We start from the raw sequence: 72,089 nt of genomic DNA, 5'->3' as shown, positions 1-72,089 counted from the left end.
AACTAACTATCAATCGAATCAATAACTAAAGGTTACTATCATTTACTTAAATAATTTGAAATCATCTATATATATATATATATATATATATATATATATATATATATATATATATATATATATATATATATATATATATATATATATATATATATATATATATATATTCAATATTCATAGACATGTTTTAAATACACGTTACAAGTTTTATATATATAATTCTAAAAATTAATATCCTATTGCATATATTCAAATTATGTTATTTAAACAAAACATTTTTAATAATCAAATTCTATTGAATCGAAAAGCGTTTCTGCACGTTTGAAATTAGATTAATCAAGTATTATGAAATCCAATTCTCCACTAACTTTTGTCTAACTCTCGTTAAGTGACACTTTGTTCTCACTTGTAAATTACTTTACCATTTATTCTGAATACCGTTAAAAAGAATAGATTTCTCAAATCACAGTAGACCTCACAGCAGAGACCCGTAATCATATCATAATGTATCAGATAATTCAATCATTTGATATTATCTTTTAATTTCCGTCGATAAATATATTGAAATAATTACGTTCATGTAAAGTATTATGCATCTAATACTTTGTTAACGTTCTCAAGTCATATAATAGACTTCATAACTTATTTTCATATCAATCAAACCGTTAAATATTTTATTAATATTTCTCAATTTAATAATCACACATATGTATATATTCATACATATCTATTTATACATAATTGTTCGTGAATCATCTAGAACAGTCGAAGGGTAAATGAATACATGAACACAGTTTAATTTTTTTGAGATTTCAACATTACAGACTTTGCTTATCGTGTCGAAAATATTAAATCATATAAAGATAAAGTTTAAATTTGGTCAGAAATTTCCGGGTTGTCACAGTACCTACCCGTTAAAGAAATTTCGTCCCGAAATTTGAGTGGGATGGTCATGGCTGACAATAAGTATGTTTTCATGACGCATATGGATGAAACAATTCGTTTATGTGAAGATTACGAGTGACGCTATCGCAAAAGAGTGAAAATGAATAAATGCAAGTTTGACTTAACCAGTGACATAATCACGGTTGATTTCCGGAATTTAAGGGATTTGGAGAAAATCTTCGTAATAAGATTTGGTTCTCCGGTAATTAAGGAAATTAAGATTCTCTTTGATTAAATGTGATGATCTGTCTTGATTGCTTTGTCTGCTATTTCACTATAAATCCACTCCCTTCGTTTCCTTATTTCCACAGCTCACACTTTCTATTCCTTCTCCCTCAATTCATACCTTAAAGCATTTGTCAATATGCTCCATCCAGTTCTAATTCTTGATATACTCCTAACTTTCATATTCGTCATTCTTCTTTTCCATTTACCACCGGAGGAATTTATTCACTTCTGCTATTACTTTGGGGTTATAGTATTTCTAATTCTCTCGTGTCTTTATCTTGCTATTAGCATAGATATACACAGTTTGTAATTTCTGTGTTGTTATTGGGCTTTATATTTTTCCTTCTATTTCAGAGTTCCATACTTTTGTTTCTTCTTCCCGACTTCAAGTCAAGCGAATAATGGTCCAGAATTCGTAGGTATAGAGTTTCAAATTATCATAATATACAAAGTAGAAAGGAAAGGTAGTAGCACAATTTGATTTGTCAAATTACTAGAATATCCGAAAAAGACTGAATCATCAAGAAAATATTTTCTTGATATTTTTAGAGGTTAAATAGAATACAAGAGTCGTGTAACATGGCACATGATGACGGTATGGTCTGTGAATCGTCATGTCCCATTAGAAACTCAGCGTGACTTACTGTAATATAATCACGTTGATCAAGTGTCATTATATTATACTAACTCATGCTTCCGTTCCCAACACTACTTCAAAAATATTCATACTTTAAACTCAAAGGTTTTTCAGAATATAGAAACTAAATAGTTTCCTTTATGATGTATTACAGATAGCGTGAAGAGATAATTGATTCCAGATAATAATAGTTATGAAGGTATCTTCAGAAATATCGAGGATATTTATAATGAAAGATACGATGATATCTTAGAATTTCTAACATCGGTGAATGATGATGAAGATTTGTTCGTAAAGGTTTAGAGTCAGGAGCAAGGTATTCGATAATAACTTCAGCAGACACTGAATCATTTGGATTCTTTGAAGGCAGATTTAGTCTTTGTGATTTGTCCACATCCTCCTTCATGGTTTGCTCAATCCGTTTTTCAGTTCCAAACCTTCTCTTTTTCTGAGCTTTGCTAACACGCTATTCTTTATCGTCAAACTTTTGACTGTTAAGGTAGTTTACAGTTTTTGCTGCTTCATCAGTATTTTTTTCCAATTTCGGAGAACTAGTTCGCAGTTTGGGATGTTTTTTTTATTTTTTTTTTCAGAAACTTCACATTTGAAGTATGTAAGTCTAGGAGATATACATTATATGTATATATATATAACTATTGGTGTATAAATGCTGCGAGATTCAAAATACTGTTTGCTGATTCCGGGTAATTGGGATGGCAATTCTTGTTACAAGATGCGGATGAGTATATGATAGGGTTTCGATAAAAATAATGATTTTTCGGAGAGGCTTAAGTCAAATGGTATCGAAGTTGTTGATACGTTTACTGTTAATATGGTGGAATGTAAAAGGTTCCCATATAACGATGGCAAAAGAGCAACGTATATATCGAAGTTATAATAAGATTGTTTCGACTGAAAAGTCGAAGTTGAATTGTTGGAGCTGTGACAAAACTGACTACTTTGGAAAGATCTTGCAAAGTTATTTTTGGTAATAAATGCCAAAGGAGCTGACACAGATATGTGTTAGTTTATGACTTTGGTTTCGAGAGTTTCTAGGTGTATCGCTATACGCGTAATCCTTCTTTCCGTTGATAACGTGTGGTTGGATCATCCTCTCGGTTGTTTCTTAATCGAGGGGTTTTCAAGATTTATGAATGGTTTGAATGCAGATTGTAATCGTCAATGTACATATGATGTTCTAGAATTTTGAATGATACGAATATTTTTCGGGGTTTATGAATAGAAGTGATGTTCTAGCACAATTTTGAAGTCAAAGTATAACTTTGAAAGCTGTAGGGATCTAAGAGTGATGTCTTTTGTTAAATCTTATCTTAAATTTTGATTTGTCAAAATCAGAATATGAAATAAATTTTTGGATGAGAATAGTTGTTTTGATTTCTATAGTTATGAAAGTAATGGGTATGGTTGATAATTTGCTGAATCAGAATCAAAGAATGTAATATATAAATTGTGAATTTATATATCTCTCAGGTATTACCTACCCGTTAAAAGTTTCACAAGTAATATTTTGTACCGGGAAATTTTATTACAGTCTTTATGAATATATATATATATATATATATATATATATATATATATATATATATATATATTCTTCAGATGTAATACAGATTTAATGAGTTAATATTAAATTAAACTCATTTGATTTTCGGCTGGAACTAGAAATGAGTAATCTCTAAATCTTGAGAAATTTCGCAATCTTCGTAGATTATTTCTTCAACGTAAATGAATGATGTGGGTGTTCGTCGGTGAATGATGTAGGTGTTCGTCGGATTCTTGTGAATTTCGCAAGGTACGAATGATGTTTCTAGAAAGTTTCGAGTACATCGGAGATGAAAGTGTAAAATCAAACATGTAATTGATTAATACACTTGATTTATTATGAATTGTAATTCAATGAGTTTGGAACAGAGATTGTGGTTAACAATGGTTAAGTCATTAACGAAGGATGTACATCATTGCATATTAGTGATATGAATTGACCGAGTAGTATCTACCCTTATTCAATTCATTCATAATAGTTTAATATGAAAATATATACTATGGTTTCCAAAATTTATATATATAAGATATACATATAAATTATTAAGTGGAAATGAGTTAATACTTCATAATTCATTGGTATGGCATACTTGTTGTTGATTAGTGATGTTGTTCGCGGTGATTATAGATCTGATGGAGCTTGTGATGTTATAGATACTGCTGATGATGGCGATGTTGACGGCACTGACGGTGCTGGTGATGCTAACGGTACTGTTGATGTTGTTGGTAAAACAAGTCTAACTTGTAAATCGTGCACCATTCAAGTCAGGATTTCATTTCATTATTTCTATTCGCCAACTTATCTGGTTTATGATTAAATCTCTAAGACTTTAGAGATTACATAATCACCGCAGAATGTTTCTCCAATGAAGTTATGAAGCATTACTTCATCGGTTATTGTTGCTGGTACTTCGTGGTAACTACGGTGCCTATGACGTTTATGCTCGAGGTACAGATTGTGATGTCGAGGTGTGGGATACGGATGTTATTGTTGATGTGGTAAAGGTACTGTTGGTATTGATGATGGTAGTATTGTTGATGCCGGTGATACTGCTAGTGCTTGTGGTATTGAGGCTTGGAATGTGGATGTTGTTGGTGGTACCGGTGTTGTTGATGGTGCTTGTAATCTTTGCACCATATTCTCCAAAGCCAATACTCGAGCGCGAAGCTCGTTGACTTCTTCTAGTACACCAGAATGATCGGTGGTTCGGACGAGCGGGTGAATAAGATCTAGAATTTGAGATAGTATATAATCGTGACGAGATACTCTGGAAATGAGAGAGAAAATGGTGTCTCGAACAGGTTCGCCGGTAAGTGCTTCAGGTTCTTTACCAAGAGGGCAATGTGGTGGATGGAAGGGATCACCTTCTTTTTGTCTCCAGTGATTAAGTAGGTTACGATCCCATCCCCAATTCATCCAGAATAGATGATGGCTAATTGGTTGATCCATTCTGGTCACACTGCTTTCGGAGCTTGAGTGGAATTCCAAATCGAAATCTGAGGGACTTGAACTAGTGGCGAATTCCATTTCGTACGATTGAATAAAGGATTTTTTTGATATGAAATGATTTGCGGCTATCGGATGGTATTCTAATTACATAGAATATTTATATATATAGCAAAAGATTTCGTAGATTACGGAGGAATTTACGGAATATGTCAGGCAAAGTTTACAGTAACAGATACGCTAAGATATGAATTTTGTCTATACACTATCTATGCAATGAATGCAGTAAGACGCGTTTAGACTTAAGATGATAAGCAGGTAGTTTCCGACATAAATGATAAGCAAAACTTTTGACATGCAGACACGGTCGAAGTCCAGACTCATTAATGCATCTTAATATCTATCAGTTAGATACACTAATGCAAGACCTGATTCGCTAAGACCACCGCTCTGATACCACATGAAGTGACCCGTCCTAATCCATAAGGACGAATACAATAACATATGGTACATTGCGAGGTATTTGACCTCTACATGATACATTTTACAAATATTGCATTCGTTTTTAAAAGGCAACTTTCATTACAACGATAGTTGACAATATGCATACCATTTCCCAATATATCTGTGATGATCCGTCCAAATTCATTTAGACGAATACATCATTCATCGATTTCACAGTGAGGTACTGACCTCTACATGATATGTTTTGTAAACATCGCATTCTTTTGAAAAGGCACACCATAATTGAATATCAAATTCCAAGGTTTTTGACGTTTGATGAATTCTGCATATAGACAATCACCGTAAATAATAGTTTACAATACTACATCCGTTGATAATGCAGTCAAAATAAGATACATGGTAATGATTTTGTGAATGCAACGTTTTCTTGAATAAAGCATGTATGACTCCATGCACATAGCTTGTATAACGTATAAGCAAACAGCGGAAGACTTCTAGTAACCTGAGAATAAACATGCTTAAAAGTGTCAACACAAAAGTTGGTGAGTTTATAGTTTTAATGTTGCACATAATCGGTATATAAAGGTGGATCACAAGATTTTAGTTTTTCATCCAGAAACGTTTATCAAAATATCCAACAAGATTGAGCACCCTGGTAACTAAGCTTTAACGTTATAATAAGTACCCCTGTTTTAACATACATGCAACCAATATGTACAATACACGCAATCCAACATGTACTAAACTCAAATAGCATACGTCTGTTTTATAGTTCAGGCTAGGGTTTCTATACCTAGAACAGATGGGGATGTCAAGCCCTATGGATCCATATACAACTACTCGCGCCCACCAGTTCTTATAACCGGCAGTTACTAGTTACCAAAGCTAAGGGATTTTCGATTCAAACTCAGTGTAGAATTTAATATGTACTTGTATCCATTGCGTTTAAAATAAAGTGCATGTATTCTCGGCCCAAAAATATAGATTGCAAAAGCAATTAAAAAGGGAGCAAATGAAACTCACCTTAGCAGCACATAAGGTCATTCACCGAAATGTGACCGAAACTCGGAATGTAAAATAACCGTAGATCTCAACCTAGAGAACATATGTTGGTCAAAACATGTCTAACAGGCTAGGTTGGGTCATAGTGTATCACAATCCTAATGCTCGAGACCGACATGCAAACGTTAAAAAAATCATCTCAAAAGTCAACCTGACCCAATATGATCTTTAAATCTTTACATGTTTATTATATTAACATAGTATAAGTCTTGATAATTAAACGAATTTATAGTTTATCAAACTCAAAACATTATTTATTTCAGGAGTTATATTATATTTGAATGATCATGGCAATTGAATATATTTTAACATTTCATATAGTTTCTCAATACTTGTAAAATCAGAGTATAGTTTTTATAAGGCTTTGAAATATGATAAAACAGTCAACTTTGACAATTGTTCAATGAGACGTGCCTTATATAGAAATTCATTTATTCGATTAGTAATATCTAAAAATCCAATTTATCAATCTCATAGACAAGTTGTTTAAATATTAATTTGCAGTTTCAAACACAATTTCAATTAACGTCAAACATAATTCAGTTGACCATAACTTTTAATTCGTTCATCGAAATCACGCGATTTCTAAATGAAAAGTTATTAACTTTTCGCCAGCTTTCCAATAACATGCATATCATATACTTTATATCAGTAGTATATGTATTAAATTCGTGATTCATCATAAAACTATCTAACGACGAAATTTAGCATACAAGCATGTATAAACATATATACTCGAGCACTAGACATGGATACACTATTAATACATAAAAGGTAAAATATGAATGCTCACGTATCAATATTGTGATTCAATATTGCAGGAAAGTACGTAGACGCAACGGAAATGATAAACACTAGTTTGACCTCACGAGCAATACCCCCGAATAATACACATCACCTCATTAGCTATAACTCATAATTTTCTTAGCTCTTTCCCGCTCGAAAAATCATTTGGACATAACCTCGTCGTAGTAGTTTATGTATAATACTAATAATTATTATACTACTGATAATAATAATAATAAGATTAATAATAATATTAATCTTAATAATCTTAATAATAATAATAATAATAATAATAATAATAATAATAATAATAATAATAATAATAATAATAATAATAATAATAATAATAATAATAATAATAATAATATATATGTAGAGAGATTAAGAGATTGAGAGATAAAAGTGAATGGATTCGGTAGAAAATAAGCGAGCTTTATAGATGTATACCCTTACTGCCATGCGATCGCATGGCTTCTCAGTGCAATTCACATGTGATCGCATGGGGTGCCCTGACAGCTCACAATGTTTTGTTGTTTTGCTTGTCGACATAATTAAATAAATATATAATTTATATAATTTATATTAATTAATTATATATTAGATTATATTCTCGTGCCTAGTTAACTTGTAATTTTGGTTCCGATGTCTTGTACGTTTACGTTCGACTTATGTCCCAGTTTCGGTTTTTCGAACGTCCTTTCGTATGCTTAGAAAACTTGTACTTTACATTTCGTAATTCGTACGTTTGTCAAAATATAGTCTTAAAGTACCAATAAACTATATTAATCACAGTGTATCTTGAACTTTCGAATGTTTTGGTCATTTGCTTCTATAACTTAACGTCTTAATATATAATAATATTATTTTAAATCAAAACGTTTTATATCTAAGTTAATATTACATTTTTATAACATTTGTAAAATATACATACATTTTCATTTTGAAATAGTGTTTTACTGTAGCAAAATGATTTTTACTGTAGTAAATAGTAATTTTCGAAAACACTGTAGCTTTTCGGGTACTGTAGCAATTCGAAAATACTGTAGCAAATTAGTGTTTTACTTTTTCATCTTAAACGTTTTAGTTAACTTATCTAAATATCAATCGAATCAAATAACGAATGTTACTATCGTTTACTAAATAACTTGAAATTATATATATGTATATATCTTTATTTAATATACATAAATCAGTTTTTAAATACACATTGCAAGTTATTTATAATTAATTTTAATAATTAATATTCCAACTTATTGTATATATATATATATTTATATATATATATATCTATTTACAAATAGATGTTCGTGAATCGTCAGTCAATAGTCAAAGGTTAACTGAATATATAACATTACTTCAAAAATTTTGAGAATCAACTTTACAGACTTTGCTTATCGTGTCGGAAACATTAATCGTTTAAAGATTAAGTATAAATTTGGTCAGAAATTTTCGGGTCGTCACAGTACCTACCCGTTAAAGAAATTTCGTCCCAAAATTTGATCGAGGTCGTCATGGCTAACAATAAGAATGTTTTCATGACAAATATGAGTTGAAAATTAGAGTTTTATTACCATTGAGTAATATAGATAAATAATTCGAATATGTGAAGAGTACGAGTGAAGCTGTCACAAAAAGTTGAGATAGAGATTTAACTTTTGACGTAGTCACGGTGATTTCCGGATTTCAAGGAATTTAAAGATAATCCTTGAAATCTATAAAAGATTTGATTCTCCGGTAATCAAGTAAATTATGATCCTCTTTGATTAATTGCGATAATCTGCCTCGATTGCTATGTATGATATTTCGCTATAACTCAACCTCTTCCGTTCTATTATTTTCATTACTCCTACATCTTTTTCCTCATTTCATACCTCCCAATAGGTTCTGAAAATGTTAAATCCAGTCCTGATTCTTGATATTTTCCTGGCTATCGTATCCTTCATTCTACTTTTTTCATCTGCCACCAGAGGAAGTTATTTTCTTCTACTATTACCTTGGGGTTATAATGTTTTTAATTCTCCCGTGTCTTTACGTTGCAATACGTATTGATATACACGGTTTGTAATTTATGTGTTGTTGTCAGGCCTTATATTTAGGAGTTCCATGCTTTTGTTTTTCCTTCCCGACTTCAAGTCAAGCGAATAATGGTCCAGAATTCGTAGGTATAGAGTTTCGAATGAACATGGCTAATGTTTTAAGAGAGAAATTGTAATAGCATGATCTTGATTAGTTAAATTACCAGAATTCAAGAGAAAAGATAGAACTATCAAGAAATTATGTTCTTGATATGTTTATATACTAGACAGAGTATAAGAGTTGTGTAACATGGCACATGATGACGTTATGATCTGTGAATCATCACGTTCCATTAGAAACTCATCATGACTTACTGTAATATAATCACGTTGATCAAGTGTCATTATATTATACTAACTCATGCTTCAATTCCCAACACTACTTTAAAAACATTCATATTTTAAATCCAAATTTTTCAGATTTTAGAAACTAAAACAGTTTCCTTTATGATGTAACGCAGATAGCGCGAAGACATATATAATTTCAGATGAAAATATCTTCAGAAATATCGAGGATATTTTTAATGAAAGATACGATGATATCTTAGAATTTCTAATTTCGAAAGGTGATGAAGAATATTTGTCCGCAAAGGTTTAGAGTCAGGAGCAAGGTATTCGTTAATGACTTCAGCAGACACTGAATCATTTGGATTCTTTGAAGGCAGGTTTAGTCTTTGTGATTTGTCCACAGCCTCCTTCATGGTTTGCTCAATCCGTTTTCTAGTTCCAAACCTTCTCTTTTTCTGAGCTTTGCCAACACACTATTCTTTATCATCAAACTTTTGGCTGTTAAGGTCGTTTACAGTTTTTGCTGCTTAATCAGCATTTTTCAAAATTTCAAGAACTGATTTGTAGGCTGGGCGCTTTTCAGAATTTCATAATGGAAGATCATAATTCTAAGAGATAATTGTTATATGTATGCATATAATTGTTGATGTAGAAACACTGCGAGATTCAAAATACTGATTGCTAATTCCCTGTAGTTGGTATGACAATTATTGTTACAAGATGTGGATGAGTACATGATAGAGTTTCAATGAGTATAATGATTTTTCGGAAGGTCAAAGATCAAAGAAGTTGTTGGTAAGTTTACTGCTAATGTGACGAGATATAAAAGGTTCCCCTGTAACAATGATGAAGGGGTAATCGTTATAATAAGGCTTATTCGAATGAAAAATTGAAGTTGATTTGCTGGGGGTGTGACAAAACTGGCTACTTTGAAAAGGAATTGCAAAGTTATTTTCGGTAATAATAATGTCAAAGGATCTAGCACAGTTTTGAATTCAAAGTATGGTTTTGTAAGATGTGAAAATCTAATAGTGATATCTTCTGTTAAATCTTGACTCGGATTCTGATCTGTCAAAAATCAGAATGTGTAATCAAATTTGTATGAAAATGGTTGTTATGATTCTTATGGAAGATGTTTTCTAGAAAGTTTCGAGTACATCGAAGATAAAAGTGTAAAATCAAACATGTAGTTGATTAATACACTAGGTTTATTATGAAATGGAATTCATTGAGTTGAAACAGAGATTGTAGTTAATGATGGTTAAGTCGTTAACGAAGGATGTACATCATAGCATATTAGTAATATGAATTAACCGAGTAGTACTTACCCCTAAAAATTTCATACGTAATAGCTTAGTACGGAAAGATATATTATGGTTTTCAAAATTTATATATAAAAGATATACATATAAATTTTTCATAGGGAATGAGTTAACATTTCATAACTCATTGATATAATATACTCGTTGTTGCTTGTGGTGTCGATACCGTTGATGGTTATAGAGCTGATGTAGCTTGTGGTGCTACAGGTTTTGCCGGTGTTGGTGATACTAACGGTACTGTTGATGTTGCTGGTAAAACAAGTCTAGCTTGTAAATCGTGCACCATTCCGGCCAGGGTTTCTACTCTTCCTTCTATCGTTTCGGTCTACTCATCTGGTTTACGGTTAGAACTAGAATAAGTAATCTCTAAAACTTTTAGAAACTACATATTCTCTGCAGAATATTTCTTCAAGGAAGTGATGAGTCAATACTTCATCTATAACGACCCATCCTAATCCATCTGGACCAATACATTACATTTGGTTACATCGCGACGTACTTGACCTCTATATGATACATTTTACAAACATTGCATTAATTTTTAAAAGACAAACTTTCATTACATTGAAAGTTGACGGCATGCATACCATTTCATAATATATCCAACTATAATTGACTTAATAATAATCTTGATGAACTCAATGGTTCGAATGCAACGTCTTTTGAAATATGTCATGAATGACTCCAAGTAATATCTCTAATATGAGCAAATGCACAGCGAAAGATTTCTTTCATACCTGAGAATAAACATGCTTTAAAGTGTCAACCAAAAGGTTGGTGAGTTCATTAGTTTATCATAAATAATCATTTCATAATTTTAATAGATCATAAGATTTCATATTTCAATTTCTCATAAACATCATGCATAAAAATCATTCATATGGATTGAACACCTGATAATCGATCTTAACAAGATGCGTATAGAATATCCCCATCATTCCGGGACAACTTCGGACATGATAAATTCGCCATCATTCCGGGACAACCTCGGACATGATAAAAAGGGCATATTCGATTTCGATAATTCAACCATAGAATGTAGTTTTGATTACTTGTGTCTATTTCGTAAAACCGTTATAAAAGTAGCGCATGTATTCTCAGTCCCAGAAATATATATTGCAAAAGCATTTAAAAAGGGAGTAATGAAACTCACAATACAATATTTTATAGTAAAAATATTCATACGACGATACTGAATAATGCAGGGTTGGCCTCGAATTCACGAACCTATATCATTTGTATATAAATTAAAATGTATAATCGTAATCGAACAAGTTTATATATTATATCTTAAATTATATATTATACTTATTTAGTTTGTGTATATATTGAAAATGTTTAATATCTATATATTTAGTTATATTAATATATCTATATATATATGGTTAGAATTATATAAAAATATCATTAGTTTGTTATATATAAGTATTTATATAAATAATATTATTATGTTTGATATGTAGGTATATAAACTATTAATATAATTACAATATATGTATTAAGTATATTTTAGGTACAAAATATTTATTTGTAACAAAAATGATAGTTTCGACAATAATGATTTATTAATAATAACTTTCTTAATATCGATAATACTAATAATAATAAGATTTGTTAAAATTGATACTTATGTTAATAATAATAATAGTAAAACTAATAATTACAAAAATGATATTAATACTAATATTAGTGAAAATAATAATAACTTGTATTGTTTTTGTAATAATAATAATAATAATCCTAATCATAATCATAATAATAATAGTAGTACTAAAATGATAAATTAATAACGATAATAACATTAATAATACTTATAGTAATAATAATGATAATTGTTATAACACTTATTATGATACTAATAATAATTATTATAATACTTATAATAACAATAATAATAATAATAATAACAATATCAATAACCATAGTAAGAACACTAATAATAATAATAACAATAATACTTGTAATAATATCAATTACTAATAATAAACATAACAATAATTATCATAATAATAATAAAAATGATAATATTAATAATAATACTAATAATAATAATGGAATTAAAAGTAAGAGTGTATACCCTTTGAAAGTTTTTCTAAAAAGATATGTCCCATTCAAGACTCGAACCCATGACCTCTCGAAAACCCGCAAACACTCCAGACCAGCCGAGCTAGCCCATTTATCTGATTTAAAACAGAAACTGATTTTATAAAACCCGTATTATTTGTTTTTCCCTTATCTTCTTCTTCAACATTGAATTCAAACGACCAGGGATCAATCCCACTTATTAATTGGTTTTTATCTAATTTTAGGGTTAATGAATAACACAGGAACAATTACAGATTGATTTAAAACAACAAACAACATGAAAAAAAACTGTAACAGCTCGTTCGTGTTCTTCCCTAACTAGAAATCGATTTGTTAATTTGAGAAAGTTTTAGAATAAGATTATAACATGAAAAAGGTTTTAAACCGTTTATGTAAACTATACGATTCATCAATTGATCCTATAACACAAAAACGAATTCGAATTTAACCATAAACACTTCAGTTGACTTTTGAATTTACATCTTTGACCTCAAAATTTGGATTCAATATGATGAATTGGACTTTGAAAATTTACAGAAAGTTTGTTCGAAAGGTTCCTAACAAAACTGTATTATCACATTTTGTGATTGATTTTCAAAACCGAGATTTTTAAAAATTTAACACGAACAGAGCTGTGTACCTGTTCTTCTTTTATTTCTGAATAATTTTCGATAATCTGGGGATAATTAAATTGATAATTGATAGGTAATGAAAGAAGTGATTGAGTTTACTAAAATCACGGACCAATGTTACTGATTAAAAATCCAATTTAGTCGACACAATATTCGATCAGTACAAGAAAAATATAAAAAAAATAAGCCTTGATTACGATGGGTAACAACTTGTACTGATTTTGTTTTTGATGAAATCAATTAAGCAGACCAATTAGATAGGATGGATATCCACATCAAACTGAATTTGTATATATATGTGATAGAGTTTTAGTTAATAAATATTAATACAAAATTTATTAATATTAATAATAATACATATTAATAATAATTATAATATTAACACTAATAAATAATAATAATGATGTAAAAGAAATTGTAATAATAATATTATTAATATAACAACTATATGTTTAATTTACATTTACTATTACAATTTATTAGTTATGTAATATCTAATGGTTATATTTATAATAACATGTATCTAATATTTAATATTTATACATTACAATATATATACTAATAATAATAACAATCTATTTAATAATATTATTGATATTGTTCCTTAATAATAATTTTAGTAATGATAATAGTGTTAATATAATTGTTTTATTCAAACTTGTAATTAAGTTTAATATACTACCATTTATTATAATATCTACCAATTATATAATTTTGTTGAAGCTTTAATATTTATTAATTAATTATATATATATATATATATATATATATATATATATATATATATATATATATATATATATATATATATTACAATATTATATATGTATAGATTTCATATATATATTTACATATTTATTTATACATCGATGTTCGTGAATCGTCGGGAATAGTCAAAAGTCAAATGGTTTCATGTAAACAGTTCACAAATTTTGAGACTCAACATTACAGACTTTGCTTATCGTGTCGAAATCAAATAAAGATTAGGTTTAAATTTGGTCGAAAATTTCCGGGTCGTCACAGTACCTACCCGTTAAAGAAATTTCATCCCCGAAATTTGATCGAAGTCATCATGGATAACTATAAGAATGTTTTCATGACTTATATGAATTGGAAATTAGAGTTTTATCAACAATGAACAATATGGATAAAACAATTTGTTTATGTGAAGAATACGAGTGAAGTTATTACAAAAGAGTGAAATGAATAAATGTAAATTTGTCATATCTTTTGACGTGGATAAGATTGATTTCCAGAATTCAAGGGATTTGAAGAAAATCTTTGTAATAAGATTTGATCCTTCGGTAACTAAGGAAATTAGGATCCTCTTCGATTAAATGCGATAATCTTTCTCGATTGCTCTGTCGAATATTTCACTATAAATCCACTCTTTTTGTTTCCTTATTTCCACATCTCCCATCTTCTTTACTTTCTTCTTTAATTCTTACTTCCCTCATATTCGTCAATATGCTTGATCCAGTTCTGATCCTTGATATGTTTTTAACTATCACAACAATCATCCTCCTCTTCCAACTTCCACCGGAGGAATCTGTTTATTTCTATTTCGCTCTTGGGGTGGTGATTTTTATAATCCTTCCTTGCATTTGTATTTCCATAGTAATTGACATCTACAATTAATGATCTTTTCTATTTGCCGTGATCTATACTCCCCGTTCTATTTCAGAACTTCATGCTTTTGTTTTCTTTTCGCAAGTAATGATCTAGAATTCATAGGTATGAAGTTTCGAATTACAAGGTAGAAAGAAAAGATAGTAGCACGATTTAATTTGTCAAATTACCAGAATATCCGAAGACAGAACTATCAAGAATATATATTCTTAATATGTTTTAAGATTAGGTAGAATGTAAGAGTCGTGTAAAATGGCACATAATGACGGTATATTCTGTGAATCATCATTTTTCATTAAAAACTCAGCATGACTTACTGTAATGTAATCACGTTGATCAAGTGTCATTATATTATGCTAAATCATGCTTCAATTTCCAACACTACTTCAAAAACATTCATACTTCAAACTCGAAGGTTTCAGAATTTAGAAACTAAACAGTTTCCTTTATGATGTAATACAGATAACGTGAAGAGATAAATGATTTTAGATAAGAATAGTTATGAAAATATCTTCAGAAATATCGAGGATATTTATAATGAAAGATACGATGATATCTTAGAATTTCTAGTATCGATGGATGAAGAAGAAGATTTGTCCGTAAAGGTTTAGAGTCAAAAGCAAGGTATTCGTTAATAACTTCAGCAGATACTGAATCAATTGGATTCTTTGAAGGTAGATTTAGTCTTTGTGATTTGTCTACAGTCTCCTTCATAGTTTCGCATAATCTGCTTTTCGGAACTAAATTCTCTATTGAACGTTTCCAACAATCCATTCTTTATCATCATACTTTTGACTATTAAGGTCGTTTACAGTTTTTGCTGCTTCATCAACACTTTCCAAAATTCAGAGAACTGATTCGTAAACTGGGTGCTTTTTAGAATTTCAGAATGGAAGAACATAATTCTAAGAGATAAATGTTATATGTATACATATAATTGTTGGTGTAGAAACGTTGCGAGATTCAAAATACTGATTGTTGATTCCCGGTAATTGGTATGTAATTCTCGTTATAAGATGTGGATGAGTATATGATAAAGTTTCGATAAAGATAATGATTTTTCGAAAAATTAAGGATCAACAAAATTGTTGGTAAGTTTACTGCTAATGTAGTGGAACATAAACGGTTCCATGGTAACAATGATGGAAAGAGTAATTGTTATAATAAGGCTTATTCGAATGAAAACTTAAAGTTGATTTGCTGGAGCTGTGACAAAATTGGCTAATTTGTAAAGGAATTGCAAAGTTATTTTCGGTAATAATAACGCTAAAGGAATTAGCACAGCTACGTGATAAACGTTTACTCAGGTTCCGAGAGTTTTTAGGTGCGTAACTATATGCATAAATCTTTCCTTCCGTAGATGAAGTGTGGTTGGTTCATCCTCTAGATTGAGGTGTTTTCAAGAATCATGAAAGGTTTGAACGCAGATTGTAATCATCAAGATACAAATGAGGTTTAAGATGAAATCAAGTGGCAAACTTGAAGAATTGTTTAGTTTCATATGTTATAATCAATATTTTAATTCGTTTTAATTGTCCAATATTGGTAGTCCCCAGTTAGTAATTTAATAATTCATATATAGTTTAATATATAATATTCGAATTAATTTATACGTATCGTGACCCATTGTATACATGTCTCAGACTCGATCACAACTCAAAGTATATATATTATTATAGAATCAACCTCAACCCTGTATAGCTAACTCGATCATTACCGCATATAGAGTGTCTATGGTTATTCCAAATAATATATATAGATGCGTCGATATGATATGTCAAAACCTTGTATACGTGTCCTGATATTTAAAGTGCGTAAAATAAATACAGAAATTAAATGACGATAACTAAAATTGCGAGAATATAAATTGCGATAAATAAAATGTAAACAGTTAGCTAAGAACAGTTAGCTAGGATTTCGCTAGCGTGGATTCTTAACAAAATTTTTCATAGTTAACTTGTTTGTTTCTAACAAATTTTATTTTTGTCCAATATTTTCTTCATTATGCCACTTGTTGGATTCTGATAGGTCAAAATCCAAATATGAAATTGAATGAAAATAGTTATTCTGCGGTGAACGGATTTGTATATCTTATGGATGTAAGTAGGATAGTAAATGACTGTTGAATCAGATTGGAAGAATGTACAGTGTAGCTTATTAATGTGAAATCTAAATATTCCTCGGGTATTACCTACCCGTTAAATATTTTCACCATTAACAGTTTGTACATAAGAATTTTTAATTACAATCTTTATGAAAATATATATACATATATATTTTCTTCAGATATAATCATGGATTTAATGAGTTAATGTGATATTAACCTCATTCAATTTTTGGTTGAAACTAGAAATGAATAATCTCTAACATTAGAGATTACATAATCACCATGAAGAACGAAGATAATTGATATAGAAAGATGTATATAACGAAGATCATGCTCGAGATACGGGTTGTGATGTTGAGACGTGTGGTGTTGAGGCCTATGTTGTTGGTGGTGTTGTTGGTGGTACTGTTGGTGCCGATGATGTTGCTGAAGCTGGTACGTTTTGCACCATATTTTCCAAGGCTATAATTCGGGTGCGAAGCTCGTTGACTTCTGCTATTACTCCAGGATGATTGTCGGTTCGGACGAGCGGATGAATAAGATCTAGAATCTGAGATAGTATATAATCTTCACGAGATACTCTAGAAATGAGAGAGAAAATAGTATCACGAACATGTTCGCCGGTAAGTGGTTCAGGTTCTTCGCTAAGAGGGCAATAATTTGGGTGGAAGGGATTGCCTTCTTCTTGTCTCCAATGATTTAGTAGACTACGAACCCATCCCCAATTCATCCAGAACTGATGATGGCTGATTGGTTGATCCATTCCTGTTACACTGCTTTCGGAGCTCGAGTGAAAATCCATATCGGAATGGTTGTCGAAATCTAAGGAATTTGAACTAGTTGCGAGTCCCATCATGTACTGTTAGATAAAGGGTTTTCGATATGAAATGTTTTTCAGATATAGGATGATATTCTAATTACACAGAATACCTATCTATAGTACAGAAGATCCCGTAGATTACGGAGGGAATTAAGGAATATACTAGGCAAAGTTTACAGTAACAGATACGCTAAGATATGAATTTTTGTCTATACACTATTCATGCAATCAATGCAGTAAGATGTGTCTAGACTAAGAGTGATAAGCAAGTGATTCCCTAAGAATGATAAGCAGGTAATTTTTAACAAAAATGATAAGCAAAACTTTTGACATGCAGACACGGTCGAAGTCCAGACTCACTAATGCATCCTAACGACTATTAGTTAGACACACTAATGCAGACCTGGTTCGCTAAGACCACCACTCTGATACCACCTATAATGACGCGATCGTATGATTATAAACGATTCACAATAGTTGATTACATCGCGAGGTACTTGACCTCTATATGATACATTTTACAAACATTGCATTCGTTTTTAAAAGAAAAACTTTCATTACATCGAAAGTTGATGGCATGCATACCATTCATAATATATCAAACTATAATTGACTTAATAATAATCTTGATGAACTCATTGACTCGAATGCAACGTCTTTTGAAATATGTCATGAATGACTCCAAGTAATATCTCTAATATGAGCAAATGCACAGCGGAAGATTTCTTTCATACCTGAGAATAAACATGCTTTAAAGTGTCAACCAAATGGTTGGTGAGTTCATTTGTTTATCATAAATAATCATTTCATAATTTTAATAGACCACAAGATTTCATATTTCCATTTCTCATAAACATCATGCATAAAAATCATTCATATGGATTGAACACCTGATAATTGACCTTAACAAGATGAATATAGAATATCCCCATCATTCCGGGACAACTTCGGACATGATAAATTCGCCATCATTCCGGGACAACTTCGAACATGATAAATTCGCCATCATTCCGGGACAACTTCGGACATGATAAAAAGGGCATATTCGATTTCAATAATTCAACCATAGAATGTAGTTTTGATTACTTGTGTCTATTTCATAAAACAGTTATAAAAGTAGCGCATGTATTCTCAGTCCCAAAAATATATATTGCAAAAGCATTTAAAAAGGGAGTAATGAAACTCACAATACAATATTTTGTAGTAAAAATATTCATACGACGATAATGAACAATGCAGGGTTGACCTCGGATTCACGAACCTATATCATTTGTATATAAATTAAAATGTATAATCGTAATCGAACAAGTTTATATATTATATCTTAAATTATATATTATACTTATTTAGTTTGTGTATATATTGAAAATTTTTAATATCTATATATTTAGTTATATATATATATATATATATATATATATATATATATATATATATATATATATATATATATAAATTATATATCTATATATATATATATAAATAAATTTTTATATATATATATATATATATCTATATTATAAATAAATTATATATATAAGTAAATTTTTAATATATATATATATATATAAATTTTATATATATATATATATATATATATATATATATATATATATATATATATATATATATATATATATATATATATATATATATATGGTTAGAATTATATAAAAATATCATTAGTTTGTTATATATAAGTATTTATATAAATAATGTTATTATGTTTGATATGTAGGTATATACACTATTAATATAATTACAATATATGTATTAAGTATATTTTAGATACAAAATATTTATCTGTAACAAAAATGATAGTTTCGACAATAGAGATTTATTAATAATAATAACTTTCTTAATATCGATAATACTAATAATAATAACGATATTGTTAAAATTGATACTTATGTTAATAATAATAATAGTAAAACTAATAATTACAAAAATGATATTAATACTAATATTGGTGAAAATAATAATAACTTGCATTGTTTTTATAATAATAATAATAATAATCCTAATCATAATCATAATAATAATAGTAGTACTAAAATGATAAATTAATAACGATAATAACATTAATAATACTTATAGTAATAATAATGATAATTGTTATAACACTTATTATGATACTAATAATAATTATTATAATACTTATAATAACAATAATAATAATAATAACAATATCAATAACCATAGTAAGAACACGAATAATAATAATAATAATACTTGTAATAATATCAGTTACTAATACTAAACATAACAATAATAATAATAATAATAATAATAATAATAATAATAATAATAATAATAATAATAATAATAATAATAATAATAATAATAATAAAAATGATGATAATAATAATAATAATAATAATAATAATAATAATAATAATAATAATAATAATAATAATAATAATAATAATAATAATAATAATAATAATAATAATAATGGAATTAAAAGTAAGAGTGTATACCCTCTGAAAGTTTTTCTAAAAAGAAATGTCCCATTCAAGACTCGAACCCGTAACCTCTCGAAAACCCGCAAACACTCCAGATGTGATGACCCGGAAATTTCCGACTAAATTTAAACTTAATCTTTTAATGATTCCGACACGATAAACAAAGTCTATTAAACCGAGTCTCAAAATGTTGGAACTATTTTTCATGAATGCATTTGACCTTGACTACTCCCGACGATTCACGAATAATTAATTGTAAATAGATATGTGTGTATGTATATATAAATAATAATTCGAAATATAATTTGATGTATTATATGTTGTTGTTATTAAAAATTAATAAAATAACAATAGGATATTATAATAATTATTATTTAAAATGTATCTCTATATATAAATAAAGTATATTAAAAATAAATATTAAATGATTGTAATACTCGTTTGATGTTTCAATTGATATTAAGCAAGCTAAATTCGAACTTACGTGATGTTAGATTTAACGATGATCCGAAAATAGGTCGTATCAATTTTAGCTTTGTTAAAAATATATTTATAATCTATTTTATTAATTTCAAAAATATTTAATTTTTAGTTGGGATCGAGCTCGAATGACAAGTCAATTTTTATGAACGATATTAAACAAGTTTAAGACTCGAACTTATGAGAAATTGGAATTAAATATTGGTCCATAATTAAGTTATGTAAAGTTTAGATTTATAAAAAAAATATATATATTTTTTTTACTTTGATAAGTTGAATTTTAATACTCCGTACAGATTGTTTGGAATTAAAATATAAATAGTAGATGCACTTTTTTTTATCAGGTTTCAAACATTTAATGACCAAAATAAATAAATATATTTAATTTAAAAATTTGAGATTTTTCGGAAGACGTTTAGATGTTAACTGTTTAGCAATGGACCACGATATCACCATCCGAGATATAGTGTCGGCAGTAGAATAGTTATATATTCCCGTGATTTAATTATGGGATATTACTTTTGCTTTTCCTTGTTTCATTCTAATCCAACTAACTAGGCTATATATAATAGATATATAATATGCACAGGCATAAACATATACATATGCATATATTCACTACAACTAAACCCGCTTCCGGGTTCCCTTCTCAATCGAGCCAAACATCCAAGAACAACCTCACCGGCCACCACTCGCCACCACGAGCAACCATTACAATCGGCACCTGCTACAACTGTTTTTCTAATTTCATTTTCGAACCACCATCTCCATTCGAGTTACCCATTTAAACACCACTTTCAACATCATCATTAATCCATTATAAGAACCACCCTCACTATCACGTTACAGCAATCTCGAATCGGATCAAACTTCATCATTAATCCATTATAAGAACCACCCTCACTATCACGTTACTCAATGATGATAAAACTCCATTATCACCTTATATTTGTCATGAAAACCTTCTTATTATTATCCATAACAACCTCTATCAAATTTCGGGGACGAAATTACTTTAACGGGTAGGTACTGTAATGACCCGGAATTTTTCGACCAAATTATACTTATGAGATTAATATTTACATAAATTAAACCATACCAACATGATAAGCAATCCAATTTGTTGAGACTTGTGTTTTTGAAAAGAGTTTTACACAACGTTTGACCGTCCAATATGACCGATGATATCACGAACTATATAACATACGATAATTATACGTTTGTGTATATATATGTATTTATATATATTTAACATGATCTAAGGATGGTTTAACATCTCATTTTGTACTAATGACAATGAGTTATAAGTATATTTTGAAACTACTAACTTAAGTTTTTAAAACGATAACTATACGTAACATTCTTTGATATATATACTTATAATCTATAATGCTTATACATGTATCGTATATATAATGTATTTAATCACTTTTAAGGACTTAAATACATAAAACAATATAAGTATATTCACAAAAGATAGCTATATTTGAATTCTCATTCCGTTTCCTCAAGATTTCTATACGTATATCTAGGCTATATGTACCCATATCATACCCAGCTTCTATATGTATTTACTATTGGTATATACACATCAAATCAACATCCTAATCAACATTATTACTGCCCTAGATATGAGGTAACTAGAATTTGTCAAGTAGTATGAATTATTAGTAAGAAAACAAAATTAGGAATCATTTTCTTTCTTTATAAACTAAAAACATTTTTATAAATAAACACCATTTCTTCACTCCATTTTCTCATAACTACACCCTCATTTCTCTCTCAAAATACTCCTAACTTCATACTTGATCATCTCTAAGCATTTTCCACATCATTTAGCTTCAATTACAAGCCTTAAACACCATAAGAAAACTCTTTCAAGAACATATCAAAATAACCACCCATTTGAAGAAGTTTACTTCCAACCTTTTTATCTAACTCCACCACTCTTTGATTCCAAGATTATTTCTTATCTTTTGCAGTAACTTTGTCCAAGTAACTTGAAGTAGTAACCTTGTTCATAATCTTATTCAATTCATATTCATATAGCTATCTTATTTTGGGGTATAAAATTTTAACAACAAGAACATAGTTTGAATGATTTCAAACTTGTTCGCAAACTAAATAGATCCTTCTAACTTGACTTTTAAAACACTTCAAGACCTGTAATATATCATAATGATATGCTAACCTAACAAGATATAACTTGGTTTTATAAAGAACATCTTAAAAACTGAATCTACGTCGTCGGAGTGCAACCGGGGGCTGTTTTGGGTTGGATAATTAAAAACCATATTGAACTTTGAATTGGAAGTTCATGTTCTGGAAAAATGATATTTCTTATGAATATGTTAACACATAAAAATTTCATGGTTTAACTCAAAGTGTAAGTATTTTTAGAAAAATGATCATTAAATGTTGTTTTTATGATGGAAAATGATCACTTTCATAAGTTTCACTAAAGTTTGACCTATAATCTATGATTTCGAATACAAATTAAGGTATTTTCAGTTCATATTCTTAAAATTTGACTCGATCCAAGGAAGTGGCAAGTTGAACCAACAAAAACGGAGTTGTAATGAAGAAACTACGACTAAAACAAGATTGGGTATCCGAAGCTAGTTTAGCTACGAAAATATTTGGAGAAAAAGTAAATTAATCATATCTTTTCTAGTTAATATGATATTTTATATATAATTACTTATGATTTGATTTTATATATTTCAGGACCACCCGTAAACAACACGAGAAGATTAATCATAAGACCTCATGATTGTACGCAACACGTCATTTGACAACACGGTACTTTATGTACGCAACACGTCATTTGACAACATGGTACCATGGGTCGAGATTAATTCTGATCAATACGAATACGATGGAGTCTTTATTTATTTTATTTAAGCAACTAATTGTGGACCACTAACATCGGACTGCTAACTACGGACTAAGAAAATATTAAAAATATTAAAAGTATATATATATGTAACGATTACTTAAAAAGAAAATATGTTGATATATTATATATATGGTTAGGTTCGTGATATCTATCGGAGACCAAGTCGAATTAAATACCTTCAAGGCAAAAGTGAGTTTTATTTGCTCCCTTTTTAATTGCTTTTGCAGTATATATTTTTGGGCTGAGAATACATGCGCTGCTTTTATAAATGTTTACAAAATAGACACAAGTACTTAAAAATATATTCTACGTTGAGTTGTACCACTGGCATATTTCCCTGTAGCTTGGTAACTACTATTTACATGGGTATTGTAAACGCGAATCCTGTTGATAGATCTATCGGGCCTGACAACCCCAACCGGACTGGACGACCAGTATTCAACGGTTGCACAGTACTTCATTTTGGTGACTACACTTGGTACGGTGTAGTGAGATTTCTTAATAAAGGGAATATGCGACGTTGATTAAATGTTAAGTATGGTTACCAAGTGCTCAACCACTTAGAATGCTTTACATACACTTGCGAGTGTATTATGTTTATGATTATGAAATCTTGTGGTCTATTAATATATTGAAATGATTGTTATGATAAACCTATGAACTCACCAACCTTTTGGTTGATACTTTAAAGCATGTTTATTCTCAGGTACGAATTAAGTCTTCCGCTGTGCATTTGCTCAATATAAGGACATTACTTGGAGCCGATCATCGCAATGGGACCAAATGTTGATGATTTCGTCCAGGTGGATTAGGACGGGTCCTTTCAGTTGGTATCAGAGCGGTGGTCGTAGCGAACTGGGTCTTGCATTAGTGTGTCTAACTAGTAGTTGTTAGGATGCATTAATGAGTCTGGACTTCGACCGTGTCTACATGTCAAAAGATTTGCTTATCATTTCTAGTCGGAAATCATCTGCTTATCATCCTTAGGAAATTACCTGCTTATCATTCATAAGTCTAGACACATTTTACTGCATTTACTGCATTGATAGTGTATAGACGAATTCTTATCTTAGCATATCTGTTATTGCGAACTTTGACTGATATCTTTTCAAAGATTCTCCGTAATTTACGGGATTTTGGTATTATATATACATATGTAAATTATGTATTGAAGAGTACCAAATCTAACTCCTATAATCTATTCCATACCAAAAATTCATTTTCCCCATTATACAAGATGGATTCCGCATCTAGTTCGAATTCTTCAGATTCCGACAGTTATGCCGATATGGATTTCCATTCGGGCTCAGAAAGTAGCGTCACCGGAATGGATCAACCAATTTCCCATCATCTATTCTGGATGAATTGGGGATGGGTTCGTAATATACTAAATCACTGGAGACAAGAAGAAGGTCATCCATTCCATCCACCAAATTGCCCTCTTGGCGATGAACCTGAAGCACTTACCGGCGAACCTATTCGAAAAACCATTCTCTCTCTCATTTCTAGAGTATCTCGTTACGATTATATACTATCCCATATTACAAATCTTGTTCATTCGCTCGCTCCAACCGCCAATCATCCCGGTGTACTAGCAGAAGTTAACGAACTTCGCGATCGCGTGACGGCTTTGGAGAACATGGTACGAAGGTTGCAAACACCAGCAGCAGCACCAGCAGCATAATCAGCACCACCATCAATAACATCCACAATACCATAATCACCACTAACAAACAACATCCGCATCACACGTCTCGACATCATAATCTGTCCCACAAACATCAACATCATACGCACCATAGATACCAAGAAGTACCAACAATAATGAACGATGAAGTATTGATCCATAACTTCATTGATATTCTGCGAAGAATATGTGGTCTCAAAAAGTTTTAGAGATTTCTTATTCTAGCTCAAACCGAAAAGCAAATGAGATTAATATCATATTAACTCATTAAATTCATGATTTCATCTGAAGAAAATATATATGTATATATGTTTTCATAAAGATTGTAATTAAAAGTTCTTTTGAACAAAATATTAATGGTGAAATTTTTTTTTAACGGGTAGGTAATACCCGAGGAATAATTAGATTTCATCTTAATAAGTTACATTGTACATTCGTCGAAGCTGATTCAATAGTCATTTACTATCCTACTTACAACCACCGATATACGTATTCGTTCATCGCAGAATAACCATTTTCAATCAATTTCATATTTGGATTTTGACTTCCCAGAATCCAACAAGTGGCATATGAAGAAAACATATGACAAAATAAAATCTGTTAGAAACAAACAAATTAACTATGAAAAATTTTGTAAAGAATCCACGCTAACTGTTCCAGCTAACTGTTCCTAGCTAACTGATTACATTTTATTTATCACAGTTTATTTATCACAATTTAATTATCGCACTTTTATTTATCATCATTTAATTTCTGTAATTATTTTACGCACTTTAAATATCGGGACACGTATACAATGTTTTGACATATCATATCGACGCATCTATATATATTATTTGGAATCACCATAGACACTCTATATGCAGTAATGATCGAGTTCTCTATACAGGGTTGAGGTTGATTCTACAATAATATATATAGTTTGAGTTGTGATCGAGTCTGAGAGGTATACGGGTCACGACACGTATTAATTAATTCGTATATTATATATTAAACTATATATGAATTATTGGACTGTTATTGTGGACTATCGACTGTGGACTAATGACATTGGACAATTAAAATGAATTAAAATATTGATTATAACATATGAAACTAAACATTTCTTCAAGATTGCCACTTGATTTCATCTTAAACCTCATTGTATCTCGACGATTACAATCAGCGTTCAAATCTATCATGATTCTTAAAAACACCTCAATCGAGAGGATAAACCAACCGCACTTCATCTACGGAAGAAAAGATTGATGCATATAGTTATGCACCTGAAAAACCCTTGGAAACTGAGTAAACGTTTGACACGTATCTGTTCTAGTTCCTTTGACATTGTTATTACCGAAGATCGTTTTGCAATCCCTTTCCAAAGTAGCTAATTTTGTCACAGCTCCAGCAAGTCAACTCCGACTTTTCATCCGAAATAACTTTATTATAACCGCGATATATATGCGTACTCTTTATTTTTACTGGGGAACCTTTTATATTCCACAATATTACCATCAGCGATTAATCATTCTAAAAACACAATTCTCCTTAAACTACCTCGGTTTGATAACCGATGACCCAGATCAATTAACTTTGAAAATGCTGACGAAGCAGCATGTTGTAGATGATCTTAATGGCCAAAAGTTTGATGATAAAGAAAGGAGTGTTAGGAACGCTTGATAGAAAATTTAGTACCGAAAAGCGGATTATGTGAAACTATGAAGAAAGCCGTGGACAAATCACAAAGAATAAGTTTGCCTTCAAAGAATCCAAATGATTCTGTGCCTGCTGAAATCGTTAGTAAACATCTTATTTCTCATTCTAAACCTTCACAGACAAATCTTCTTCATCATCCATTGATATTAGAAATTCTAAGATATTCTCGTATGTTCTATTATAAATATCCTCCATATTTCTAGCGATATTTTCACAACTATTCTTATCTGAGATCATTTATCTCTCCGTAATATCTGCAACATAAAAGAAACTGTGTTAGTTTCTAAATTCTAAAACCTTCGAGTTTAAAATATGAATGTTTTGAAGTAGTGTTGGGAACTGAAGCATGGATTAGTATAATATAATGACACTTGATCAATGTCATTATATTACAGTAAGTCATGCTGAGTTTCTAATGAAGCATGATGATTCACAGTACCGTCATCATGTGCCATTTACACGACTCTTACATTCTATCTAATCTCTAAACATATCAAGAGAATATTTTTCTGGATGACTCGGTGTTCTCCAGGGTATTATGGTAATTTAACAAATCAAAATCGTTCTATTACCATTTTCTTCTTAGAGCATTAGCTATGTTCATTCTGAATTTCATATCTAGGAATTCCGGACCATTACTCGCTTGACTCGAAGTCGGGAAGAGAAAACGAAAGCATGAAGCTCCGAAAAATAATGAAGAATATAAACTTCGATAATAACCCCGAAATTACAAACCGTGAATATCGATACAGATAGCAATATAGAGACACGGGAGAATTAGAAACACTATAAACACAAGAGTATAGTAGAAGTAAATAGATTCTTCTGGTGGTAGATGAAAAAGAAGAATGACAGATATAAAAGTTAGGAGTATATCAAGAATCAGGACTGGATGGAGCATGTTGATGAATGCTTTAAAGTAAGAGTTAAGGGAGAAAGAATAGAAGGTGTGAGTCGTGGAAAATAAGGAAACGAAGGGGTGAATTTATAGTGAAATATCCGACAGAGCAATCGAAACAGATTATTGCATATAATCAAAGAAGATCCTGATTTTCTTAATCACCAAAGAACCAAATCTTATTATGTAAGATTCTCTTTAAATCCCTTAAATCCCGGAAATCAATCATAACTACGTCATCGGTTAAGACGAATATATTTTACTCATCTCACTCTTTTACGATAGTCTCATTTATATTCTTCGCATAATCGAATCATTTTATCTACATTACTCAATGATGATAAAACTCCATTATCACCTTATATTTATCATGAAAACCTTCTTATTATTATCCATAACAACCTCTATCAAATTTCGGGGACGAAATTTCTTTAACGGGTAGGTACTGTAATGACCCGGAATTTTCCGACCAAATTATACTTATGAGATTAATATTTACATAAATTAAACCATACCAACATGATAAGCAATCCAAATTGTTGAGACTTGTGTTTTTGAAAAGAGTTTTACACAACGTTTGACCGTCCAATATGACCGATGATATCACGAACTATATAACATACGATAATTATACGTTTGTGTATATATATGTATTTATATATATATTTAACATGATCTAAGGATGGTTTAACATCTCATTTTGTACTAATGACAATGAGTTATAAGTATATTTTGAAACTACTAACTTAAGTTTTCAAAACGATAACTATACGTAACATTCTTTGATATATATACTTATAATCTATAATGCTTATACATGTATCGTATATATAATGTATTTAATCACTTTTAAGGACTTAAATACATAAAACAATATAAGTATATTCACAAAAGATAGCTATATTTGAATTCTCATTCCGTTTCCTCAAGATTTCTATACGCATATCTAGGCTATATGTACCCGTATCATACCCAGCTTCTATACGTATTTACTATTGGTATATACATATCAAATCAACATCCTAATCAACATTATTACTGCCCTAGATATGAGGTAACTAGAATTTGTCAAGTAGTATGAATTATTAGTAAGAAAACAAAATTAGGAATCCTTTTCTTTCTTTATAAACTAAAAACGTTTTTATAAATAAACACCATTTCTTCACTCCATTTTCTCATAACTACACCCTCATTTCTCTCTCAAAATACTCCTAACTTCATACTTGATCATCTCCAAGCATTTTCCACATCATTTAGCTTCAATTACAAGCCTTAAACACCATAAGAAAACTCTTTCAAGAACATATCAAAATAACCACCCATTTGAAGAAGTTTACTTCCAACCTTTTTATCTAACTCCACTACTCTTTGATTCCAAGATTATTTCTTATCTTTTGTAGTAACTTTGTCCAAGTAACTTGAGGTAGTAACCTTGTTCATAATCTTATTCAATTCATATTCATATAGCTATCTTATTTTGGGGTATAAAATTTTAACAACAAGAACATAGTTTGAATGATTTCAAACTTGTTCGCAAACTAAATAGATCCTTCTAACTTGACTTTTAAAATACTTCAAGACCTGTAATATATCATAATGATATGCTAACCTAACAAGATATAACTTGGTTTTACAAAGAACATCTTAAAAACTGAATCTACGTCGTCAGAGTGCAACCGGGGGCTGTTTTGGGTTGGATAATTAAAAACCATCTTGAACTTTGAATTGGAAGTTCATATTATGGAAAAATGATATTTCTTATGAATATGTTAACACATAAAAATTTCATGGTTTAACTCAAAGTGTAAGTATTTTTAGAAAAATGATCATTAAATGTTGTTTTTATGATGGAAAATGATCACTTTCATAAGTTTCACCAAAGTTTGACCTATAACCTATGATTTCGAATACAAATTAAGGTATTTTCAGTTCATATTCTTAAAATTTGACTCAATCCAAGGAAGTGGCAAGTTGAACCAACAAAAACGAAGTTGTAATGAAGAAACTACGACTAAAACAAGATTGGGTATCCGAAGCTAGTTTAGCTACGAAAATATTTGGAGAAAAAGTAAATTAATCATATCTTTTCTAATTAATATGATATTTTATATATAATTACTTATGATTTGATTTTATATATTTCAGGACCACCAGTAAACAACACGAGAATATTAATCATAAGACCTCATGATTGTACGCAACACGTCATTTGACAACACGGTACTTTATGTACGCAACACGTCATTTGACAACATGATACCATGGGTCGAGATTAATTCTGATCAATACGAATACGATGGGGTCTTTATTTATTTTATTTAAGCAACTAATTGTGGACCACTAACATCGGACTGCTAACTACGGACTAAGAAAATATTAAAAATATTAAAAGTATATATATATGTAACGATTACTTAAAAAGAAAATATGTTGATATATTATATATATGGTTAGGTTCGTGATATCTATCGGAGACCAAGTCGAATTAAATACCTTCAAGGCAAAAGTGAGTTTTATTTGCTCCCTTTTTAATTGCTTTTGCAGTATATATTTTTGGGTTGAGAATACATGCGCTGCTTTTATAAATGTTTACAAAATAGACACAAGTACTTAAAAATATATTCTACGTTGAGTTGTACCACTGGCATATTTCCCTGTAGATTGGTAACTACTATTTACATGGGTATTGTAAACGCGAATCCTGTTGATAGATCTATCGGGCCTGACAACCCCAACCGGACTGGATGACCAGTATTCAACGGTTGCACAGTACTTCGTTTTGGTGACTACACTTGGTACGGTGTAGTGAGATTTCATAATAAAGGGAATATGCGACATTAATTAAATGTTAAGTATGGTTACCAAGTGCTCAACCACTTAGAATTCTTTACATACACTTGCGAGTGTATTATGTTTATGATTATGAAATCTTGTAGTCTATTAATATATTGAAATGATTGTTATGATAAACCTATGAACTCACCAACCTTTTGGTTGACACTTTAAAGCATGTTTATTCTCAGGTACGAATTAAGTCTTCCGCTGTGCATTTGCTCAATATAAGGACATTACTTGGAGCCGATCATCGCAATGGGACCAAAGTGGATTAGGACGGGTCCTTTTAGTTCAGTATCGTCGTATGAATATTTTTACTACAAAATATCGTATTGTGAGTTTCATTTGCTCCCTTTTTAAATGCTTTTGCAATATATATATATATATATATATATATATATATATATATATATATATATATATATATATATATATATATATATATATATATATATATATATATATATATATATATATATATATATTGGGACTGAGAATACATGCGCTGCTTTTATAAATGCTTTATGAAATAGACACAAGTGATCGAAACTACATTCTATGGTTGAATTATCAAACCGAATATGCCCCTTTTTAGCTTGGTAGCCTAAGAATTGGTGTTTATTATAATTGCCACCAATTGACGCGAATTCTAAAGATAGATCTATGGGCACTAACAAGCCCCAGTCAGAGAAATTGAACTGCTTTAGTACTTCGATTTATCATGTCCGATGTGAGTCCCAGAATGATGGGGATATTCTATATGCATCCTGCTAAGGTCGGTTACCAAGTGTTCAATCCATATGAATGAATTTTAATTCGCGAGTTACGCGTGTCAATATATCAAATCTTGTGGTCTATTAAAATGATAGAAATGAATGATTATGATAAACTAATGAACTCACCAACCTTTTGGTTGACACTTTTAAGCATGTTTATTCTCAGGTATGAAAGAAATCTTCGGCTGTGCATTTGCTCATTTTAGAGATATTACTTGGAGTCATTCATGACATATTTCAAAAGACGTTGCATTCGAGTCATTGAGTTCATCAAGATTAATATGAAGTCATTCATAGTTTGGATATATTATGAAAGGATATGCATATCTGTCAACTTTCGATGTAAGGAAAGTTTGTATTTTAAAAACGAATGCAATGTTTGTAAAATGTATCATATAGAGGTCAAGTACCTCGCGATGTAACCAAATGTAATGTATTCGTCCAGATGGATTAGGACGGGTCGTTAGAGTTGGTATCAGAGCGGTGGTCTTAGCGAACCAGGTCTTGCATTAGTGTGTCTAACTGATATGTATTAAGATGCATTAATGAGTCTGGACTTCGACCGTGTCTGCATGTCAAAAGTTTTGCTTATCATTTTTGTCAGAAATTACCTGCTTATCATCTTAAGTCTAAACGCATCTTACTGCATTCATTGCATGAATAGTGTATAGACAAAAATTCATATCTTAGCGTATCTGTTACTGTAGACTTTATCTGACACGTTTCCTTAATTCCCTCCGTAATTTACGGGATCTTCTGTACTATGTATAGGTATTCTATGTAATTAGAATATCATCTGATATCCGAAAATCATTTCATATCGAAAAAAACCCTTTACTCAATCGTACGAAATGGGACTCGCCACTAGTTCAAGTCTCTCAGATTCTGACATGGATGTTCACCTAAGCTCTGAAAGCAGCGTCAGCAGAATGAATCAACCAATCAGTTATCCCCAATTCATCTGATGGATTCGTAGTCTACTAAATCATTGGAGTAAGAAGAAGGCAATCCCTTTCATCCACCATATTGCCCTCTTAGCGAAGAACCTGAATCACTTACCGGCGAACCTGTTCGTAATACCATTTTCTCTCTCATTTCCAGAGTATCTTGTCATGATTATATTTTATCCACAATTCTAAACCTTATTCATCCGCTCGTTCCGACCAACAATCATCCTGGAATAATGGAAGAAGTCAACGAGCTTCGCGCTCGAGTAATCAATTTGGAAAACATGGTGCAAAACATACCAGCTTAAGCAACAGCACCGACAACACCAATACCACCAACAACAACATCCGTAGCACAAGCCTCAACACTACACGCCTCAAACTCACAGTCCGTACCTCCCGCATACTCATCATATTACATGATGACCTACATCGATTATCTTCGTTCTACATGACGTTCTACATCATTTATCTTCGTTCGATATGGCGATTATGTAATCTCTAATATTTTAGAGATTATATATTCTTGTTCTAACTGTAAATCAAATGAGTTTAATATCATATTGACTCATTAAATCCATGATTGCATCTGAAGAAAATATATATGTATATATATTTTCATAAAGATCGTAATTGAAAATTCTTTTGTACAAACTGTTAATGATGAAAATATTTTAACGGGTAGGTAATACCCGAGGAATATTTAGATTTCACATTAATAAGTTACACTGTACATTCTTCGAATCTGATTCAACAGTCATTTACTATCCTACTTACATTCACAGATATACGAATTCGTTCACCGCAGAATAACCATTTCCATTCAATTTCATATTTGAATTTTGATCTATTTGAATCCAACTAGTGGCATAATGAAGAAAACATTGGACAAAAATAAAATTTGTTAGAAACAAATAATTTAACTATGAGTAGAATTTTGATAAGAATCCACGCTAACTGTTCCTAGCTAACTGATTAATTCCGTATTACATTTTATTTATCGCAATTTATTTATCACAATTTAATTATCGCAATTTATTTATTGCAATTTAAATTCTCACAATTTTATTTATCGTTATTTAATTTATATTATTTATTTTACGCACTTTAAATATCGGGACACGTATACAAGGTTTTGACATATCATATCGACGCATCTATATATATTATTTGGAATAAACATAGACATCTATATGTAGTAATGTTTGAGTTAGCTATACAGGGTTGAGGTTGATTCTAAATAATATATATACTTTGAGTTGTGATCGAGTCTGAGACATGTATATAACGGGTCACGACACGTAATAATTAATTCGAATATTATATATTAAACTATATATGAATTATTGAATTGCTAACTGTGGACTATCAACTGTGGACTATTAACATTGGATAATTAAAATGAATTAAAATATTGATTATAACATATGAAACTAAACATTTCTTCAAGTTTGCCACTTGATTTCATCTTAAACCTCATTTGTATCTTGACAATTCCAATCTACGATCAAACCTTTCATGATTCTTGAAAACACCTCAATCGAGAGGATGAACCAACTGCACTTCATCTACGAAAAAAAAAGATTGATGCATATAGTCATGCACCTGAAAACACTCGGAACCTGAATAAACGTTTAACACGTATCTGTGCTAGCTCCTTTGGCATTGTTATTACCGAAAATAACATTGCAATTCCTTTTCAAAATAGCCAATTTTGTCACAGCTCTAGCAAGATCAACTTCGACTTTTCATTCGAATTAGCCTTATTATAACCTTGATATATAAGTTGCCTTTCGTTATCGTTACCGGAGAATCGTATACATCCCACCACATTAGCAGTAAACTTACCAGCAACTTCATTACTCATTGTCTTAAGTTTCTCCGAAGAATCATTATATTTATTCATTAAAACCATATCATATACTCATCCGTATCTTGTAACGAGATTTGCTATACCAATTACCGAGAATTAGCAATCAGTATTTTGAAATCTCGTAGCATGTTTACATCAATAACTATATGTATACATATAACATTTATCTCTTAGAACTATGATCTTCCATTTCTGGAATTCTGAAAAGCACCCAGTCTACGAATCAATACTCCAAAATTTTAAAAAAGCTGAATGAAGCAGCAGAAACTGTAGACAACCGTAAATGATCTTAACCGTCAGAAGTTTGATGATTAAGAATAGTATGTTGGCAAAGCTCAGAAAAGTTGGAACCAAAAAATGGATTAAGCAAATCATGAAGGAGGTTGTGGACAAATCACAAAGACTAAACCTGCCTTCAAAGAATCCAAATGATTCAGTATCTGCTGAAGTCATTAACGAATACCTTGCTCCTGACTCTACACCTTTACGTACAAATCTTCTTCATCATTCATCGATATTAGAAATTCTAAGATATCATCGTATCTTTCATTATAAATATCCTCAATATTTCTGAAGATAATTTTCATAACTATTCTTATCTGAAATCATTTATCTCTTCGCGTTAACTGTATTACATCAGAAAGGAAACTGTTTTAGTTTCTATATTCTGAAAAATTCGAATTTAAAATTTGAATGTTTTTAAAGTAGTGTTGGGAACTGAAGCTTGAGTTAGTATAATATAATGACACTTGATCAACGTGATTATATTACAGTAAGCCATGCTGAGTTTCTAATGGAACGTGATGATTCACAGATCATAACGTCAACATGTGCCATGTCACACAACTCTTACATTTTATCTAATCTCTAAACATATCAAGAACATAATTTCTTGACAGTTCTATCTTTTCTCTTGGATTCTGGTAATTTAACCAATTAAGATCGTGCTATTACAATTTCTTTCTTAGAACATTAACTCTGTTCATTCGAAACTTCATACCTACGAATTCTGGACCATTATTCGCTTGACTTAAAGTCGAAAAGAGAAAACAAAGGGATGGAACTCCAAAATATAAAGGAAACAAAGGGAGTGGATTTATAGTGAAATATCAGACAGAGAAATCGAGACAGATCATCGCATTTAACAAAAGAAGATCCTAATATCCTTAATTACTGAAGAATCAAATCTTATTACGAAGATTTTCTCTAAATCCCTTGAATTCCGAAATTCAACCGTGACTACGTCAAAAATTAAGACGAATCTTTATTTACTCGTTTCACTCTTTTGTGATAGCCTCACTCGTACACTTCGAATAATCGAATCGTTTCATTCATATTACTCAATGATGATAAAACTCTATTTATCAGCTCATATTCGTCATGGAAACATTTTTATTGTTAGCCATGACGACCTCACTCAAATTTCGGGACGAAATTTCTTTAACGGGTAGGTACTGTGACGACCCGAAAATTTCCGACTAAATTTAAACTTAATCTTTTAATAATTCCGACACGATAAGCAAAGTCTATTAAACTGAGTCTCAAAATGTTGGAACTATTTTTCATGAATGCATTTGACCTTGACTACTCCCGACGATTCACGGACAATTAATTGTAAATAGATATGTGTGTATGTATATATAAATAATAATTCGAAATATAATTTGATGTATTATATGTTGTTGTTATTAAAAATTAATAAAATAAAGATAGGATATTATAATAATTATTATTTAAAATATATCTCTATATATAAATAAAGTATATTAAAAATAAATATTAAATAATTGTAATACTCGTTTGATGTTTCAATTGATATTAAGCAAGTTAAATTCAAACTTACGTGATTTTAGATTTAACGATGATTCGAAAATAGGTCGTATCAATTTTAGCTTTGTTAAAAATATATTTAGAATCTATTTTATTAATTTCAAAAATATTTAATTTTTAGTTGGGATCGAGCTCGAATGACAAGTCAATTTTTATGAACGATATTAAACAAGTTTAAGACTGGAACTTATGAGAAGTTGGAATTAAATATTGGTCCATAATTAAGTTATGTAAAGTTTAGATTTATATATATATATATATATATATATATATATATATATATATATATATATATATATATATATATATATATATATATATATATATTTACTTTGATAAGTTGAATTTTAATACTCCGTACAGATTGCTTGGAATTAAAAAATAAATAGTATATGCACTTTTTTTATCAGGTTTCAAACATTTAATGACCAAAATAAATAAATATATTTAATTTAAAAATTTTGGATTTTTCGGAAGACGTTTAGATGTTAACTGTTTAGCAATGGACCACGATATCACCATCCGAGATATAGTGTCGGTAGTAGAATAGTTATATATTCCCGTGATTTAATTATGGGATATTACTTTTGCTTTTCCTTGTTTCATTCTAATCCAACTAACTAGGCTATATATAATAGATATATAATATGCACAGGCATAAACATATACATATGCATATATTCACTGTAACTAAACCCACTTCTGGGTTCCCTTCTCAATCGAGCCAAACATCCAAGAACAACCTCACCGGCCACCACTCGCCACCACGAGCAACCATTACAATCGGCACCTGCTACAACTATTTTTCTATTTCCCTTTTCGAACCACCCTCTTCATTCGAGTTACCCATTTAAACACCACTTTCAACATCATCATTAATCCATTATAAGAACCACCCTCACTATCACGTTACAGCAATCTCAAATCGGATCAAACTAAGGCTATTACGCGTATGTTTTCTTACTTTATTTTGTTTCTGTTCAAACATCACCCTATAAACCACTCTAGATCACCATCACCACTTCCGCTGTTTTGCACCTAAACCCACCTTCTAATATCGTCACATTACCACCTTCGGTTTACTTATGGTTAGCCGAGAACCAACCCATTACAACCGCCATCACTTCAACAAACTACAAGCACCACCTTCCTTTATTCTGATTTGTTTTTTTTTTCTTCTCTTTTTTTTTCTTCTCTACTCTTAATGAGAGAGATAAACTTTTGTATATTAAAATACATTGTTTATGTTTATTCAACTTTTGAGAAGAGTGTGCAAGTGGATTTTGTTTCATTGGCCGACCAGGGGTACACGTTATCGGTTATTATTATTTTTTCCTCGTTGCACTTCGCTGCTACAACAGCAAAACCAGAAGTTAAAAAAAATTCTTTGGGCCGTTTGATTTGGTTTAGTGGACTTCCTCTGCTGGGCCGAGATTCCCTTTACTGCTGGGCCGAAATTCCTTGGTTGTTGGACTCAGAATAATAGTTGTTGGGCCAAGCCTATGTTGACTGTGGGACTAGGAACATAAAACAAACAAATCGATATTAAATGCCTCTATTTATATGCTGGTAATCTGTCTGTATTGATTATAATGTTGAAAGTGTTACTATAACACGTAAATTTTGATAATGATGATATTAATGAAGATGATATCGGGAGATGACGGTCATGATGTTAATATTGATGATGATCATGGTGATGATGAAGTATGGAAACGATATTGATAATGATGATCATGTGTAGATCGATGATTAGATATAGATAATGGTATGATAATAAAATGATAATAAGGGTATGGTAATAAAGATGACGATGATGGTTATGATAATATTAGTTATGACGTTTAAGATGATGATGATTTTATATTTATGATGATAATAACGATGGTGATACATGACAAATAACGTTGATGATGATGAGTAGAATATGATGACGTTTAGGTGATGATCAATGATACATAAATCGCGAATGATGATGACTATGACGAATAGAGATAATGAAGATGATGACGTTGACAGTGATGATAATTAAGAGATGGAGATGATGATTAGGAAAATTTAAGAAGAAGAAGAATTAAGGGAAACAAGAAAATAGAGGTTAAATAAAATTAAAATGAGCATTTATTCAGAAAAGTAAGCAATCAAGGAATGATTAAGGATGTTATTGGGTTAGCGGGACGTCGCGGGTTCAAACCCGGACTTGGGCATTTTTTTAAGGACTACTTCATTGAGGTAGTTTACTTATTACTCATTATTATTATTATTATTATTATTATTATTATTATTATTATTATTATTATTATTATTATTATTATTATTATTATTATTATTATTGTTATTATTAGTTATTATTGTTATTAGGTTATTACTAATATGAAGAACATAATTATTAGTATTGTTAATACAATTAATATTATTATCATTCGTGTTAGTATTATTATTATTATTATTATTATTATTATTATTATTATTATTATTATTATTATTATTATTATTATTATTATTATTATCATTTCTATTAAAATTATTATCCTTAGTATTAAAATGATTAATAAAATTATTGTTATTACTATTACTAACATGGATATTAGAATTAACATTATCATTATCATTTAGGTTATTATTATTAGTATCATTACTGAAATTATTATTAATACCATTTATATTAAAAATTATCATTTTCAAAAGTATCAATTTTATTATCACTATTATTGTTATTATTACAAATAAATATTATTTTACAAAAAAAAAATACATTTCAAACATATTAATATTATACATTACTAAATTTTTATGACATTAAGTAAGCTATATATAAAATATATTAATTAATATAAATATATATTCTTATCATATATAAACCTTGAAATAAATTTCTATTTGTAATATATTATGATAAATGATAAATATTATATTATTAAAATACTTTAATAAATATTTACTATATTAATATTAATAAATGTAATATAGCAATAAATATTAACTATCTAAAATACATAGGATAAATATAATTTAATTAGTAATATGATATGTAAATTATTAATATATCAATTCGTTATTTGTTGTTATTATATGTTTTAATATATATAACTGATATAGGTTCGTGAATCCGAGGCCAACTCTGCATTGTTCAGTATCGTCGTATGAATATTTTTACTACAAAATATCGTATTGTGAATTTCATTTGCTCCCTTTTTAAATGCTTTTGCAATATATATATTTTGGGACCGAGAATACATGCGCTGCTTTTATAAATGCTTTACGAAATAGACACAAGTGATCGAAACTACATTCTATGGTTGGATTATCAAACTGAATATGCCCCTTTTTAGCTTGGTAGCCTAAGAATTGGTGTTTATTATAATTGCCACCAATTGACGCGAATCCTAAAGATAGATCTATGGGCACTAACAAGCCCCAGTCAGAGAATTTGAACTGCTTTAGTACTTCGATTTATCATGTCCGATGTGAGTCCCGGAATGATGGGGATATTCTATATGCATCCTGTTAAGGTCGGTTACCAGGTGTTCAATCCATATGAATGAATTTTAATTCGCGAGTTACGCGTGTCAATATATGAAATCTTGTAGTCTATTAAAATGATGGAAATGAATGATTATGATAAACTAATGAACTCACCAACCTTTTGGTTGACACTTTTAAGCATGTTTATTCTCAGGTATGAAAGAAATCTTCGGCTGTGCATTTGCTCATTTTAGAGATATTACTTGGAGTCATTCATGACATATTTCAAAAGACGTTGCATTCAAGTCGTTGAGTTCATTAAGATTAATATTAAGTCATTCATAGTTTGGATATATTATGAAAGGATATGCATATATGTCAACTTTCGATGTAAGAAAAGTTTGTCTTTTAAAAACGAATGCAATATTTGTAAAATGTATCATATAGAGGTCAAGTACCTCGTGATGTAACCAAATGTAATGTATTCTTCCAGATGGATTAGGACGGGTCGTTAGACCAGACCAGCTGAGCTAGTCCATTTATCTGATTTAAAACAGAAACTGATTTTATAAAACCCGTATTATTTATTTTTCCCTTATCTTCTTCTTCACCATCGAATTCAAACGACTAGGGATCAATCCCACTTATTAATAGGTTTTTATCTAATTTTAGGGTTAATGAATAACACAGGAACGATTACAGATTGATTTAAAACAACAAACAACATGAAAAAAAAACTGTAACAGCTCGTTCGTGTTCTTCCCTAACTAGAAATCGATCTGTTAATTTGAGAAAGTTTTAGAATAAGATTATAACATGAAAAAGGTTTTAAATCGTTTATGTAAACTATACGATTCATCAATTGATCCGATAACACAAAAATGAATTCGAATTTAACCATAAACACTTCAGTTGACTTTTAAATTTACATCTTTGACCTCAAAATTTGGATTCAATATGATCAATTGGACTTTGAAAATTTACAGAAAGTTTGTTCGAAAGGTTCCTAACAAAACTGTATTATCACATTTTGTGATTGATTTTGAAACTGAGATTTTTAAAAATTTAACACGAATAGAGCTGTGTACCTGTTCTTCTTTTATTTCTGAATAATTTTCGATAATCTGGGGATAATTAAATTGATAATTGATAGGTAATGAAAGAAGTGATTGAGTTTACTAAAATCACGGACCAATGTTACTGATTAAAAATCCAATTTAGTCGACACAATATTCGATCAGTACAAGAAAAATATAAAAAACAAATAAGCCTTGATTACGATGGGTAACAACTTGTACTAATTTTGTTTTTGATGAAATCAATTAAGCAAACCAATTAGATAGGATGGATATCCACATCAAACTGAATTTGTATATATATGTGATAGATTTTTAGTTAATAAATATTAATACAAAATTTATTAATAATAATAATAATACATATTAATAATAATTATAATATTAACACTAATAAATAATAATAATGATGTAAAAGAAATTGTAATAATAATATTATTAATATAACAACTATATGTTTAATTTACATTTACTATTACAATTTATTAGTTATGTAATATCTAATGGTTATATTTATAATAACATGTATCTAATATTTAATATTTATACATTACAATATATAATAATAATAATAATAACAATCTATTTAATAATATTATTGATATTGTTCCTTAATAATAATTTTAGTAATGATAATAGTGTTAATATAATTGTTATATTCAAACTTATAATTAAGTTTAATATACTACCATTTATTATAATATCTACCAATTATATAATTTTGTTGAAGCTTTAATATTTATTAATTATATATATATATATATATATATATATATATATATATATATATATATATATATATATATATATATATATATATATATATATATATATATATATATATATATATATATATATATATATATTACAATATTATATATGTATAGATTTCATATATATTTACATATTTATTTATACATCGATGTTCGTGAATCGTCGGGAATAGTCAAAAGTCAAATGGTTTCATGTAAACAGTTCACAAATTTTGAGACTCAACATTACAGACTTTGCTTATCGTGTCGAAATCAAATAAAGATTAGGTTTAAATTAGGTCAGAAATTTCCGGGTCGTCACATCATCGTTTGTTGTTGTTGGTATTCCGTGGTATTTACGGTGCATATGACGTTGATTCTTGAGGTACAGATTGTGATGCTGAGGTGTGGGATGCAGAGGTTAATGGTGGTGGTGGTAATGTTACTGTTGGTGTTGATGATGGTGGTACTGCTGATGCCGGTGATGCTGCTGGTGCTTGTAACCTTTGCACCATATTTTCCAAAGCCACTACCCGAGCGCGAAGCTCGTTGACTTCTTCTATTACACCGGGGTGATTGTTGGTTCGAACGAGCAGACGAATAAGATCTAGAATTTGAGATAGTATATAATCGTGACGAGATACTCTAGAAATGAGAGAGAAAATGGTGTTTCAGACTGGTTTGTCGGTAAGTGCTTCAGGTTCTTCGCCCAGAGGGAAATGTGGTGGATGGAAGGGATCACCTTCTTCTTGTCTCCAATGATTATGTAAGCTACGAACCCATCCCCAATTCATCCAGAATAGATGATGGCTAATTGGTTGATCCATTCCGGTCACACTGCTTTCGGAGCTTGAGTGAAAATCCATATCAAAATAGTTGTCGGAATCTAAGGAATTTGAATTAGATACGGGATCTATCTTTTGTAATTAGGGAAATGATTTTTGATGTGAAATAGATTATAGGACTTATATTTGGTATTCTTCAATACATAATTTACATATGTATATATAATACCAAGATCCCATAAATTATGGAGGAATCTTCAGAAGATGTCAGGCAATGTGTACAGTAACAGATATGCTAAGATATGAATTTGTCTGTACACTATCTATGCAATAAATGCAGGAAAATGTGTCTAGACTTAAGAATGATAAATAAGTAATTTCTGACAAGAAATGATAAGCAAAACTCGGTAAAAACAGATACGCTCATAGTCCAAACTCACTAATGCATCCTAACAATTACCATATAAATACACTAATGCAATGTCACGACCCCATTTCGATCCCGAAATGTGACGTGATAGGTATCCCAGTTATAGTTAATGATTTCTAAAGACGACAGCGGAAACGTTTTTATTTCAACACACAAGTACAAGTTTTGAGTTACATGTCGGGACTTAAAAGTAAAGTACAACAATTACAACCATAACATAACAAAGTACAACACTTAAACATAGTGCATGATGATTTATTTTTAAAACGACATCCCGACATCCTGACGACATCCCAAAAGCCAACCTGAATGTATGCGGACTCCTGCTTAAAGACCTGAGAAAACACATGCTTAAAAACATCAACAATAATGTTGGTGAGATCATAGGTTTAATGTATATAAATGTATGGACCATAAGATTTTCAAGTATAAATAGTTGTAAATATATTCTAAATAAACATGAGCTCCCGATATCGAACTTAACAATCAAGAACCCGAAATCATGTAGTCTCACTTAGCTAGAGCTACAAAGTTGAAGGTTATGCATTCACAAGCCTGAAGACTATGCCGGATGTGAGGAGTCACCCTCAAATAGATCTATCCACATTATTTGCGTTTACCATAAACAAGTAATTAACGATATCAGAATCGGGGTTTAAGCTAAGTCACAAACTCAACACAATAGAATATAGTTTTAAGCACTTATGTCCATAATGTAAAACATAAAAGAAGCATGTTTCTCATCCCAAAATAGAAAGTTTGCTAAAAGCAAGTAAAATGGGACTATGATACTCACAGGTGATGTTATGCGGTATAAAGCTTGGATTTGTGGTTTAAGTACTTTGATGTACTTCGAGCTCGGGACCTAAATACATAAGTTAAGGTCAGAGGTGTGTTATAACTAATATTAGTAATACTAATGATTTGATTTATGTTCAAATGTAACATAGTGTACTAGGCTTTTAAAACACGGTTTCTCGGTTTACAAGTTAAGGTTTCTATGTGGACTAATTTTACAAGTAGTTTTAGAAGTTGATTTCTTATTTAAAAAGTAGTGATATAAGGTAATTCTTATTTTATATGTGAAGGTATATGTGTTGGAGGTCTAAAAATATAAGATTTGTAATTTTTATCATAAAAATGAATTTTATAGAATTATTTTACTACAAGTGGACTGTTTTGACTAGTTTAAAGTTTAATATCACTAAAAATAGTAAATTAATTTATTTAGACTTATCCTTTTGAAGTCTTACTCCAATATAGTTATATTTTAGTTCAAAAATTCGTTTTGCTCAGAAAACATAAGTTGTGTATGTTTTCTTTATATTCTAAGTGGTGACAGTTTCAACAAGTTTAAAACCCATTATTTAAATGTACAAGACCATATCCTAATCATTTCTTAAGCTTTTTATATGATTCCAAAGCCTAAAATGTTCTATTTTTAGTCTATTTTATAATGAAAATCTCCTAAGTTTTCATATCTAAACGTTGGTACCTCATTTTCGGTGATACATGTGTGTTGGACAGATTCTGTCCAAATCAGTACCCATAAAAAGTAAAAATACAAAAGAAATACTTAAACTACTTTATAAATCATGGGATTTTTACAGAAGGTCTAGGACTCATAAAAGTTTTAGAATCTAAAAAATTCCAGTAGCAAAAGTGAGTGTAAGTATTTTCTAAAAATTCCACCAAATGAAGACTGATTTGGTTTCTTTGTAAGTTAAGAACTAACTAGTAATCTTAATACATTTTAGCTATATCCCTTTTCATTTTAAGTTTATTTTAGGTCGTTAAACATATGTAAAACATATTTTTAGTTACTTATGATCAAGATTAGATTTAGCCATGTAATCATCATTGAGTGTTTTTAACACTCTAGATTAAGCTTTTACACCCATTTCTCTTGAAAGTAACTTGGTAAGAAATAAAATAAGTGTTCTTGGTAATTATACCTTGAGTAATGATGATGTATGAGTTGATGAAGATGAACAAAGAAGAAAGAAATGGCTGTAACTTAGAGAGGATTTAGTGAATGATTAAGATTAGTAAGTGAGTTCAAGAGTTACCAATTTGATCTTATGGGAATGATGATGATGGCATGTAACATGGAGAAGAAAAAGAGGTTAAATGACTAAGCACACTTACTAGCTAATCATGCATGGAAGTGACATGTGTATGTAATATGGCATAAGGAGAAGAAAAGAGAAGATGACTAATCAATCTTTACTTAGTTAATTATGCATGGAAATGACAAGTGTTTGTTATATTTGCATGTAATTAGTGCTAATTAAGTAATGTTAATTACATGTAGTCTTTTGGTTAATCTTAGATTAGTTTTAAGTTTAAATGTAAGTATATAATTAGGTGTTATAATCTTGAGTAAGACTTAGTTAATGACTAATGTTGTAGTATTTTACTAACTAGGTGGATTAAGGATGATTACTTAATCAATAATACTTGATCATGTTATATACTTAATTTCACAAGTATACAAGTGTGTAGTTTTTTTTTCAAGTCTTAGGATTTATGGTGGTAAACTAGGGTTTCTAGGAATTGTGTATATGTATAACAATCCTCGATCAATCAAGACTTAAATGTAAGACCAGGGTTATACAAACCCTAAAATAAATCAAGACGTATTTTATTAAATATACTAGTCAAGAAAAAAAAAATTCTAATTTTGAAAGGTTAGATTAAATAACCTAGTAGAAAAAGTTAGGGTTATGACATTACCCACCCGTTAATAAAAATTTCGTCCTCAAAATTTAGGTGGTACTTGACGTTTGTGTGATATCGGTGAAAAGATGTGGATACTTCTGCCTCATGTGGTCCTCCCGTTCCTAAGTAAACTCCGGTCCTCTACGAGCATTCCAACGAACTTTGATAATCGGAATACAACTATGCTTTAAGCGCTTAACTTCGCGATCCATGATCTCAGCTGGGTCCTCGATAAAATGAAGTTTATTGTCTATACGAATCTCTTCCAATGGAATAACGAGAGTGTCATCGGACAAACACTTCTTTAAGTTTGAGATATGAAAAGCATCATGGATACCACTCAATTCTTGAGGTAGTTTCAAACGATACGCCACAGGACCAATCCTTTCAATTATCTCGAAAGGTCCAACATATCTCGGGCTTAGTTTTCCTCGTTTCCCAAATCGAATCACACCCTTCCAGGGAGACACTTTAAGCATGACTTTATCTCCTACCTGAAATTCTAAGGATTTTCTTCGAACATCAGCATAGCTCTTTTGTCGGCTCATGGCAGTCTTCAATCTCTCTTGAATCTGAAAGATTTTCTCTGTAGTCTCATGTATGATTTCTGGACCAGTGAGTTGTCTATCACCCACTTGACTCCAACATAGAGGTGATCTACATTTTCTACCATAGAGAGCTTCAAATGGTGCGGCTTTAATACTCGCGTGATAACTGTTGTTATATGAAAATTCTGCTAATGGTAGATATTTATCCCATCCATTACTAAAATCAATAACACATGCCCTTAGCATATCTTCTAGGGTTTGGATGGTCCTTTCACTTTGTCCGTCAGTTTGCGGATGGTAGGCGGTACTCATGTCCACACGAGTTCCTAAAGCTTCTTGTAAAGATTGCCAAAATCTTGACATGAATCGACTATCACGGTCGGATATAATAGAGACAGGCACTCCGTGTCTTGAAATAACTTCTTTCAAATATAATTGTGCCAATTTCTCCATCCTATCCGTCTCTTTCATTGGTAGGAAATGTGCAGACTTAGTGAGATGATCGACAATCACCTAAATAGTGTCGTAACCACTCAAGGTTCTTGGTAGCTTCGTTATAAAATCCATGGTTATTCTTTCCCATTTCCACTGTGGGATTTCCGGTTGTTGTAACAACCCTGACGGTTTTTGATTCTCCACTTTGACTTTCGCATAAGTCAGACATTGGCTCACATAAGTGGCAACGTCAGCTTTCATGTTAGGCCACCAATAAAATTCCTTGATATCGTGATACATTTTCCCAGTTCCAGGGTGAATTGAGTATCTCGTCTTGTACGCTTCATCTAACACAAGTTTTCTTAATTCACCATACTTTGGTACCCATAGACGTCCTGCAAAGTATCGGGTCCCATCACCCTTTACTTCAATTTGCTTAATCAATCCTTTAATCTCCTCATCCTTCCAATGTTCCTCCTTCACAGCTTCTAACTGAGCATCTCGGATTTGCGAAACAAGATTTGCACGAATAGTTATATTCAGTGCTCTAACTCGAAGAGGTTTAATCTTTTCCTTTCGACTCAATGCATCGGCAACCACGTTAGCCTTCCCAGGATGATAACGGATTTCGCAGTCATAATCATTCAACAATTCAACCCAACGCCGTTGTCGCATATTTAATTGTTTCTGATCAAAAATATATTGAAGACTCTTGTGATCCATAAATATAGTGCATTTAGTTCCATACAAATAATGTCTCCACATTTTAAGGGCAAAGACAACAGCTCCCAATTCTAAATCATGAGTTGTATAGTTCTGTTCGTGCACCTTCAGCTGTCGTGATGCATAAGCAATGACCTTCTGTCGCTGCATCAAAACACATCCAAGTCCTTGACGCGAGGCATCACAATAAACCACAAAATCTTCATTTCCCTCAGGTAAAGATAATATGGGTGCAGTAGTTAGTTTATGCTTCAATTGTTGAAATTCAGACTCTTATTCCTTTAACCATTCAAACTTCTTTCCTTTGTGAGTCAGTGTAGTTAAAGGTCGCGCAATCTTTAAAAAATCTTGGATAAACCTTCGGTAATATCCAGCAAGACCTAAAAATTGTCTCACTGAGTTGGAGTCTTAGGAACTTCCCAGTTGCCAATAGCCTCGATCTTGGTAGGATCAACAAGAATACCTTGGCTACTAACCACGTGACCCAAAAATTGTACCGACTGCAACCAAAAATCACACTTTGAAAACTTGGCGTATAATTGCTCTTTCTCTAGCAATCCAAGAATTATCTTCAAGTGTTCTTCATGTTCTTATTTACTTTTAGAGTAGATCAAAATGTCGTCGATGAATACAATAACAAACTTGTCCAAATACGGCTTACACACACGGTTCATGAGATCCATGAATACCGCAGGTGCATTAGTCAAACCAAATGACATGACTAAGAATTCGTAATGGCCATATCGCGTCCTAAAAGCTGTATTAGGAATATCATCCTCCTTGACTCTTAACTGATGATAACCAGATCTCAAATCAATCTTCGAATATACACTAGATCCTTATAGTTGATCAAACAAATCATCGATTCTCGGTAGTGGATACCGATTCTTAATCGTCAATTTATTCAACTCTCGATAATCTATGCACGTCCTCATAGATCCATCTTTCTTCTTTACGAACAAGATAGGAGCACCCTAGGGCGATGAACTAGGTCGAATAAATCCCTTATCCAACAGTTCTTGTAATTGGTTCGACAACTCTTGCAATTTTGAAGGTGCTAATCGATACGGTGGTCGAGCAACAGGTGCAGCTCCCGAAATTAAGTCAATTTGAAATTCAACTTGCCTATGTGGAGGAAGACCAGGTAAATCTTTAGGAAAAACTCTAGGAAAATCCTTTACTACCGGTACATCCTCAAGTCGCTTCTTCTCTGACTCCATCGCCTTTACGTGCGCGAGGATGGCTTGACATCCTTTTCTTAAATATTTTCGAGCCTTCATGCAAGAAATGATGTTGAGTTTCGTGCCACTCTTTTCTCCTTGAACTACCAAAGTTTCACCATTCGCGAGAGGAATACGAATGAATTTCTCCGTGCAAGCAATGTTCGCATGGTTCTTAGATAACCAATCCATACCAATAATAACATCAAAACTACCTAACTCAACAGGCATAAGATCGACTTCAAATAGTTTATCAGCTAACGTTAGAGCACAACCTTGAAAGATCTTATCTACTTTCAAAGTTTTGCCATTAGCCAATTCTATGATATACTTAGTATCTAAAGCAGTTGGAGGTACGTTAATTACGGTACTAAAGTCCTTAGAAATAAAACTTCTATCAGCACCACTATCAAATAGTACATAAGCAATGCAGTTGTTTAGAAGAAATGTACCCGTGACTAAATCAGGATTTTCACGAGCTCCTTTTGTCGAGATATTAAATGCTCTACCTTTTGCATTTCCATCCTTCTTGGCATTCGGACACTGATTCTTCATGTGTCCCACTTGTCCACATTCATAACAAGTTTTAGGTTTGGTTCCAGTTGGCTATGCGAGATTGACTGTACAATCTTTAGACATATGCCCCACCTTTTTGCACCTATCACAAACAATAGTACAATCTCCATAATGATGCTTATAACATCGATTACAATAAGGTTTCTTGCCATTATAATTCTTCTTGGCATTAGCATTCTTAAACTTGGTGGTATATTGTTTCTTCTGGTGAGAACTATTTCCTTGGTTCTCGTTCCACTTACGCTTACCGCCTTGAGTTTTTGTATCTGTTGTTGCTTTCGGGTTTTCATGACATGTAATCTGATCCATTAGGTTGTGTGCCATTCGAATAGCACTTTGGAGTGTTTCTGGTTTGGATGACGTTACATTACCTTGGATTTCTTTCGAAAGTCCCCACACATACCTTTCGATCTTCTTTGCTTCAGTAGTAACTAACTCCGGACACAATAGGGCAAGTTCTAGGAATCATTTTGTATATCCCGTAATGTCATTCCCCTGAATTTTCAAATTCCACAATTCCATTTCTAGTTTCTGAATTTCGTTTCTTGGACAATAATCACTGATCATTGCTTGTTTCAATTCTTCTCATGGCATTGCATACGACGCATCCATTCCTGCAGGCTGAGCATAATTGTTCCACCATGTCAGGGCACCATCTTGAAGAGCACAAGTAGCAAACTTTACTCTATCCGTATTTGCACAGTTGCTTATTCGAAAGACTGACTCAAACCTCTCAAACTACCTCATCAAACCAACCGGTCCTTCTATTCCAGTGAAAGTTTGAGGTTTGCAGTTGGAGAACTCCTTGTAGGTACATCTTTGTGGAACATTATTTCCACTTGAACCTCCAGCTTGACTCGCATTAGCTTGCACTCTCCGTGCCTCAGCAGCGGCTAAAGCTTCATTAACCCTTTGACTAATCATCTCGCCAACTTGAGTGTCAGTAAAAGTCCTTCGTGTTTGCATTATCCTTGATGATAATCAAAAAGAGACATCAATTACTTAGAGTAATATATACAAAATAAATAGTAGTGATTGTACATAATGGCACAATTAAGGAAATGAACTAAACTTCATAATAATAAAAGCCTTTTCCATTAGCATTTTATAATTACAAAACTTGGGTAATATCTACCCATTACAGTTCACTTAGATAATTTGCTAGTACAAGTTAAGTCACTACTACTATTCCTATATATATCCGATTAGGTGATAGATAGTCAAAATATACTAATGTCATAGAACACTAGTAGGGATCACCACAATCTCCCAAAGCAATCTAAGATCTCCATTGGCGATCTTGAGCGAACATTTGCAAGTCTGCTAAACGCATCGCCTCCATAGCACCCAACCTCGAATCAAAATCAATCATGTTACGCTCCATCCTATCAATATTACCCGCATATCGCTCCATACTATCAACACTATCTACATGTCGCTCCATCCACTGCTTATTGAGCTCTACCCTAGCATAAAGGTCATCATAGTCATCCTTAAGATCCTTAATAGAAGCCTCTAATGCCTCTTGCATATCAGAATCATATAACGCATAAACAGATTCAAAAACCCTAGAGATACGGTTATCAAGACAGCAAATTCTGGAAATAACGGTAAAAAGAGTGTCCTTAACAGTTTGGCCAGTCAAGACATCAACACCTCCTCAGGATGGTGGAACGTGCACCTCATGATAAGGTGTACCTTCCTCATGTACCCAAGAGGAAATCATGGTTCTAACCCAACCCCAATGTCTCCAAAATGACTGGTAAACATTCGCGTCTTCGTCGGAGCTATCATCACCAGTTGAGCTTGAGTTCACTATCGGGTCGGGATAGTAGTTGGAAGACATAGAGCTTTGTGAGGCGGCCATCTTAAGTCATCACACAAAAACATACAAGTTAACATATAGAAGTTTCGATAAGCAAAATGACAACAAAAGACTAAAATACGTGAAAGACGAAAATGACTCCGTTATAGACCCGACTCACTAATGCATCCTAGAATCTTAGACACACTAATGCAGTCCTGGTTCCCTATAACGTAGGCTCTGATACCATGTCTGTCACGACCCCATTTCGATCCCGAAACGTGACGTGATAGGTGTCCCAGTTATAGTTAACGATTTCTAAAGACGACAGCGGAAACGTTTTTATTTCAACACAAAAGTACAAGTTTTGAGTTACATGTCGGGACTTAAAAGTAAAGTACAACAATTACAACCATAACATAACAAAGTACAACACTTAAACATAGTGCATGATGATTTATTTTTAAAACGACGTCCCGACATCCTGACGACATCCCAAAAGCCAACCTGAATGTATGCAGACTCCTGCTTAAAGACCTGAGAAAACACATGCTTAAAAACGTCAACAATAATGTTGGTGAGATCATAGGTTTAATGTATATAAATGTATGGACCATAAGATTTTCAAGTATAAACAGTTGTAAATATATTCTAAATAAACATGAGCTCCCGATATCGAACTTAACAATCAAGAACCCGAAATCATGTAGTCTCACTTAGCTAGATCTACAAAGTCGAAGGTTATGCATTCGCTAGCCCGAAGACTATGCCGGATGTGAGGATTCACCCTCAAATAGATCTATCCACATTATTCGCATTTACCATAAACAAGTAATTAACGATATCAGAATCGGGGTTTAAGCTAAGTCACAAACTCAACACAATAGAATATAGTTTTAAGCACTTATGTCCATAATTTAAAACATAAAAGAAGCATGTTTCTCATCCCAAAATAGTAAGTTTACTAAAAGCAAGTAAAATGGAACTATGATACTCACGGGTGATGTTATGCGGTATAAAGCTTGGATTTGTGGTTTAAGTACTTTGATGTACTTCGAGCTCGGGACCTAAATACATAAGTTAAGGTCAGAGGTGTGTTATTACTAATATTAGTAATACTAATGATTTGATTTATGTTCAAATGTAACATAGTGTACTCGGCTTTTAAAAGACGGTTTCTCGGTTTACAAGTTAAGGTTTCTATGTGGACTGATTTTACAAGTAGTTTTAGAAGTTGATTTCTTATTTAAAAAGTAGTGATATAAGGTAATTCTTATTTTATATGTGAAGGTATATGTGTTGGAGGTCTAAAAATATAAGATTTGTAATTTATATAATAAAAATGAATTTTATAGAATTATTTTACTACAAGTGGACTGTTTTGACTAGTTTAAAGTTTAATATCACTAAAAATAGTAAATTAATTTATTTAGACTTATCCTTTTGAATTCTTACTCCAATATAGTTATATTTTAGTTCAAAAATTCGTTTTGCTCAGAAAACATAAGTTGTGTACGTTTTCTTTATATTCTAAGTGGTGACAGTTTCAACAAGTTTAAAACCCATTATTTAAATGTACAAGACCATATCCTAATCATTTCTTAAGCTTTTTATATGATTCCAAAGCCTAACATGTTCTATTTTTAGTCTATTTTATAATGAAAATATCATAAGTTTTCATATCTAAACGTTGGTACCTCATTTTTGGTGATACATGTGTGTTGGACAGATTCTGTCCAAATCAGTACCCATAAAAAGTAAAAATACAAAAGAAATACTTAAACTACTTTATAAATCATGGGATTTTTACAGAAGGTCTAGGACTCATAAAAGTTTTAGAATCTAAAAAATTCCAGTAGCAAAAGTGAGTGTAAGTATTTTCTAAAAATTCCACCAAATGAAGACTGATTTGGTTTCTTTGTAAGTTAAGAACTAACTTGTAATCTTAATACATTTTAGCTATATCCCTTTTCATTTTAAGTTTATTTTAGGTTGTTAAACATATGTAAAACATATTTTTAGTTACTTATGATCAAGATTAGAGTTAGCCATGTAATCATCATTGAGTGTTTTTAACACTCTAGATTAAGCTTTTACACCCATTTCTCTTGAAAGTAACTTGGTAAGAAATAAAAGAAGTGTTCTTGGTAATTATACCTTGAGTAATGATGATGTATGAGTTGATGAAGATGAACAAAGAAGAAAGAAATGGCTGTAACTTAGAGAGGATTTAGTGAATGATTAAGATTAGTAAGTGAGTTCAAGAGTTACCAATTTGATCTTATGGGAATGATGATGATGGCATGTAACATGGAGAAGAAAAAGAGGTTAAATGACTAAGCACACTTACTAGCTAATCATGCATGGAAGTGACATGTGTATGTAATATGGCATAAGGAGAAGAAAAGAGAAGATGACTAATCAATCTTTACTTAGTTAATTATGCATGGAAATGACAAGTGTTTGTTATATTTGCATGTAATTAGTGCTAATTAAGTAATGTTAATTACATGTAGTCTTTTGGTTAATCTTAGATTAGTTTTAAGTTTAAATGTAAGTATATAATTAGGTGTTATAATCTTGAGTAAGACTTAGTTAATGACTAATGTTGTAGTATTTTACTAACTAGGTGGATTAAGGATGATTACTTAATCAATAATACTTGATCATGTTATATACTTAATTTCACAAGTATACAAGTGTGTAGTTTTTTTTTCAAGTCTTAGGATTTATGGTGGTAAACTAGGGTTTCTAGGAATTGTGTATATGTATAACAATCCTCGATCAATCAAGACTTAAATGTAAGACCAGGGTTATACAAACCCTAAAATAAATCAAGACGTATTTTATTAAATATACTAGTCAAGAAAAAAATTCTAATTTTGAAAGGTTAGATTAAATAATCCAGTAGAAAAAGTTAGGGTTATGACATGCAAATTCTGGTTTCCTATGACCTCAAGCTCTGATACCAACTGTGATGACCCGTCCAAATCCATTTGGACGAATACATCGTTCATCGATTTCACAGAGAGGTACTGACCTCTACATGATACGTTTTGTAAACATTGCATTCTTTTGAAAAGGCACACCATAATTGAATATCAAATTCCAAGGTTTTTGACGTTTGATGATTTCTACATATAGACAATCATCGTAAATAATAGTTTACAATACTATATCCGTTGATAATGCAGTCAAAATAAGATACATGGTAATGATTTTGTGAATGCAACGTTTTCTTGAATAAAGCATGTATGACTCCATGCACATAGCTTGTATAACGTATAAGCAAACAGCGAAAGACTTCTAGTAACCTGAGAATAAACATGCTTAAAAGTGTCAACACAAAGGTTGGTGACTTCATAGTTTTAATGTTGCACATAATCGGTATATAAAGGTGGATCACAAGATTTTAGTTGTTTCATCCAGAAACGTTTATCAAAATATTCTACAAGATTGAGCACCCTGGTAACTAAGCTTTAACGTTATAATAAGTATCCCTATTTTAACATACATGCAACCAACAAGTACAATACACGCAATCCAACGTGTACTAAACTCAAATAGTATACGTCTATTTTATAGTTCAGGCTAGGGTTTCTATACCTGAAACAGACGGGGATGTCAATCCCTATGGATCCATATACAACTACTGTGATGACCCGGAAATTTCTGACCAAATTTAAACTTAATCTTTATATGATTAACATTTCCGACACGATAAGCAAAGTCTGTAAAACTAAATCTCAAAATTTTTGAACTACTTTTATATATTTAAATACCCTTCGGTTGTTTTCGACGATTCGCGAATAATTATATGTAAATAGATACATATATACTATAACTTGAAAAGGTAACAATGTATTAATTATTTGATACCGTACATTAAACTTATTGGTTTAAATATCTATTTGAATATATATGATAAGTTGAAATATTTATTATTAAAATTTATTTATAAATAACTTCCAATGTGTATTTAAAAACTGATTTATGTATATTAAAAAAGATATATACATATATATAATTTCAAGTTATTTAGTAAACGATAGTAACATTTTCAAATTGCTACAGTACCCAAAATGCTACAGTGTTTTTGAAAATCACTATTTGCTACAGTGAATTGCTACAGTAAAATTGGCTTTGCTAAATTGACTTTGCTACAGTAACTTTGCTATGATGTACGTACTTCGTTAATGACTTAACCATCGTTAACTACAATCTCTGTTTCCAACTCAATGAATTCCATTTCATAATAAACTAAGTATATTATTCAATTATATGGTTGATTTTATACTTTCATCTTCGATGTATTCGAAACTTTCTAGAAAATATCATTCGTACCTTGCGAAGTTAGCAAGAGTTCCATGAGCACCAACATGATTCACTGAGAAAATATCAATAAAACTGAGTATTGATTACATTAGTGAAATACTCCGTAAAGATTATTAAATCTTTAATGTTTTATTCATTTCTAATTCAAGTCAAAAATCAAATGAGCTTAATATGATATTAACTCATCAAATCTGTATTACATCTGAAGAAAATATACATACATATATTTTCATAAAGACGGTAATAAAAATTCTTTTGTACAAAATATTACTTGTGAAATCTTTAACGGGTAGGTAATTCCCGGGAAATATTTAAGTTCACAATTAATATGTCACACTGTACATTCTTCAAGTTTGATTCAAAAATTATTAACTATGCTCACAGCGATATACAATCGTTTCCATACAAATTCAATTACATATTCTGATATTGACGGATCAGAATCCAAGTCAAGATTTAACGAGTGACATCATTCTTAGATCTCTACATCTTTCAAAGCTATACTTTGACTTCAAAAATGTGAAAGATCCTTTAGCATTGTTATTACTGAAAATAACCTTGTAATTCCTTTCCAAAAGTATCCAGTATTATCAACCGTTCAACCAGTCAACGACGACCTTTCAGACTTGTAACTTTGGCATATACGTTTTTGTTACTGGGGAACCTTTCATGTTCCACCACATTAGCAGTAAATTTACCAACAACTTCATTGATCTTTGACCTTCCGAAAAATCCTTATACTCATTGAAACCGTATCATGTACTCATCCACATCTTGTAACGGCAATTGCCATACCAACTATCGGGAATTAGCAATCAGTATTTTGAAATCTTGTAGCACGTCTACGCCAACAGTTATATGTGTACATATAACGTCTACCTCTTGGACTTACATACTTTAAATGTGAAGTTTCCGAAAAACACCCCAAACTACGAAACTAGTTCTCCGAATTTTGGAAAAATGTTGATGAAGCAGCAAAAACTGTAAACCACCTTAACAGTCAAAAGTTTGATGATAAAGAATAGTATGGTGGTAAAGCTGAGAAAAAGAGAAAGTTTGGAACTGGAAAACGGATTGAGCAAAGTATGAAAGAGGCTGTGGATAAATCACAAGGACGAAACCTGTCTTCAAAGAATCCAAATGATTCAGTATCTGCTAAAGCCATTAATGAATACCTTGCTTCCGAATCTAAACCCTTGCGGACAATATTCTTCATCATCCTCTGATATTAGAAATTCTAAGATATCATCGTATCTTTCATTATAAATATCCTCCATATTTCTGGAGATAATTTCATAATCATTCTTATCGAAAATAAATTTTCTCTTTACGATATCTGTGTTACACCATAAAAGAAACTATTTTAGTTTCTAAATTCTGAAACTTTCAAGTTTAAAATATAAATGTTTTGAAGTAATGTTGGTAATTTAAGCATGAGTTAATATAATATAATGACACTTGATCAACGTGATTATATTACAGTAAGTCATGCTGAGTTTCTAATGGAACGTGATAAAGGTTCACATATCATACCCTCATCATGAACCATGTTACATAACTCTTTCATTCTATATAATCTCTAAAAATATCAAGAAAATATTTTCTTAATGATTCGGTCTTTTTTGAGGTATTCTGGTAATTTGACAAGTCAGATTGTGCTATTACCATTTCTTTCTTAGAACATTAGTTATGTTCATCTGAAACTTCATACCTACGAATTCTGGACCATTATCCGCTTGACTTAAGGTCGGGAAGAGAAAACGAAAGCATGAAGCTCAGAAATATAATGGAGAATATAAAGCCCGATAACAACTCCGAAATGACAAACCGTGTATATCAATGCGTATAGCAATATAAAGACACGAGAGAATGAAAAACACTATAACCCCAAGGTAATAGTAGAAGAAAATAACTTCCTCTGGTGGCAGATGAAAAAGAAGAATGAAGGATACGATAGCCAGGAAAATATCAAGAATCAGAACTGGATTAAACATTTTCACAATCTATTGGGATGTATGAAATAATAAAGAAGATTATAGGAGTGTTGAAAATAAATGAAACGGAAGAGGTCAATTTATAGCAAAATATCAGATGCAGCAATAGAGGCAGATTACACATTTAATCAAAGAAAATCCTAATTTCCGCAAATTCTGAAAAATCAAATCTTATTTAAATTATGAAGATTTTCTATTCCTTAAAATCCGGAAATCAATCGTTACTACATCAAGAGATAAGACGCATCTTTATTCTCCATTTCACTTGATTACGATAACTTCTCTCATACGCTTCGAGTAATTGGATTATTTTATCCATATTATTCAAACATAGATAAAACTCTATTATCAACTCATATTCGTCATTAAAACATTTTTATTGTTAGCCATGACGACCTCACTCAAATTTCGGGACGAAATTTCTTTAACGGGTAGGTACTGTGATGACCCGAAAATTTCTGACCAAATTTAAACTTAATCTTTGTATGATTAACATTTCCGACACGATAAGCAAAGTCTGTAAAACTGAATCTCAAAATTTTTGAACTACTTTTATATATTTAAATACCCTTCGGTTGTTTTCGACGATTTGCGAACAATTATATGTAAATAGATACATATATACTATAACTTGAAAAGGTAACAATGTATTAATTATTTGATACCGTACATTAAACTTATTGGTTTAAATATCTATTTGAATATATATGATAAGTTGAAATATTTATTATTAAAATTTATTTATAAATAACTTCCAATGTGTATTTAAAAACTGATTTATGTATATTAAAAAAGATATATACATATATATAATTTCAAGTTATTTAGTAAACGATAGTAACATTTTCAAATTGCTACAGTACCCAAAATGCTACAGCGTTTTTGAAAATCACTATTTGCTACAGTGAATTGCTACAGTAAATATACATTAACTTTGCTACAGTGGTATAGTTTATGGATGATTTAAGACTACATTTTGACAAAGGTACGATTCACGAAACGTAAAGTACAAGTTTTTATCAGTATACGATAGGACGTTCGAAAAACCGGAACCGGGACATAAGTTGAGTGACGACGTACGACTTATCGGAACGAAAATTACAAGTCAACTGTGCATGTGAATTTAACATAATATATAATTAATTATATAAATTAAATATATTATATTAATAATTAAAAAATATGTCGACAAACTAGAAGTTAAAAGATCATGAGCTGGAAATCCATCCCATGCGATCGCATGGGAAATGGTCTTGGAGGCCATGCGATCGCATGGCAGTCCTGGACAGGCCACACCTATAAAGCTCGAGATATCTGCCTCTGTTTTAATTTAAAAATTACTCCGTATTATATTTATTAATTATATTATTATCATTATCATTATTATTATTATTATTATTATTATTATTTTTTATTATTATTATTATTATTATTATTATTATTATTATTATTATTATTATTAAGATTAATATTATTATTAATCTTATTATTATTAGTAGTATTTGTATTATTATTAGTATTATACATAAAATACTACGACGAGGTGATGAGCGTGTCACTTTCAAAATAGTTTTATGAGCCGGATAAAGCTAAGGAAATTATGGGTTATTGCCAAGGAGGTTATGTGTAATATTCATGGGTATTATTTGCAAGTCGAACCTAGTGTTATCATCTCCGTTACGTCTACGTACTTTTCTACAATATTGAATCTCAATATTGATATGTAAGTACTTATATTTTATCTTTTATATAATAATTGTGTATCCATGTCTAGTGCTCGAGTATATATATTTATACATGCTTGTATGCTAAATTTCCTTGTTAAACAGTTTATGATGTACCACGAATTAAATACATATATTACTGGTAAAAGGTATATGATATATATGTTTTTGGAAAGCTGACGAAAAATCATTAACTTTTCATTTAGATATCGAATAATTTCGATGAACGGATTAAAAGATGTGAGCAACTGAATTATGATTGAAGTTAATTGAAATTGCTTTTGAATCTACAATTAAGATTTAAACAACTTGTTTACGAGATTGATAAATTAGATTTTTGAATATTACCAACCGAGTAAATGAATCCTTATATAAGGTACGTCTCGTTTTGTTAAACTATTGTCAAAATTGACTTTTTGAAACAACATTGGATAACTTTTGTATGTCAATATCGAGCATTAGGATTGTGATACACTATGACCTGACCTAGCTTGATAGACATTTGTTGACCAACATATGTTCTCTAGGTTGAGATCTACGGTTATTTGGTAATCCGTGTTTCGATCACATTTGGGTGAACAACTTTATATGCTGCTAAGGTGAGTTTCATTTGCTCCCTTTTTAATTGCTTTTGCAATATATATTTTTAGGCTGAGAATACATGCACTTTATTTTAAACACAATGGATACAAGTACATACTAAATTCTACACTGAGTTTGAACCGAAAATCCCTTAGCTTTGGTAACTAGTAACTGCCAGTTATAAGAACTGGTGGGCGCGAGTAGTAGTATATGGATCCATAGGGCTTGATATCCCCGTCCGAGCTAGAGCACTAGCCTTTTAACGGACGTATGCTATTTGAGAAGCGTACACGTTGGTTTGCGTGTATTATTAAGATGATTATACAAAGGGTACAAATTATATATACGTTAAGTTTAGTTACCAGGGTGCTCAATCTTGTAGAATATTTTGATAAACGTTTCTGGATGAAATAACTGAAATCTTTTGATCCACCTTTATATACAAATTATACGAAACATTAAAACTATGAACTCGCCAACCATTGTGTTGACACTTGTTAGCATGTTTATTCTCAGGTTCCTAGAAGTCTTCCGCTGTTTGCTTATATGTTAGACAAGCTATGTGCATGGAGTCTTACATGACATGTTTATCAAGGAAACGTTGCATTCACCAAATCATCACCGTGTATCTTATTTTGACTGCATTGTCAATGGAAGTACTATTGTAAACTATTATTTACGGTGATTGTCTATATGTAGAAATCATCAAATGTCGAAAACCTTTGATTTAAATATTCATTTATGGTGTGCCTTTTCAAAAGAATGCAATGTTTACAAAACATATCATATAGAGGTCAAATACCTCGCAATGAAATCGATGAATGACGTGTTCGTCCATATGGATTTGGAGCGATCGTCACAACTACTCGCGCCCACCAGTTCTTATAACCGGCAGTTACTAGTTACCAAAGCTAAGGGATTTTCGATTTAAACTCAGTGTAGAATTTAGTATGTACTTGTATCCATTGCGTTTAAAGTAAAGTGCATGTATTCTCAGCCCAAAAATATAGATTGCAAAAGCAATTAAAAAGGGAGCAAATGAAACTCACCTTGGCAACACATAAGGTCATGTGACCGAAACTCGGAATGCAAAATAACCGTAGATCTCAACCTAGAGAACATATGTTGGTCAAAACATGTCTAACAAGCTAGGTCGGGTCATAGTGTATCACAATCCTAATGCTCGAGATCGACATGCAAAAGTTAACAAAATCATCTCAAAAGTCAACCTGACCCAATATGATCTTTAAATCTATACATGTTTATTATATTAACATAGTATAAATCTTGATAATTGAACGAATTTATAGTTTATCAAACTCAAAACATTATTTATTTCAGGAGTTATATTATATTGAATGATCATGGCAATTGAATATATTTTAACATTTCATATAGTTTCTCAATACTTGTAAAATCAGACTATAGTTTTTATAAGGCTTTGAAATATGATAAAACAATCAACTTTGACAATTGTTCAACGAGACGTACCTTATATAGAAATTCATTTACTCGATTAGTAATATCTAAAAATTCAATTTATCAATCTCATAGACAAGTTGTTTAAATATTAATTTGCAGTTTCAAACATAATTCAGTTGACCATAACTTTTAATTCGTTCATCGAAATCACACGATTTCTAAATGAAAAGTTATTAACTTTTCGCTAGCTTTCCAATAACATGCATATCATATACTTTATATCAGTAGTATATGTATTAAATTCTTGATTCATCATAAAACTATCTAACGACGAAATTTAGCATACAAGCATGCATAAACATATATACTCGAGCACTAGACATGGATATACTATTAATATATAAAAGGTCAAATATGAATGCTCACGTATCAATATTGTGATTCAATATTGCAGGAGAGTACGTAGACGCAACGAAAATGATAAACACTAGTTTGACCTCACGAGCAATACCCCCGAATAATACTGTGACGACCCGGAAAATTTTGACTTATTTTGAACCAAATCTTTATACGATTTAATATTCTGGACACGATAAGCAAAGTCTGTAAAGTTGAATCTCAAAATTTTTGAACTACTTTCATATATTCAATTACTCTTCGATTGTTCTCGACGATTCACGAACGATTATATGTAAAGAGATACATATACATAAATATATATATATATATATATATATATATACATATATACATATATATATATATATATATATATATATATATATATATATATATATATATATATATATATATATATATATATATATATATATATATATATATGATAACTTGAAAACGTTAACAAAGTATTTAATGTATAATATTTTACATTAAACTTATTTGTTTCAATATATGTTTAATATATCTATCGACGGAACTAAAAGATAATATCAAATGAATTAATTAACGGATATTTTATTAGCATTTATCAATTCCATAAGTATTATGATATTATTATAAGTCTCTGATGTGAGGTCCACGTTGATTTGAGAAATCTTTCCTTGTTAACAGCATTCGGAATAAATGGTAAAGTGATTTACAAGTAAGAACAAAAGTATCAATTAACGGTAACTGGACAAAAGTTAGTAGAGATTCCTGCTTAATTTTCAATGCATGCTTTACAATAATTATCTCGTGTCTCTTGATAAGTTAATTATTTAGTTTTCTTAATATTGAAAACGTCTTACGATATAGATGAAACCTTTTAAAGAATGATTTTGAATATAACTAATTCTGGAAAACTAAATTATTTTTATTCGATTTAGTTCAAATATATGAAAGCATTCTTCGAAATAATAGATTTTTATTATTACAACGTTTCGATATAAAGATGTGAATGTAATTAGTTTTAGAGAACTATAGTTATTCGATTTAGTACAGACACGTTTTTCGATATAATAGAATTTGATTGTTATAATGTTTTTATGGATTTTCAATGATATGAAAATAAAAAATAAAGATAAAATAAATATTTCTAATGAGCACCAAAAGACTACAACATTTCATCTCAAGATTACAAGTTAAAATGATGGAAATCACTAAACCTGCGCACTTGCACGAGAAAAATCATAACTAAATCATACTGACTCGAAAAAGGGTGATTCCGGTGTCCAGACGTCTGTAACTCAAAATCTACAACTTTTGTGAAGACACCATACGCGGATCGCGTACTTATCTACGCGAAACGCGTAATGTTTTAAAATCTTACACGGGAGATGTAATCTTTACGCGAAACGCTTATTGTTTTGTCGACATATTTTGTGGCGGCTTCACAGTTTAACACATTTATTATTATTGTATTATTATATTTATATTATTATATTATATATATGTATATATATGTATATCGTCGAACCAATTTACTCCGCATCATAATTTTTATATTACTCCGTATCATTTTATCTATATTTACTCCTCATCAATTTTATTTTTATTTTCAAAACGGGTTTTCGAGCGGGATGAAGCTAAGGAAATTATGGGTATAGCTATGGAGGTTATGGGTAATGTTTGTAGGTATTATTTGCAAGTCAAACCTAGTGTTTATCATCTCCGTTGCATCTACGTACTCTCATGCAATATTGAATCACAATTTTGAAACGTGAGCATTCATATCTTGTCTTTTAAAATATTAATAGTGTATCCATGTCTAGTGCTCGAGTATATATATTTATGCAAGCTTGTATATTTTAATTTTGTCGTTAGATAGTTTATGATAAAACACGAATTTGATACATATGCTACTGATATAAAGTATATGATATGCATGTTTTTGGAAAGATGAAGAAAAATTATTAACTTTTCATTTAGAAATCGCGTGATTTCGATGAACGGATTAAAAGATATGGTCAACTGAATTATGGTTAACGTTAATTAAAATTGTGTTTGAAACTCTAAATTAATATTTAAATAACTTGTCTATGAGATTGATAAATTGGATTTTCAAATATTACTAATCGAGTAAATGAATTTCTATATAAGGCGCATCTCGTCTTGTTGAGCAATTGTCAAAGTTGACTGTTTTATCATGTTTTAAAGCTTTATAAACACTATAATCTGATTTTACAAGTATTGAAAAACTATGTGAAATAATAAAATATTTTCGATTGCCATGATAATTCAAATATAATATAGCTCCTGAAATAAATAATATTTTGAGTTTGATAAACTATAAATTCGTTCAATTATCAAGACTTATACTATGATAATAAACAGGTAAAGATTTAAAGATCGTATTGGGTCAGGTTGACTTTTGAGATGACTTTTGTTAACTTTTGCATGTCGGTCTCGAGCATTAGGATTATGATACACTATGACCTGACCTAGCTTTTTAGACATGTATTGACCAACATATGTTTTCTAGGTTGAGATCTACGATTATTTTGCTTTCCGAGTTTCAGTCACATTTCAGTGAATGAACTTATGTGCTGCTAAGGTGAGTTTCATTTGCTCCATTTTTAATTGCTTTTGCAATCTATATTTTTGGGCTGAAAATACATGCACTTTATTTTAATCGCAATGGATACAAGTACATACTAAATTCTACACTGAGTTTAAACCAAAAATCCCTTATCTTTGGTAACTAGTAGCTGCCGGTTATAAGAACTGGTGGGCGCGAATAGTTGTATATGGATCCATAGGGCTTGACATCCCCGTCTGTTCCAGGTATAGAAACCCTAGCCTGAACTATAAAACAGACGTATACTATTTGAGTTTAGTACACGTTGGATTACGTGTATTGTACATGTTGGTTGCATGTATGTTAAAACAGGGGTACTTATTATAACGTTAAAGTTTAGTTACCAGGGTGCTCAATTTTGTAGAATATTTTGATAAACGTTTCTAGATGAAACAATTAAAATCTTGTGATCCACCTTTATATACAGATTATGCGCAACATTAAAACTATGAACACACCAACCTTTGTGTTGACACTTTTAAGCATGTTTATTCTCAGGTTCCTAGAAGTCTTCCGCTATTTGCTTATACGTTATACAAGCTATGTGCATGGAGTCATACATGCTTTATTCGAGAAAACTTTGCATTCACAAAATTATCACCATGTATCTTATTTGACTGTATTGTCAACAGATGTATTGTTAAAAACTATTATATACGGTGATTGTCTATACGTAGAAATCATCAGATGTCGAAAACCTTGGATTTATATATTCATTTATGGTGTGACTTTTCAAAAGAATGCAATGTTTACAAAACGTATCATATAGTGGTCAAAACCTCACTATGAAATCAATGAATGATGTATTCGTCTAAATGGATTTGGATGGGTCATCACAGTTGGCATCAGAGCTTGAGGTCATAGGAAACCAGAATTTGCATTAGTGTGTTTAACTGGTAATTGTTAGGATGCATTAGTGAGTCTGGACTATGACCGTATCTGTTTTTACCGAGTCTTACTTATCATTTCTTGTCGAAAATTAGATGCTTATCATTCTTAAGTCTAGACACGTTTCCTGCATTTATTGCATACATAGTGTACAGACGAATTCATATCTTAGCATATCTATTACTGTAAACTTTACTTGACATCTTTCGAAAATTCCTCCGTGATTTATGGAATTTGGTATTATATATACATATGTAAATTATGTATTGAAGAGTACCAATCTAAATTCTATAATCTATTTCATATCAAAAATCATCTCCCTAATTATACAAGATGGATCCCGTATCTAGTTCAAATTCCTTAAACTCCGACAGCTATTCCGATATGGATATTCGCCTGAACTCCGAAGACAGTGTAACCGGAATGGATCAACCAATCAGCCATCACCTATTCTGGATGAATTGGGGATGGATTCGTAGCCTACTTAGTCATTGGAGACAAGAAGAAGGTGATCCCTTCCATCCACCACATTCCCCTCTTGGCGAAGAACCTGAAGCACTTACCGGCGAACCTGTTCGTAATACCATTTTCTCTCTCATCTCCAGAGTATCTCGTTATGATTATATACTATCTCAAATTCTGGATCTTATTCATCCGCTCATCCAAACCGCCAATCATCCCGGTGTAGTATAAGAAGTCAACGAGCTTCGCGCTCGGGTAGTGGCTTTGAAGAATATGGTGCAAAGATTACAAGCACTAGCAGCATCACCGGCATCACCAGTACCACCATCATCAACACCAACAGTATCATTACCACCACCAACAACAACATCCGCATCCCACACCTCAACATCACAATCCGTACCTCGAGCATCAACGTCATACTCACCATAGATACCAAGGAGTACCAACAACAATAACCGATGAAGTATTGATTCATAACTTCATTGGAGAAATATTCTGCGGCGATTATGTAATCTCTAAAGTCTTAGAGATTATATATTCCAGCCATAACCGTAAATCAGATAAGTGGACCGAAATGATAGAAGGAAGAGTAGAAACCCTGACCGGAATGGTGCACGATTTACAAGCTAGACTTGTTTAACAGCAGCATCAACAGTACCGTCAGTATCACCAACACCGGCAAAACCTGTAGCACTACAAGTTTCGCCAATTCCATAATCACCAATATCATCACAAATCAACAACGCGTATATTGTATCAACGAGTTACGAAGTATTAACTCATTTCCCCTAAAGAAATTATATGTATATTTAATATATATGGATTTTGAAATCAAAATAAATCTTTTCGTACCAAGCTATTACGTGTGAATCTTAAATGGTAGGTACTACTCGGTTAGTTCATATTACTAATATGCAATGATGTACATTCTTCATTAACGACATAACCATCGTTAACTACAATCTCTGTTTCAAATTCAATGAATTCCTTTTCATAATAAACTAAGTGTATTATTCAATTACACGTTTAATTTTACACTTTCATTTTCGATGTACTCGAAACTTTCTAGAAAACATCATTCGTACCTTGCGAAGTTAGCAAGAGTTCCATGAGCACCAATATGATTCACTAAGTAAATATCAATAAAACTGAATAACGAAGTATTGATTACATTAGTGAAATACTCCGCGAAGATTATTAAATCTTTAATATTTTAGAGATTATTCATTTCTAATCCAGCCAAAAATCAAATGAGCTTAATATGATATTAACTCATTAAATCAATATTACATCTGAAGAAAATATACATACATATATTTTCATAAAGACTGTAATAAAATTTTCCGGTATAAAATATTACTTGTGAAACTTTTAACGGATAGGTAATACCCGAAAGATATATAAATTCACAATTAATATGTTACATTCTTCGATTCTGATTTAGCAAATCATCAACTATACTTACTACTTTCACAACAATATACATTCTTTCCTAGAAATTGAAACAACCATTCGCATCCAAATTTGATTACATATTCTGATTTTGAAAAATCAGAATCCAAGCCAACATTTAACAGAAAACATCACTCTTAGATTCTTACATCTTTCAAATGCCATACTTTGAATTCAAAACTGTACTAGAACATCATATGTATACATATAACATTCATCTCTTAGAATTATGAGCTTTCATTCTGAAAATCTGAAAAGCAACCAGTCTACGAATCAATACTCTGAATGTTGAAAAAGCAGATGAAGCAGCAAAAACTGTAAACGAACTTAACAGTCAAAAGTTTGACGATAAAGAATAACGTGTTGGCAAAGCTCAGAAAAAGAGAAAATTTTGTACTGAAAAACGGATAGAGCAAACCATGAAGGAGGTTGTGGACAAATTACAAAGACTAAACCTGCCTTCAAAGAATCCAAATGATTCAGTATCTGCTGAAGTCATTAACGAATACCTTGCTCCTGACTCTAAATCTTTACGGAAAAATCTTCTTTATCATCTTTCTATATTAGAAATTCTAAGATATCATCATATCTTTCATTATAAATATCCTTGATATTTCTGAAGATATTTTCATAACTATCCTTATCTGAAATCATTTATCTCCTCGCGTTATCTGTATTACATCATAAAGGAAACTGTTTTAGTTTCTAGATTCTGGGAAAAAAAATTGAATCAAAATTTGAATGTTTTTGAAGTAATGTTGGGAATTGAAGCATGAGTTAGTATAATATAATGACACTTGATCAACGTGATTATATTACAGTAAGTCATGCTGAGTTTCTAATGGAATGTGATAAAGGTTCACAGATGATTCCCTCATCATGAACCATGTTACATAACTCTTTCATTCTATTTAACCTCTAAACATATCAAGAAAATATTTTTCTTGATGATTCGGTCTTTTTCGGATATTTTGGTAATTTGACAAATCAAATCGTGCTATTACCTTTCCTTTCTACTTTGTATATTATGATTATTCGAAACTCATTACCTACGAATTCAGGACCATTACTCGCTTGACTTGAAGTCGAGAAGAAGAAAACAAAAGCATGAAGCTCCGAAATAGAAATGGGAGTATATATCGCAGCAAATAAGAGAGAACATTAACTGTGAATGTCAATGATTATAGAAAGACAGAAACATGAACTCCGAAATATAAGGGAAGATATAAAATCCAACAACAACTCAGAAATTACAAACCGTGTATATCGATGCATATAGCAATATAAAGACAAGGGAGAACTAAAAACACTATAAAACCAAAAATATAGTAGAAGTAAATAGATTCTTCCAGCGGTAGATAAAAAAGAAGAATGACAAATATTAAAGTTAGGAGTATATCAAGAATCAGAACTGGATGGAGCATATTGACGAATGCTTTAAAGTATGAATTGAGAGAGAGAGAATAGAAGGTATGAGCTGTGAAAATAAGGAAACGAAGGGAGTGGATTTATAGTGAAATATCCGACAGAACAATCAAAACAGATTATTGCATTTAACCAAAGAAGATCCCAATTTCCTTAATTACCAAAGAACCAAATCTTATTACGAAGATTTTCTCTAAATCCCTTGAATTCTTGAAATCAACCGTGACTACGTCACCAGTTAAGGCGAACATGTATTTACACATCTTCACTCTTTTGTGATAGCTTCACTCTTACGCTTCACATAATCGAATCGTTTTATCTATATTAGTCAATAATGATGAAACTCTATTTATCAACTCATATTCGTCATGAAAACATTTTTATTGTTAGCCATGACAATCTCTATCAAATTTCGGAACGAAATTTCTTTAACGGGTAGGTACTGTGACGATCTGGAAATTTTCGACTTATTTTGAACCAAATCTTTATACGATTTAATATTCTGGACACGATAAGCAAAGTCTGTAAAGTTGAATCTCAAAATTTTTGAACTACTTTCATATATTCAATTACTCTTCGATTGTTCTCGACGATTCACGAACGATTATATGTAAATAGATACATATACATATATACATATATATATACATATATACATATATATGATAACTTGAAAACGTTAATAAAGTATTTAATGTATAATATTTTACATTAAACTTTTTTGTTTCAATATATGTTTAATATATCTATCGACGGAACTAAAAGATAATATCAAATGAATTAATTAATGAATATTTTATTAGCATTTATCAATTCCATAAGTATTATGATATTATTATAAGTCTCTGTTGTGATGTCCACGTTGATTTGAGAAATCTTTCCTTGTTAACAGCATTCGGAATAAATGGTAAAGTGATTTACAAGTAAGAACAAAAGTATCAATTACGGTAACTGGACAAAAGTTAGTAGAGATTCCGGCTTAATTTTCAATGCATGCTTTACAATAATTGTCTCGTGTCTCTTGATAAGTTAATTATTTAGTTTTCTTAATATTGAAAACGTTTTAAGATATAGATGAAACCTTTTAAAGAATGATTTTGAATATAACTAATTCTGGAAAACCAAATTATATTTATTCGATTTAGTTCAAATATATGAAAGCGTTCTTTGAAATAATAGATTTTTATTATTACAACGTTTCGATAAAAAGATGTGAATGTAATTAGTTTTAGAGAACTATAGTTATTCGATTTAGTATGGACACGTTTTTCGATATAATAGAATTTGATTGTTATAATGTTTTTATGGATTTTCAGTGATATGAAAATAAAAAATAAAGATAAAATAAAGATTTCTAATGAACACCAAAAGACTACAACATTTCATCTCAAGATTACAAGTTAAAATGATGGAAATCACTAAACCTGCGCACTTGCACGAGAAAAAACATAACTAAATCATACTGACTCGAAAAATGGTGATTCTAGTGTCCAGACGTCCGTAACTCAAAAATCTAAAACTTTCATGAAGACACTACATGCGGATTGCGTACCTATCTACGCGAGGTGCATAATGTTTGAAAAGATTACACGGGAGATGTAATCTTTACGCGAAACGCGTAATGTTTTATCGACATATTTTGTGGCAGCTTCACTATTTAACACGTTTATTATTATTATATTATTATATTTATATTATTATATTATATATATGTATATATATATATATATGTGCATATCGACGAACCAATTTACTCCGCATCATAATTTTTATATTACTCCGTATCATTTTATCTATATTTACTCCGCATCAATTTTATTTTTATTTTCAAAATGGGTTTTCGAGTGGGATGAAGCTAAGGAAATTATGGGTTATAGCTATGGAGGTTATGGGTAATGTTCGTAGGTATTATTCGCAAGTCAAACCTAGTGTTTATCATCTCCGTGGCGTCTACGTACTCTCCTGCAATATTGAATCACAATTTTGAAATGTGGGCATTCATATCTTGTCTTTTAAAATATTAATAGTGTATCCATGTCTAGTGCTCGAGTATATATATTTATGCATGCTTGTATATTTTATTTTTGTCGTTAGATAGTTTATGATGAAACACGAATTTGATACATATGCTACTGATATAAAGTATATGATATGCATGTTTTTGAAAAGCTGGCGAAAAATTATTAACTTTTCATTTAGAAATCGCGTGATTTCGATGAACGGATTAAAAGATATGGTCAATTGAATTATGGTTAACGTTAATTGAAATTGTGTTTGAAACTGTAAATTAATATTTAAACAACTTGTCTATGAGATTGATAAATTGGATTTTCAAATATTACTAATCGAGTAAATGAATTTCTATATAAGGCACGTCTCGTCTTGTTGAGCAATTGTCAAAGTTGACTGCCTTATCATGTTTTAAAGCTTTATAAACACTATAATCTGATTTTACATGTATTGGAAAACAATGTGAAATAATAAAATATTTTCGATTGCCATGATAATTCAAATATAATATAGCTCCTGAAATAAATAATATTTTAAGTTTGATAAACTATAAATTTGTTCAATTATCAAGACTTATACTATGATAATAAACATGTAAAGATTTAAAGATCATATTAGGTCAGGTTGACTTTTGAGATGACTTTTGTTAACTTTTGCATGTCGATCTCGAGCATTAGGATTGTGATACACTATGACCTGACCTAGCTTGTTAGACATGTATTGACCAACATATGTTTTCTAGGTTGAGATCTACGATTATTTTGCTTTCCGAGTTTCGGTCACATTTCGGTGAATGACCTTATGTGCTGCAAAGGTGAGTTTCATTTGCTCCCTTTTTAATTACTTTTGCAATCTATATTTTTGGGCAGAGAATACATGCACTTTATTTTAAACGCAATGGATACAAGTACATACTAAATTCTACACTGAGTTTAAACCAAAAATCCCTTAGCTTTGGTAACTAGTAGCTGCCGATTATAAGAACTGGTGGGCGCGAATAGTTGTATATAGATCCATAGGGCTTGACATCCCCGTCTGTTCCAGGTATAGAAACCCTAGCCTGAACTATAAAATAGACGTATACTATTTGAGTTTAGTACACGTTGGATTGCGTGTATTGTACATGTTGGTTGCATGTATGTTAAAACAGGGGTACTTATTATAACGTTAAAGTTTAGTTACCAGGGTGCTCAATTTTATAGAATATTTTGATAAACGTTTCTGGATGAAACAACTGAAATCTTGTGATCCACCTTTATATACAGATTATGCGCAACATTAAAACTATGAACTCACCAACCTTTGTGTTGACACTTTTAAGCATGTTTATTGTCAGGTTCCTAGAAGTCTTTCGCTGTTTGCTTATACGTTATACAAGCTATGTGCATGGAGTCATACATGCTTTATTCGAGAAAACTTTGCATTCACAAAATCATCACCATGTGTCTTATTTTACTGTATTGTCAACGGATGTATTGTTAAAAATTATTATATACGGTGATTGTCAATACGTAGAAATCATCAGATGTCGAAAACCTTGGATTTATATATTCATTTATGGTGTGCCTTTTCAAAAGAATGCAATGTTTACAAAACGTATCATATAGAGGTCAAAACCTCACTATGAAATCAATGAATGATGTATTCGTCCAAATGGATTTGGATGGGTCATCACAAATACCCATCACCTCCTTAGCTATAACTCATAATTTTCTTAGCTCTTTCCCGCTCGAAAAATCATTTGGACATAACATCGTTGTAG

General features: G+C 30.9%; 1 protein-coding gene across 1 annotated transcript; it reads right to left on the bottom strand.

Annotated features, from left to right (window-relative positions):
- Positions 1–48,388: 48,388 nt before the first annotated feature.
- On the bottom strand, positions 48,389–49,189 carry LOC139899945 (uncharacterized). Its single transcript, XM_071882769.1, has one exon. It carries the CDS (start codon positions 49,187–49,189, stop codon positions 48,389–48,391), a length of 801 nt encoding a protein of 266 aa, XP_071738870.1.
- Between the last annotated feature and the right edge of the window lie 22,900 nt (positions 49,190–72,089).

This window comes from Rutidosis leptorrhynchoides, chromosome 3, assembly GCF_046630445.1.
Source record: "Rutidosis leptorrhynchoides isolate AG116_Rl617_1_P2 chromosome 3, CSIRO_AGI_Rlap_v1, whole genome shotgun sequence".
NCBI classification, from domain to species: Eukaryota; Viridiplantae; Streptophyta; class Magnoliopsida; order Asterales; family Asteraceae; genus Rutidosis; species Rutidosis leptorrhynchoides.
The sequence above is the reverse complement of the archived record's forward strand: the minus strand, read 5'-3'. Positions and strand labels throughout refer to the sequence as shown.

Bases quoted from the DNA above. Each gene is read 5' to 3' on its own strand.
- LOC139899945 (XM_071882769.1), bottom strand. From the start codon at position 49,189: ATGAAGAATCAGTGTCCGAATGCCAAGAAGGATGGAAATGCAAAAGGT.